At 34.5% G+C, this 71,089-nt stretch overlaps 8 protein-coding genes, 2 long non-coding RNA genes and 1 pseudogene across 12 annotated transcripts; 2 read left to right on the plus strand and 9 right to left on the minus strand.

Moving 5' to 3' along the window:
- Positions 1–6,549: 6,549 nt before the first annotated feature.
- On the minus strand, positions 6,550–9,547 carry LOC108848345 (F-box/kelch-repeat protein At3g61590). The gene is made up of 2 exons (XM_018621681.2): positions 9,154–9,547; positions 6,550–8,257 (listed from the first exon to the last, which is right to left on the minus strand). Exon 2 carries the CDS (start codon positions 8,254–8,256, stop codon positions 7,003–7,005), a length of 1,254 nt encoding a protein of 417 aa, XP_018477183.1. The 5' UTR covers position 8,257; positions 9,154–9,547; the 3' UTR covers positions 6,550–7,002.
- Positions 9,548–14,716: 5,169 nt separating this feature from the next.
- LOC108855713 (delta(8)-fatty-acid desaturase 1) lies at positions 14,717–16,394 on the minus strand. Its single transcript, XM_018629595.2, is given in 2 exon segments — positions 14,717–15,958; positions 15,961–16,394. Coding segments are annotated over 2 exon segments (1,347 nt in total). The 5' UTR covers positions 16,265–16,394; the 3' UTR covers positions 14,717–14,915.
- A 2,608-nt stretch (positions 16,395–19,002) lies between these two features.
- On the minus strand, positions 19,003–19,857 carry LOC130511984 (RING-H2 finger protein ATL68-like). Its single transcript, XM_057010000.1, has one exon. The coding sequence runs from the start codon at positions 19,753–19,755 to the stop codon at positions 19,102–19,104; it is 654 nt and encodes a 217-aa protein (XP_056865980.1). The 5' UTR covers positions 19,756–19,857; the 3' UTR covers positions 19,003–19,101.
- Positions 19,858–21,776: 1,919 nt separating this feature from the next.
- On the minus strand, positions 21,777–23,301 carry LOC108848381 (photosystem I chlorophyll a/b-binding protein 2, chloroplastic). The gene is made up of 4 exons (XM_018621738.2): positions 23,138–23,301; positions 22,682–22,869; positions 22,077–22,591; positions 21,777–21,994 (listed from the first exon to the last, which is right to left on the minus strand). The coding sequence occupies exons 1-4, from the start codon at positions 23,185–23,187 to the stop codon at positions 21,977–21,979; spliced, it is 771 nt and encodes a 256-aa protein (XP_018477240.1). The 5' UTR covers positions 23,188–23,301; the 3' UTR covers positions 21,777–21,976.
- An 861-nt stretch (positions 23,302–24,162) lies between these two features.
- Positions 24,163–26,749, minus strand: LOC108848490 (uncharacterized). 2 transcript variants are annotated; one of them, XR_008945469.1, is made up of 4 exons: positions 26,020–26,749; positions 25,849–25,938; positions 25,609–25,769; positions 24,163–24,827 (listed from the first exon to the last, which is right to left on the minus strand). It is a non-coding gene; the product is annotated as an uncharacterized LOC108848490 (long non-coding RNA). The 2 variants fall into 2 exon arrangements; XR_008945468.1 differs by lacking the exon at positions 24,163–24,827 and having other exon boundaries at positions 25,487–25,769; positions 26,020–26,748.
- Positions 26,750–35,278: 8,529 nt separating this feature from the next.
- Positions 35,279–36,056, plus strand: LOC108849810 (brassinosteroid-responsive RING protein 1). The gene has a single exon (XM_018623415.2). The coding sequence runs from the start codon at positions 35,383–35,385 to the stop codon at positions 35,881–35,883; it is 501 nt and encodes a 166-aa protein (XP_018478917.1). The 5' UTR covers positions 35,279–35,382; the 3' UTR covers positions 35,884–36,056.
- Positions 36,057–41,361: 5,305 nt separating this feature from the next.
- Positions 41,362–43,526, minus strand: LOC108855811 (bifunctional L-3-cyanoalanine synthase/cysteine synthase C1, mitochondrial). The gene is made up of 10 exons (XM_018629720.2): positions 43,270–43,526; positions 43,069–43,178; positions 42,931–42,988; positions 42,594–42,857; positions 42,374–42,511; positions 42,231–42,282; positions 42,054–42,133; positions 41,927–41,986; positions 41,755–41,835; positions 41,362–41,650 (listed from the first exon to the last, which is right to left on the minus strand). Exons 1-10 carry the CDS (start codon positions 43,432–43,434, stop codon positions 41,552–41,554), a joined length of 1,107 nt encoding a protein of 368 aa, XP_018485222.1. The 5' UTR covers positions 43,435–43,526; the 3' UTR covers positions 41,362–41,551.
- Positions 43,527–45,070: 1,544 nt separating this feature from the next.
- On the minus strand, positions 45,071–46,696 carry LOC108848403 (aquaporin PIP1-1). Of its 2 annotated transcripts, none has more exons than XM_018621760.2 (4): positions 46,307–46,693; positions 45,687–45,982; positions 45,451–45,591; positions 45,071–45,360 (listed from the first exon to the last, which is right to left on the minus strand). In XM_018621760.2, exons 1-4 carry the CDS (start codon positions 46,632–46,634, stop codon positions 45,265–45,267), a joined length of 861 nt encoding a protein of 286 aa, XP_018477262.1. In that variant the 5' UTR covers positions 46,635–46,693; the 3' UTR covers positions 45,071–45,264. The 2 variants fall into 2 exon arrangements, with proteins under 2 accessions (XP_018477262.1, XP_018477263.1); XM_018621761.2 differs by having other exon boundaries at positions 45,260–45,360; positions 45,447–45,591; positions 46,307–46,696.
- Positions 46,697–50,261: 3,565 nt separating this feature from the next.
- On the plus strand, positions 50,262–52,382 carry LOC108853789 (uncharacterized). The gene is made up of 4 exons (XR_008944897.1): positions 50,262–50,507; positions 50,662–51,312; positions 51,417–52,137; positions 52,218–52,382. It is a non-coding gene; the product is annotated as an uncharacterized LOC108853789 (long non-coding RNA).
- LOC108853788 (U-box domain-containing protein 33-like) lies at positions 50,945–52,539 on the minus strand (annotated as a pseudogene).
- A 2,340-nt stretch (positions 52,540–54,879) lies between these two features.
- LOC108837967 (U-box domain-containing protein 36-like) lies at positions 54,880–57,435 on the minus strand. The gene is made up of 7 exons (XM_018610956.2): positions 57,322–57,435; positions 56,354–57,079; positions 56,147–56,268; positions 55,955–56,059; positions 55,697–55,847; positions 55,350–55,598; positions 54,880–55,270 (listed from the first exon to the last, which is right to left on the minus strand). The coding sequence occupies exons 2-7, from the start codon at positions 56,546–56,548 to the stop codon at positions 55,088–55,090; spliced, it is 1,005 nt and encodes a 334-aa protein (XP_018466458.1). The 5' UTR covers positions 56,549–57,079; positions 57,322–57,435; the 3' UTR covers positions 54,880–55,087.
- Positions 57,436–71,089: the final 13,654 nt, after the last annotated feature.

A 71,089-nucleotide genomic window follows, 5' to 3' on the forward strand; every position in this document is an offset into this window, starting at 1 on the left:
AGTCTATAAAGACACTGCTGCCACATAGTCACGTAACACAACCATATATCCGTTGCTCTATTTCATAACATCAATCGGTTTTCCATTGACGTAGCACACCGATTCTATAATACCAGTGAGATCCAACTAGATCGAATCTAACATCTGTTAGACCCCGGTGGATGTGTGTATGACATGTAGCGTAAACCGCTATATGTATCTTATCTCTTACTAGTTTTTTTTTCTAAATTGACTAATGTGTTAATCTTTTTTTGATTAAATAAACTCTCATTGTCGCGCATTTGTTGTGCATTTGATTTCTTTTCTTTAATCGTAGAATCAGGTTTACCATACTATAATGAAAATAAGACACAAACCGTAGAATCAGTTTTACCATACTACAATGAAAATAACACAAACTAGAACATCTCGAACTCAGACTCAAGTTTTACTACAATGAAAATAAGACAAAACCAGAACATCTCAATCTTCAACTTCGTTGTCCACAAAATATTTAAGGAAGTCTTGGTTCCAATACCAAGACTGATAAGAACTTGCCTCTACCTCTATGGCAATATCTTCGAGAACTAGTAACACTGCATGGCAACCACGGTGTTGAGGGTAAGGGTACCAGTGCACCCTTCCCTCTGAATCTTTTCAGCAATGATTTCGTAACATTTTTTTTTGTCATCGAGATCATAGTTCTTGGGAAAATTGACATTTTCGAAATCCATCCATGCCTCAGTAGGCGCTGATTTTAGGTTTGAAAGTCCGATTCTCTCTTCCTCATCTAATTCAATCGGTCTTCTCTTACTGATCTTAAGCCTCTTCTTCCCCCATTTTTTCTCATTTTTTCTCACAACATCTTGCTACTTACTCTCCTGCAAAACCAGCTCACTCTTCATCCTCTTCAGATCACTCTTGATCTTTGCATGGCGGCTTTTCATCTCTTCATGATTATTCATCATCGCTTCATGCTGTTCCCGCAACAGCCCCTTTGACGCATCATCTCCGTTCATTGTGCATTTGATTTATTGGAAGCAAAATATTTTTTAACTAACATTTGCTTATTGTTTCTGACTTTTTGATAAAAACATGTTTAGTTTTGTTAGATTTTAAATAAAAAAAGTTTAGTTTGTTGATTTTAAACTTAGTACCAATACCTCATTGGTAGAATTCAATAAAACTATTCTGGAAGAAAAAATATAATTCATCTATTCAATTTATTTTCAATGGTTTTAGTATTTGAATGTTTTATAGTTTAAATAAGTTAATTCATTATTTTGTTCAGGCCCAAATTGGTTAATTTCCTCCTCAAAGTTTGTAAAACGTAGTATAGCGCTAACTACTAGGCTAATTACGTATAGCGCAAGCAACGAGCATTCTAAAGCAACATTTGTTTTTTCTTTTAATTTTGTTTACTTATCAACGAACATACTAATGCAAGTATGCAACAGAATTTATGAAAATCACTTCACTTATGTAACAGAATTGTCGGAGACACGAGTCGATGAGAGTTCTTAGTGAAAAAGGAGATGAGACAGAGAGAATAACATTTTCTGGTTGGTGTTCATGACGACGCACTGGAAAGATAAGGACGGGGATCATGGCTATAAGTGATTAAATTGTTTTCTTGTGAAAAAGGAGAGTCGAGAAAGAAGTTTTTTTTTTTGCTCTGGTTTGTTCTTCGTTGGTTATTTATACAACGTCATCGAGAATCTAGTGCAAAATGATTTTTGAACAAGACAGCCAAAGCACAAGATAGCTGTGAATAATCAGTGTCTCTACAGCTTGTTCTTAAGGGCTTGATATTGGATTTCTGATCTTTTAAGAGTTGACAACATTACTGAAATAAAATGTCTTCTGGGATTTTTATTGTCACTGGCAGAAATCAAGGGGTCAGACTCATGAACTAGGTCTGATACGAGAAAAGAAAGAGGATGTGAAGAGTCCTTCTGAGCAAGGGAACATGATGTGTAAAATCTGTCGCAAGGAAGGTTAACTCAATTTTCTCAAAAAAGAGAAGTTTAGTCTGCGAGTTGTTCTTGGTTGGGTTCATCGGGGTGTTTAAGTTTCAAATTGAGCAAAACATGGAGCCAAGACGTTTCTGTATGGTTGAAATCATTTTGCACTAGGTTCTCGATGACGTTGTATAAATAGACTTGGCTCCATTTAAACACCCTGTTACTTCAAGAACCAGATGCTAAGATTGCCATTCTTGCTGAGCCTTTACACTTTGATATTTCTTATGAGTTCTTTGTAGCATACTCCAGTCTCAAGACATTCCGTGAGAACCACAATTTTATTTCTTCAGTCTCATGATCTTCTATTCCCTTTCACACTACTGATCACAAGAGCTTGCAAGTTCGTCTTCCTAGTGAGATAAGCACAATCTTCTTCATTAATGTCTTCATCTAGATTTGATCCATGAGACTTCACATTGGTTGAATTGACACATATTCTCTTGGTGGAACTCGTGAAGTAAAGTAATCTTTTTATGCACCAGTAACAACACAAAAATCTCCATCATCAATGCACGTAGCTTGTCACACCTGCCACGACCAAAATTCCACTCTTTTATTATGTTCTCATTCACGACTCTTCCTCATGTCCTTCCGATACTATCCATAGCCACAAATCCATGATCTACCCGAAACAAGATTAGATCTAACACTATCTCTAGCGGGTACTCGCTCTGATACCAATTTTAAGAATAGATTTGTGGCTAGTCTATGTATTCTTATACAAATATGTTAGAGAGTAAGTATATAAGTGCATAAAGTAAAGAACACATAGAAATTTATTAACGAGGGTCGTTCCTACATCCCCGGGTCCATGTCCAGAACTCATTCACTAGAAAGATCACAATTATAATTGCTATATGGTACCAGCACACACATATGCCGACCACTCTTATCTAGAATTACAATGATGAGAGCAACTAATACTCCTTGTCCTCTTGACGAGTATAGTTTTCTATAACAAAACTACCATCTCTTAACTGGTAGGACGACGTCACACACATCCATGTGCATCTTCAATACACCCTAGACGCGTAACGCTTCCGGTCACCGTCTCGTTGTCTTTATACTCAAACGCCAAACCCTAACCAAGGAATTGGGCTTAGTACAAATCACCAAGGCCCACATAACTTCTCTTATTAATTCAAAGTCCATGTGGCTTTTGCATCACACACATCACGTATCCTCAGCAACTCACGTACCATCACGTTTTTGTTTCAGCAACACCATACCATTCTGCACATACTTGTCTTACAAGTAATCACCAAGTTCCAGCATCTATATAAAGCTCAGTCAACATAACTCAACATTTATAAATAGAGAGGAGGTCGCCTCTACTTTCTTCAAAATCATCCTGAAACACAAACAAAGCAACGAGACAGAGTTAAAAGATAGATTAATAAAGATTGTGTGAAATTGTTCCTAGGAGAAGGGCCTTCAGACACAGAGAGCAAGTGAAGATTTGAAACTCATCTGACAGCAAGGGATTACTCTATGTAATCGTTTTAGTTTTCTTTTATGCTTTGATTTGAGATTCCAACCTCTTTGTAGTTTAAAGATTTCTTTCAGTTTTCACTTTACCCTTTTACTTTTTTCTTTGTTTTCAATTTCATTTCCAAAAAAATAGTACCATGTTTAGGCGAAAGCAGAGGATCTGTCTTGGTGTTAATGATAAATATACTATAACACAATGGCGCATGGAAAATTGTGTGTGTTTCAGCAAGTGTATCTATAACCATAACTAAAGTACCAAGTGAAGGGAATGAAGAGTATATCATTATTATGGCAAAGTTGGCGAGTTTGAAGGCCTAGTATTGTATATCATTAATGGCATCACAATGTACAAGCTTAACAAATATGAAGATTTTTTTTGCATGAACCAAAATATCAGAGCCAAAAGTTTGCAGCCAAGACTGCACACTATTCAACTAATCTCACAGCACTTAAGAAGAGAGGATTACTACGCTTTGGTGATCCAGGAGCTAAAATAGGATCCCATGATCTCTCTCCAACAGAGACAGGTAAGTAATTACGAACAATCTCAATGTCTTGAGAGAAATATCTTCCATCAGGAGGATAACCGGCTTCATACACATCATCTGCTGTGCAGGCTTTGCCAATTGGTGGGCTTCAGGCCATGTACACCAAAAACTCCACAGAAAAGAAACAAAGAAGGACACGAAATCAAATGACAAGAGATGAAAGAGAGTGAGCTAAATTTACCTGAACCAAAATTGTTCAAGGATCAGTATTAGGAACTCTAATAAACTCAGCTTCCTTAACTATATAAATTATCATCCTTATAAGGTTGTTTGAGCAGATCATCCATTTGAGCTATCTAGTATGACTAAAGATCACCACCAGAAACGGTGAGCTATCTAGTATGATGATCAAATACGTCATATTTATCATGTGGATGCAAGTCATAGTCACCATACAGTATGCTAAGGTTAAATCCTGAACCCATTAACCAATATTGTCATGCTTTTGTGATTCATTTTCTTAACCTTTTCATTTCAGGTTACTCCAAGCAGTAACTCAAGTAGAAGAAATGAGCCAGAGCTCTTTCATATCATCAATGTGGTTATCTTAAATCATCTCCATCAAAGCCTAATTGTTTTTGGGAATTCGGCCAAAAAAAATCCTGAACTTTTCAGGAATTACCAAAAGAAACATGAACTTTAGGACTGACAAAAAAAAACATAAACTTTTCATTAACTTTAGAATTAATTAACAACTAGCTTTTGACCCGCGCGCCCGCGCGGGTGTTTATTCTTTATAATCATATTTTAACTTTTCAAAATTCGATAAATTTATTTATTTTTATATTAGTTATGTTATAGTTTCATACATTTTTCGTGTTTGACATTGGTGTGTCTTGTCCATGTTATTAGCCTTAATTTATAAACTATGAGATTGAGTTTTTTTTTTATTGTGCTTTTATTTAGTTTATTTGGTAAATTACATTGTAAAGTATTAGAGTTTTAGGTATACTTGTTGGTTTTATTAAATTATATTATAAATGTTTTGTTTTAAAGAATATAAACTTAGAATTTTTCATTCACTGTTATATATCATATTTTTCTCTTATATATCATATATGTGTTCTCATGTAATTAATGTTTTTTTACATACGATCATATAAGTAATCAAGTATATTATATTTTTTTCCAACTTAATGTCATTTAAAAAATAATAATTTAAGTTGGTGTTTAAAATTTGGTATTTTTCTTATTTATATATATATATTGAAATCATTTTTATAATGGTTATTAAAAAGTATCTTAGTAAAAACACTTTTTGAATATATGTATATCTTTTGAATCAATTTTTGATATAAATCAATTTTAAATTATTAATTTGATTTGAAAAATGTCTATAAAGTTAAATTACCTTTTCATGATTATTTTAGAAAAAAAATTGTTATTAGATTGGTTCATTTCGTATATTTTAAATCAGGTTCATATATATAGTTTTCTTAATATAATGGATTTCCAATTTTTATTAATAACATAACCTATTTTTTAGTTAAGATAAGAGATTTAGATCTGGCACAATAGATTATCACATAATTAGGAATAAATAGCATTTTAAAAATTGAAAGTAATATACAGATTTTGTTAGTAAGATAGAAATAGTTTTAGTTAATTTCATAGCTTAAAAATAGGATGTATTTGGTAAGTTCTTGATTGTTGACCACGGAAATATATGATGTTTAGTTTATTAAGTCAAGTAATTAATGTGGTGTGGTATGTTATTAATGATGGTTTAATTTGCGGCGAAATTCATGCTGATAACCGAATTAAATTGGTTAACTTAATGTTTAATTTAAGTTAGTGGCACTGATAGGTAATTATTAAGCAAAACTTAGGGTTAAGTACAAAATGTACTTCCCCTTTAATAGCTTAGATGTTTTCGTTGTGTTAAGTGAAACGACGTCGTTTTGAAATGAGATAAAACGACGTCGTTTTACATGATTTGAAATTAAAATCAAGTAGACCACTGGGTTCGAACTCAGGTTGTTTAGATAAAATGGCAAGGTACTTTACCACTAGCCCACATTCGTTGTATGTACTAACACATTTACTTTTATTTGGTACTGATTTTGAATATTAAAAAAATTATCTAAAAACTTAAAAAGATCTTTAAATTTTCTAAAATTGAAAAATAATTCCAAAAAAGAAAATTTTCATTTTTTCGGATTAAAAAAATCGAAAAAATATTCCAAAAAAAGTTATAAAATATTTCGAATCTGAAAACATTGTTAATTAATTATAAAGTCAATGAAAAGTTTGTGTTTTTTTTTGTCAACCATAAAGTTCATGTTTCTTTTGGCACTGAAAAGTTCGGGATTTTTTGGCTGAATTCCCAATTGTTTTTCTTTTTCTTTTGATTTGGTGTTTTAGACCTCTACTGATTTGATGGGTCAGAGTAATTGTCTGCGAGTCATTTACTTGTTTTACTGCAATTAAGACACAGAATAAAATTATTTTTGTGATAGTTTGAAACATACTATAAACATTATTTAAGGGAAAAAAACAACACTGCAGACAGAATCCATACTGATTTATATATCACATCAAATTTCAGTAAAAACTAAAAATTATGAAAGCTAATAGCCTAATACAAACTGAAATAAGTGAGACCCTTAGAGAATTATAAAATACAACAAAATAGCTGTTTTCCAGTACTTGTAAACCTAACACTGCCAAACCTGACAAATCCCATCATGAAAACAGGTCAAGTACAAAAACATACACCTTTCTATAATAGATAGCACATTTACTAACACATTATTCAAACAATTATTTACCCTCCAGGTCCAGGAACAGCAACCAGACAACCTCCAGTTTCAGAACTCTCAGATATTGTGGGCCACAATGTTTAATAAAAGACCTTAATAAAATGGTTCTTCTATTTTACCAAATCAAATTAGGATTCAACTCAAAATATATGGTAAACAAAACCATATCATCTTTTTCATCTTCTTTTTTCTTCAGAGCTACGGAGTGATCTCAAGTCTTGGTTCAAAGCAAAACCCAGTAAAGAGCTGAAGAGGGAACTTCTTAGAGACAGGACACTTCTGAGACCACTTCCAACACTTTAGCTTCATGTCAAACGTCAAAAGCGCAGGAGATCCATAGCTCTGTATGTAAAGAAGATCATCACTGCCACTACTAGCAAAAACATCATCCAACTCACCAAACCCTTGGAAGAATCTCTGAGGCATTCTCGCCATTTCTTGCCACTCTCTCCCTCCTCCTCCTCCTTCTTTCAAACACCATATCCCAATCCCTTTGATAATCTCTGGCCTATCTTGTTTCCCTATCCCTCCAACGACCACAAGCCTCTCCCTGAGGTTCATCAACCTTCCGCAGGTTAAAGAACACGGCATTGGAATGAAACTCCTCATCAAGGTTCCGCTAGATGATGATGTGGACGAGAGATCCAAAGCAATGAGGCTGTGGCGATGATCAGAGTTGCCTCCTGTGGAGTAAATCAAGAAGTAGAGAACATTGTTGCAGATCACACTCTCGTCTCCTCCTCTCCATCCGGTTAAGACATCGGTTACACTTGTTGTCCAAGTCATTGTCTCAGAGCTGTAGAGATGAATAGAGAGATCCCATTGGAAGAAATCTCCCGGAACTTGCTTTGACTTCACTATAGAAACAGAGTAACTCTGTTTTGCTCTGTTCATGGAGGTAGACAATGCTGTGTAATCAGCACTTTTGTGACCTGGTGGTTCAATGAGCCGTCTCCACTGTTTGGTGATTGGATTAGAGACGTAGATCTTGTTTCTACAGTCATTGTCCATGAAACAAACCAAACCACAAGAGGAAGCAACAAACCAATTCGATGTTTCGATGCAAGGGAGATCAAAGCTGTACCATTTCTTGAGAACCGGGTCATAGGCATAACCGGATGGATCATCAGTGGTGATGAACATGAAGTACCAAGGGCTCTGAGAAACATAGTTGTTGTTGTTGTTGTTGTTGGAGAAGTTCCATAAGAACCTTCGAGAAGATACAATCTCGTTCCATCTTTTGCAGACAGTGCCAGCTCTGAAGATGCTTGCAATGGGGAGAAAGGAGAGGATTCTTTCTAGTAAATCGTTGGGGAGAAGAGAATCCATTGCAAAGTTTTGGACTTTGGTCTCATCATCATCATCGCTCTGCTCAGAGTATGATTCTGATTCAGGAACATATGTAGTAATGTAGTTGTAAGGATAAGTGGTCCAAGACGTTTCTGCTTCCATCCTAAATCAACACAAATAATCCATAATTTTATAACCTTTTTACACATCAAACATTGAAAACTATAGCAATCAAATTAATAACAAAATAATATGATGATAATTAGTAAAAATTCAAAGTTTCCAAAATCATATCCTAAATAGAAGACTTGATTAGAGCCTCAACAAAAAGACACTCAAAACAACACAAATAGTCAAGAAAATTATAACCTTTTACAGATTAAACATTGAAAATCATAAGAATCCATTAGCGAAAGAACATCAAATAAATAACAAAACAAATATTATAAGAATACAAATTCACAAATCATATTTAAAATAGCAAACTTGATTAGAGCCTCAACAAAAGCAACAACATAGATCAACCATTTCACAGCAGAGAACCTCTTTAACTCAGATTTGGTAAGGCATAACAAAAAAAAAAAACAAATTAAGACATAACACTTTGAACCAGATTTGCTTTAGGAGACATCAGACATGCATACAGTTGCCATACATTTTTCAGACAGTAACCAAAAGTAAAAAAATAAAAATAAAATTTCAGACAGTAACCAAAAGTAAAAATGAAAAGGAAAGGTGAAAGCTTGTGTCATCCTTTCAACGTCAAATATTAAAACAGAGATATGATACCAATAGTGTTTCAAAAAAAAAAAAAAAAAAAGTGTTTCAAAAAAAAAAAAAGATATGATACGAATAAAAGACGTTTTTAGTGGTTAATTGCACATGGAATTAGGCTAAACGCTTACATCTGGTAACAGCAAAACATCATTAAATACCAAAACACATCATCAACCAAAGATTACGAACAAGGAACAGATCAATGAACCATCCAAAGAAATTAAAAAAAGCAGAAAGCTACAGTGAAATCTAAAAGAAACCCCATCTCGATTCATTACACACCTTTGGTTCTGGAAACTCGTAGGTCTCTGAATTATCGGTTTTTACGGCTTTGCGAGAGGAAATGCCGGTTTTATTGAAAAAAGACACGCAAGGATGAGATTTTTCCTTAAGAATAAAGAAGAAGGAAATGAAATGGGGTCTGTTCGTGATTTGGGATTTGTCAATGAGGAAAAGTGCTCATCAAGGACACAAGAGTGAAAGATTGAGACACAATCTGAATTTAATAGACAGAAGAGACGTTTTGGGTTTGATTGTTAATATAAAAGAAACGGACAGTGTGACAAAGGAAGACAAAAGAGAGGAGCAAGCTCAAGGAAGAGAAGAGAAGAAGAAGAAGACGTTTGCTCTATGCTGTTTTCTTCTTTTTATTTTAGTTTTGATGGGAAACGGGTTTATATAAAAAAACAATGGAATACTGTGTACCTGCGTATTGTTTACTATTTTTTTAGTATGTGAAAAGAATAATATTGTATGTAACTGTTATTTAAAGAAAAGTATTTCATGGGAACTTACAACACACACAAAAATATAATTAAAATATCCCAACACCAATAATAATGATGTCTTACTCATCAACCTGTATATTTCTTTTTAAATAGTTGCATGATTTGTTAAGCTGCGTTGTAAAGTATGCATGAAACTTTGGACCTATAGTAAATAACATAATAAAATAAATTTTAGAAAATTGTTTGTAATAATTTGTGAACTATGTAGATTATATAAATGTCCAAGGCCATTTCTGAAATTTTTTTTTATTGTAAGTACGTTGATTAAAAACATTATTTGAAGTCCAAAGTAGAAATAAGTAAATAATATAACTAAAATGTAGAAATAACATAATCCTTCAATTTATGCATTTTATTTTTATGATACTGATAACCTTTACGATAGAACTAATAAAAATAATTACCGATCACAAATTCACAATATACTTTTATTTTTATTATTTTTCTGTCACTGCAACAGTACTTTTATTAAAAACAGTATAAAGGCTGAAGCAAATTGTGTGTTTTAATTTGGAATCTTACTCCGCAACCAGAAGGATTAGCGGAAAATGGAATACTACATATATGAGGTATACCCTTTTTGTCTTTATACTTGTTTTATACATTGTCTTAGGAATTATTTTAATTTGACCATAAGTTTGATATCATTTATTAAATTTACTTTTAAAAATAATTATTTTCATAAGTACTTTGAATTTGTGATTAGAAAGAATTAAACTAATCTTTCAGTCATCTATAAATGTTTTAAAATAATTTATAGAAAAATTACAAAAAATTATAAATTCAGTCTACCCTAAAAATAATCTTTTGGCTGAGTATACTTTTGAAAAATGATAGCTAACTTAGAGTACTTTAAACAATTTCTCCTATTTTGGATATTTATATAAACATAACAAATAACTAATCAAAACATTGTATTTTATTTTCCTTTAGTAATTATACTTTGCTTTTCAAATACTGAAAGGTCTCTCTCTACTTTACTTAGCTCAGACTTCTCGCAGTTTCTTATTAGTCGCCTGCCCTTTACCTAAAACACTTACTAGATCACTAGTCAATAACAAATTAAAAATCAAACACAAATATATAACTATTTAGCATGCATGTTATATTAATCAATAAATTTCGTCATGAAGCAGAAATTAAATATATATTTGAGTACAGCTTTAAAATTAACAGAAAATTAAATATATATTTGAGTACAGCTTTAAAATGTTGATGAAGTGTATCTATATTGACTTAGCTTCAAACACTTTACCTTCTTTCTTCGGTAGAAGAACATATGCCTTTTTACCCTTTATAGTTACGTAACTACAATAATGTCCTTTCTCAAAAAGATAGAAAAAACTACAATATTTGTATCCAATATATATTAATATATTTACCATCAGTGGCTCAGATACTAAACCAAAATAATATAATCTCATTGTTGCTTTTATGCCATAGAACATTCCCAACCTCAATAATAAACTCACTCTAAATTCTATTTTATAGTTAAGTTATTTTTAATCTCACTCCAAAATTCATTCCAAAACAGAGTAATAAACATAATTACTCCAAATATGAAGTAACTCACTATTCCAAAATGGAAGTGAACTTTTTTATTTATAAAATGATTTTCTATATTTAAATATTTTTGTTTTTAATAAAATAGTATTATATTTTTTTCGACAATAAATATATTAATATTATTTTACTATATTTATTCTAAATAAATATATTAATATTATATAACTATATATTATAAAATTTACTGTTAATATTTTTTAATTATATAAATAATCATCTAATGAACTATTTTATGCAACAATATATATATAATATAAAACATAAAATATCATACATATAACAAATTAAAAGAAAAGAACCATACACAAGAAATAACATAAAATAAAATTTATAACAAAGATAATTTCTTAGTAATCCGTTAAATCACTTCTGGATACATAAAAATTATTAAAATATTGTTTAAACGATGTAGATGGAAGAGGAGCTTGCTGAGCTTGTTGAAGACTTCGATTTTGTAAAATATGTGCGTGTACGATGGTTTATTTGATTTGAATTCAGATGATTTATTTGATTTGAATTCAACTGTTAATTGTTTACTCGGTAGGTAGAATAGTGATCACTTTTCAGCATCATTATATAGCAAAACTTAATAGCCAATTGAGATTATTATGTTTGCATATAATTTATTAGGCAATTTCCAATCTAATTCCAAATACTATTTTAGTGTGATTTTATACTAACATTTTTCCAACTCAACTGTAAAAATCACAATATTTTAGTGTAACTTTAAATTTTTATCCTATTAAAACATTATTCATCCTACTAAAATACTATTCATTTATTTTATTAATAAATCATATAATTAATAAATGATAAATAAAATATTTAATGCATATAATATTATAAAAAGTTTTAATGTGAAGTTTAGTGTTATAGTTAGAGAAAACACTTATTTTTAGTGATGAAACTACACTAAAATAGTGTGGTATTGACAGTAAAATAGTGTTCATGGCTGGAGATGTTCTTGCATACTCCAGAAATATAAAACGTAAATGCTTTTTCCTTTAAATAATATTATAATTTGAAATCAAGATTTTCAAAGGTGAAATGCAACTTATTTGATTCAAATTATGTTTATTTTGAGATTGTGAATCACGCACCTAGAAAAGAAACTGTAAAAGTTGAAGGAAATATTCAGTAGTATATACCATATGCCTTTTTAATTAGTATAAATCCACTTATTAAGGCATATACATTATAGGCTTATACTATCTACTCGTGATCCATTCACTGTCTTAATTATTTCTTTAGTTTAATAGCGAATGTTTTAATATCCAAAATACTTTATGCACATGTGCCGGTGCACCTAATTACTTGAAAGAGACGAAATTCAACGAATTTTCAATAGCAAATTTGTAATAGGGATTATGATTCATAAAATATCAAGGATGTGTGTGAAATTCATAATGGCAAAAGAAAGATGTGTCTAGAGATAATTAATTAGTAGTACAAATTTGATGTCCGATTGTTTTGAAGTATAACTGAAGATGATATCTCTTGTATCGTATATAGTAAAATTATTGGCCATTTGTGATAAACACAAATCTCAAGACCATATAGAGGAACGGATCTAATAACTGTTGACCATGGCTTAGTTTTGTGCGTTTGTGTGTATTAACGTAGATCCACCAATTCCTATAGCTGTAGTGGTTTTATAAATATATGGACGTTAATTACCCACCGTCTAAAGACTAAAACAATAATCAATATTATATGAAGGTTGTTAAAGACTTTGAGTTTTTGCTAAATCCAGATACAACTTTAAGATATGAGTGGTTTAGAAAGGTTGTAGAAAGTTTTTGTTTTTGCAAATTAGTCTTAGTGCCACTGGCCACCTTTAATATTTTGGTTCTATATAACATTGGTAAAGATAGCCAAGACTAATGTAAAGGCAGTACTCAAATTGCGTTAAATAAATAATAGAATATAACAGCATTATTATTTTTGGTAAAAGAACAAGAAAGCGATGTGAAGATTGTGGAAATATCTAAATAAGATCAATATGCACTAATCAATTTGGCCTATTTGGTGGTTTCATATGAAGATATACTAGACTACACAAAAATAAAGAAAATGCATATTTATTTCTTAAAAAGAATTTGTTAAAATATAGGATAAAATGACATGGTGGCAAATACTAATTTGTCTTTTATGGTCATGGACCGGCCTTGTTCATTTTGCCAAAGTACCTTTGTGCACATTGAGTCACTTATTCTTTACACTATGGAGCAAATCCACTCAGACATGCACACAAATGCATTTTTATTTCCCATGAATTATAAACTAGTGTAAAGATACTATTTGCACACTTCATAAGATGTCTCAGCTCAAAAGTGATGCTAGTGGTAAGCTATTCGACCACACGGTTAAATACGTACGTGAGCCAACTCAATTACGCTTTTCACTAAGCTAGTTAGATTTGTGAATTACCAGCATATACTGTAAATAAGGTATCGTAACATTTATAAAAGCTGCGAAGTAAAAATAATGTAAAAAGAGAAATGATTGTTTAAGTGGAGTAACTTATTGCTGTTTCATTTGCTTATCATGTTTTTCTCCTTGGCAGCAAACGGTAGTGGACCAAACTTAGAAGTCATACTTATCATGATGATGTTCTCTTCTTCTGTTCCACATTTTGTTGTTCCCTTTTTTTACTGTTTGTCAACCACGTTTCCAGCTTATATACCTCTCCTCTTATCTCTCTTTTTAGTTTTAGAAAATGACTTGTCCTCTACGGAAAAATCCTCAGCAACATGAGGTAATTAAGTTAACAATCGCGTATATAACCTTACTTCGCCGGGGAGCATGAAGACAAAGAGAAGTACATGTTTACAAAATAAAGCTCAAATTACTTTCAGCTGACCACTGATTGTTCCTTTTGCTCCGCTATCTTGGCCACAGCTCCTTTCTCAATTGTTCGGTGACAAGCTCCCGAGGATCTTGCAAATTCAAGATTTGAGCAAATGAGATTTAAGGTTTGTAACCAAATCACAGATTACTAGAAAACCATAAGCAATGCATACTGTCTTGAAAACATGAACTAGTTCAGAAAGTTAAAGCTTTAATCTCCTTTTTCTCATCCCAAACCTTAGAAGACCAGGCATTCTCTGTGCTCTTGGGCTTTCTGACCATTACAGCATCCCATATTCCACAGGCTTGGGGACTTGTCAAAGTGGTGCATATAGCTAGGCCCATCATTCGAATATCAAAGATGATATACGCTAGTTTGCTTACCTGAAAAGTATGACAAAAGCAAAATACCCCACATCCTTGCACCGTTTCGGACCACACAATTATTACAAGACAGTTGATCTTTTAACCTTATAATAACATCAGTGACATCAAATAACACCTATACGAAATGATGTAACACAACAACATTGAAAAAGCATAACCACAAAGTCACATGTATTAAAAACAGCCATGTGAACAGACAAATAACAATAAGCATAACCACAAAGTCGCATGTATCAAAAAAAAAAACAGCCATGTGAACAGACAAATAACAATATATATAATACGAAGAGTTATGTAAAATAAATTAAATCTCGATTCAACTCAATCTAAAACAGCTCTTCCATAGAAACAACACGAGTTGTTAAAAGATACAAAAGAAAAATATAAATAAAACACATGATGATAATATGATCAAAACAAAACAAGAGCTGTTTGTTTGATTTTGAAGTCAACTTAGCCATGAGTATTCAAAGCTTCCCAGACCAAGTTCTTAACCACAGGATTAGCCGCATCTCTAGCTTGATAAGCAGCTTTCTTCAAAGTCCTAATGGTCCACACATTAGCCTCCCACCAGGAGAGACTCCTATACTGAAGGTTATGCTTCTTACAAAGCTCTTGAACCACAGGAGACACTCTCCTTAGATGACAACGTGGCAGCCTAGGGAACAAATGGTGCTCTAGCTGAAACTGCAACCCACCAAAGAACCAATCCATGTAGGAAGTACACGAGATATCCAGCGTCCCAGCTGTTTGCTTCTCGAACCAGTCGTTACCCGTAGGTGGACCCATGTAGACATCAGCCGCAAAATGGTTAAGCGTGAATTGAATATGCTGAAGGGCCGTGACCGTGAAGCTCGTCAAAACGAAGAAGAATCTCTCAGGCCAAGTTGGTAGACAAGAGACCAAGAGCGGGAACCACGTCCAGAACACCAAGATTCCGGCTAAGTTGAGAGCACGGTCAGGGAACTCACGCTTCGAGAAGAGGAGAAGGAACGTTTGGATAAAAAGGTTGATCCTACCGAAGCACATGACCGGGTAATAAGTAAAGTGCTGGTAGCTTACGAGGAACCTCGCGAGCGGGTCGAACGTGAGCTTCCGATCGTAGAAACGTGACGTCATGGAGCTGAAGAACTTGGAGGAGAGGGCGAAGACGGGGATGTGCTGCACGTCGGGGTCGTAATCGAGGCTGTTGCAAGAGAGGTGGTGAGCGTTGTGGGTCCACTTCCACCAGGCGATGGAGATCCCGGTGATGCAGTTGCCGGAGAGGAGCTGAGCGAACTTGTTGTACGACTTGTTCTTCATGATGACGTAATGCCCCGAGTCGTGGCCGATGTAAGCGCTCTGCATCCAGAGGAGACCGAGCAGCGCGGCGGCGATCTGGTGGGCGACGACGGAGGTGCAAGCCAGAACGCCGTAGAGCACGGCGGCGAACAGGGCGGCGACGAAGGTTAAGGTGTAGAGCGTGACGTGTTCTTTCTTCTCGAAGAGGCCGAGTTGCGGAACTCGGCGGCTAGGCGGCGGTAGTCGCGGGAGATCTCGGAGACCTGGGAGTCTCCGATGTGGTAGCCGGTGAAGAGGCTGTTGAGGTGGTGCCACGCGGTCCCGGGGTGGAATGCGATGAAGGCGTCGGTGACGTCTTGGCCGGCGAGGTTGAGGATCAAGGCTTCGCCGCCGGGATGGGATTTGATCCAGTCGGAGACGTCGTAGACTTTGCCTTGGATCGCGATCCAGAGATCTCCGGGTTTGTTGTGTTTGCTTAGATCTTCTTTTGTAATGTACTTTTTCTCCGTCTGTTCCGCCATTGATGAGATCGGAGATAAGAACAGAGAGAGAGGGAGAGACAGGGGAGGGATCTCTCTCCGGTGACTCCGAATTTGAATCGAATGGAATCGAATCCTTCTCTCTCTGCGCTGCTGGTCTTTTTATGCTTCGTTATATATTTATGGTAATAATTGAAAGCGAATATCTCGGGACCACCGGAAGTACGTGGCTAAGCGTGGAAGACAGAACGCGTGTTCTAGATATTTTGTCTGAATGTCTATGTCTGTTATCACCATCGGTTGCTGTCCGTTAATTTTTTTTTGCATTTGTCTACGCTGTTCCCATTAAAAATTGTCAACCTAAAAAAAGGTATAGGAGCAGAATCACCACCAAAGGCCAAAATCTATGTGTTTTAGGCTTTAGCATATGTGTTGACATGATACATAAATTTGGGAAAATCTTTTTAATATAAATTCGAGTATTTAATTTTTGGCAACAATATTTTCATGACTTTTGCATATTTCATTTATGTGGCACCATCCCTGTTGTCTAACTGCCCTCCAAAACTTGGTCTGGAAGACACACAGCTGTGTTCTCTTCGAGATTTTTTTTCCTGTTTTATTGTTAAATCGTAAAGTTGCTTTTTCCTCATTAAGATAACGAGAGCTCAAATATATTGGATTTTACTTCAGAGACATATATATTTGTCTCTTTTTCTCAAACAAAACATTCATTTGTCTTGTTTTCAAGTGAGATTCTCTACAAGGTGAAGGACAGAAAAGGTCAGATACTAGTAAACTATGGTGACAAAAATATGTATTACAAATCAAATAGCAAATGAGCGGCAAATTAAAGACTTCTTTTGTTAAGGAATATATAAAGAAAGCTGGACAACCAGTGGCAGGGGCCAAGGCAGGGCAACAACTGAGGGGGCACGTGCACCCATAAAATTATCAAACTTTTAAAATTTAGTATGTGAATTCATAAAGATTCAGCTATGTGCACCCATTGATATCTCACATTTAATCTTAATTTTATCACCAGTGGTAAGGTGATTATTCACTTTAACATATAGAAAGTTCTAATGAAATCTTTTTAAAAACTAAATACGTCATGTATTATGAAAATGTGTTATACAGAAAAATGGTATTTTGGATATAAACGTTTTAGAGAAGTTGACAAAAAAAAACGTTTTAGAGGAAAATAGTTTTTATTGTGCCTATGGGCTCATGATGGGCCAACTGTTGGATTGTTTAAATTTCGATTGTTTAAATTTGGACGATTTATACAAGTGTCGGCCTTGATGTTCAAAGCCATCAGTAATAACTGCTACTGAGTGGTTTCAAAACGTAAAGACGAGACAGAAATGCCCCAAGACTCAAAGCAAAACGTGAAGGCTCAAGGGGAAAAGAAGAGACAGAAAGAGAGGGATTACTTCACCATAAATTCTCTAACCGAACTTGGTCTTGACTCTTGAGGGAAGCAAGATGGATCTTAGAGAGAAACTTTTCATGGAAAACTATGTAGTGTTTCTTCAGCTCCTTAAACGTCTTCTCTACAACTGGATCCACCTTGTCCTCATGTTGTCTTTTTTTTTTTCTTGCCTCATGTTTCTTGTACATCTCATCGGTACCGTATGCAACACCACGAAACCTTTTTTTCCACACGTACGCACATAATAATTTCAAAAATCTGAAAATTCAAAACATTTAAGCAACTTCAAAACTTATAATCAAGGTACAAAATACTTACACTACATATGTATACAAGAGTCAAGAAGTTGAACTAGTTCCCACAAACCTAGATTATCCACAGCCCAACAACCACTTGAGAGTAAACATTCGATGCATAACGACCATATAAATACAAGTTCTTCACAAGAAACGTCATGTATTTTAAGTATACATGTTTTTTCAAAAAAACGTCATGTATTTTAGCAAAAAAAAAAAAGAAACGTCATGTAATAGGCCCGAGCGTTTTTAGCCCAAACCGAAATACCACACTAAACGCAAACCAAAAAATCAAAATTGGATCTGATTCATTATACAAAAATATACGAACGTGACTTATAAGCGTACTTTGAGGTTTAGTTAACCTAAATCAAACCGAAATCTGAGATAAGATCCGAAAATATCCAAAATTAATTACATATGTTAATATTTTATATATTTTACTTCCAGATTCGGTTTGTAAAGATATCCAAATGAGACTTATGAGTTTAGTATTTTAGGGTTTTATATATGTTAAGTTTAACTAATTTTAGTTACATTTTGAAATTTTTTTCTGTCAATTTTTTAGATTTTTTAAAATAGATTTTAGACGATTTTAGACACTAGTTATAATCTGATCTAAACTGAATCCGAAAGTAACCAAACCGAACCCGATCCGATATATATATTTATAATTAGAGACCTTCGTTTTGGACCGACGCTGTGAATTGTGCATTCTATTATACATTCGTTGACTGCCTTCTCACAGTAACATTTTAAAACAAACAAAACTGAGATCAAATTGCTTAGAAAACATTACTATTCTATAGTTAAGTCAACGCCACCAACGTTCAGAGACATTTTTTGCTCAAAACTCAAAGTTCTGCCTATTTTGTTCCCATCTTTAGAGACATTCATCTACACATGAATTTTATTTGTACATATTTGACTTTGATATTGGAATCTCGATTAGCTACACATGATTAACTTAAGTGATGCGTCGATGGGGTTTTGGATCAATATGATACAAATCATACAATCGTTTCAGTTTGATACTTAGAAGACTAATATGTAAAGCAAATCAATGAATTAACTGTATAGCATGACATCGTTCCAAGAAAGATAAATATATACTAATAAAAAGTGCAACGTACAAATAAATAAAAATATTATCTTCTTCTCCGATCGGCGGCGTATTGAGACAACGGCACAACTTCCGACAATGGAGTCGACTGAGGCGTCGATTGCGGCGTCGGAAGTGGAGAATTACGGCAAACGGGACAGGATCCATTGAGCTTAAGCCAAGCGTCAAGACAAGAAACATGGAAATAGTGTCTACACTCGGGCATCATCCTTAACATCTCTTCTTCCATATACTCACATAAACATATAGAACACGTTGTATCTCCTCCTTCCCCGTCTCCGCCTTGAAATGCATCACCGGATGCGGCAACGACGATACCTTTAGTGTAAGGGAATTTAGGGTAAGAGTTGATGATCGGTTGATCAAGTCCACCTACAACGACGTTACCAGAAACAGCTGACTCTAGATCGGCGTCTTCGGCTACGAATATGATTCTTGGGACGATTATGCTACGGTTACCGAAACCGAAAGAAGAGTCTCCGTTTGCGCCGGAGGCAGAAAAGCGGAGGCGGGAGGCGCGGCAACAGATGTAGGAAGAGAGGATGATTGTGGAGATAAGAAGGAGGAAGCCAAGAGCTATGGCTATGGAGTAGCCAAAACCAAGGCTAGTTATATAAGTAGGGATAGGGACGGGAGGCGGAGGAGGAGGAAAGACGGTGGTGATGGCGGCGGTTGACATCTGATGGTGAAGAAAGGGTTAGGGCCATGTGGGATTGGAGAGAGAGAGAGATTATTATTATTTTGTTTGGTGGGTGGGAAAATGTAGCTACTGCATTGAATACAAAGTTTGTCAAATATTAAAAGCTTTGCATTTATTAGGGTTCTTGTTATAGGTTTTGGAATAGTGACTTCGCTTAGTGGCCCAAGAAAGGTCGAAATTGTTTATCTCATCTTATTTATTAGGGTTCTTTTTTATACTCCCTCTGTTTTTTATATGAATAGTTTTAGATGAATGCACAAATATTAAGAAAGTCATTAATTTTTTCAAAAGTAGCATTGAATATATAAATTAGGTGTAGTCAGTGTTGTTAAACCCGGACCGGACCGGCGGTCGGACCGGGTTCAACCGCGAACCGGACACCTATCCGGGTTGGTTTAATGTCAAAACCCAACTAAAGTTGAACCGGTTAAAAACCCATGTTGAACCGCTAAAAACCCGGGAACCGAGTGACCCAACGAACCGACGAAACCCTGGTTCGTATAAAAATCAAAATTTTGTTAATAAAATAATTATTTTTTCTCCCTTTTTAACATATATACTATTTTGTTTGTCACAAATTGCAACCAAAATAGAATTTTGTAACTAATGTGTATATAATTTTTATAGGTGATGAAGATTTAGAAGGACAAAGATTTGGAGAATAAACTTTAAATGTTTTTTTTCCTATTGACTTTAGATTTGAACTATTAATTTTTTTATTATTTTTATCACATTTCAATTTGTTATTTTTGAAAGTTTTCTAAACATTATGACTATTTTTTGAAAAAAATATATATAATATTTATAAAATAATAAATTCAGTTTAATCTAATCGACCCCGGTCGAACCAGGTCGAACCACAATGACCCGTGACCCAAAATGTTTCCGGTTCGCTCGCCGGTCCGGTTTTAAAAACACTGGGTGTAGTTAAATCAATCATAAATAAGTTATTATTATTTGCTTGGTCACACTTAACCCAATAAAGATAGAAATTATTTAAAATTATGAAAACTACTTATATTTTGAAACAAAGAAATTTTGCTTAAACTACTTACAATAAAAAAACAGAGGGAGTACAATACTTGGGCCATATATGACATTGACATCACATGTAATATTTGCTGTTTATCTTTTTGTTCCTTAGACAAGATAAAAACAACTGGCTAAAATTTTGACGATTTTTTTGTAGTAAAAGATTGTATAAATACTCTAGAATTAAGTAATATTTTCGAAATTTGCAAAATATGGTTATATTTATGTTAATATATTATTTTAGTGTTATATATGAATAGATTTAACTTTAGTGACAATATATGGATTGTTATCATATTCTAAAATCTTACAGAAAATATAAATTAATATCAAATGTAAATGTGTGTACAATTAGTTTTTAGTCATGATATATTTATAGTAAGCCATGTCATTTTTAATGAAAATGAATATGATGATGACACATAACAATTTTTTTAAAAAAATTCTCAAATAATGTTAAAGATAGTTTTCTAGTTGTTTATATTTATAAGAGACAATAAATAAAGCAGAATCTAGTAAAAATAGAATTGGATGTATCTAAAGAAATATAATGCTCTTGACAGAAGCAACATGAGGACTTTGCTCCTTGAACGAGGAACTGCTGCTCCAAATGAATTGATAAAAAGGCAACTGTATGACACTGGAAAATTACAAACGAGGAGTTATCTTTCAACCTCTTATCCAGTGATGACTTCTTCTGGAGGGAACCAAAAATAAAAAAGAACCAAGAAGCTTAGGCGAAGATAATCTATCAGTATCTGATCTGTTGGTGCTTGCTCAGACTGACAGCAAGACCTTCTAGTTTGGCTAATGGGACTTTACTTCAAAAGGTACTAATACACACGATTTGTTACTAAAACAATTTTTATACATTTTCCAAATCTCTACATTTGAAGATATGTTTGGTGTTGTAATTAGCAGTTGTTAGAAGTGCGTATGATTCTCATGAGATGCATTAACCAACAAAGAATAGAAAAGATTGACTCTCATACCACGAATCACAATGTATGAGCATTTAGTCAGGAAAAGAGTAGTGTCACGGCGAACCCTAACTTCCATTCGACCACCATTTGCTTAAATACATAATATTTTAAGTTCAAAAACCATATTTGTACAAACATGATCACATAAACGCATTCTCCCTCCCAAATCCTCCTTTCTTGACGTCTCACTTGGGTGTGAAAGCCTGTTAAACACACACACAACGCTAGTCAAAAACTAAAGACTTAGACCATACAAAAAAAAAAACTGATTCGGATCACACTTACAGCGAAGATAGTAGCATGACCAGGATCAGCAAGATGTGCAAAAAGGTTATCGATAGGACCAGTCCCAGTGTATATATGTTGGAACCAAGCACCCATCACTGCCAACATAGCCAACCTTCCGTTCTTGATCTCTTTAGTCCTCAGCTCCTTGATCTTAGCCGGGCTACCAGATCCCCAACCCAACGGGTCGAACCATAACCCACCCGGGTATCCAACGTCTGTACCCGTCAGTTTGTTGTTTGGGAAGATTGGGTCAGTGTTGACGCTACCGGGCTTAATGATATCGGCCCATCTACGACCCTCGGCCCATCCTATTAAGATGAGCTCAACAACGAAGAGTGTGGTCTTGTCCGTGAAATACTCTTGCTCTCCGGCGGTGTACCAGGAGGGAGTGTTGAGGATCCCGATCTTGGTTAGAAACTCCGGGATAAAAATCCCGGCGGCGCCTAGCATTGCCCACCTGCAGTGAACTATCTCTGCTTGTACGTTCCATTTTAGACTATCCGGGTCAGATGCTGGTACGTGCACGTTTTATCAAATTGTTAGAAGAATTATGAAAATAACCTGACTCTTCATTTAAAAGCATTTGAAAAAAAAAGACTCACAAAGACCAAGAGGATCGAATCCGAAGTCACCAGGGAGGCTACCGTCGAGCCACTCTGGAGGAGTGCTTCCAGGGAACCAGATTGGTCTCTCGGGATCCGCTGCAACGGCCCGCACAGACCCAGCTGATTTGGAAACAGCTGGAACACTCAACTTCTTGTTCAGCCTTAGTTTCTTGCCTCCCAAGAAGCTGCACATGTATATTATACAATTAAATATTAATAAAAAGTTAAAAATAAAAAATAAAAAAAAAATCTACCCAACCTAAAGAACACCAACTTTTATAAGATTGTTATCAACGGATCAATAGTCTTGCTCAAATGTCACGCATGCATATTCCATTTATTTATACGAATCAGTACATTATAAACTAAACTAATTACCAGGATCTTTAACTCCGTTCGCTATATAACAAACTGAGTTTATTTGATCGTAAGTAGAGAAAAAGATGAGCTTGCCTAGGAGAAGATATGGCGGCAATGGCAGAAGAAGCACAAAGAGAAGCCATTATTCTCACGTTGATGATGATGACCTTTCTTCAAGACTCAAAAGTGTTAGGAGAAGAAGAAGGGAGGAAGGAATGATGTATAAACTATTAAGTTCTTTGATGACAAAACTAGATTCTGCTTATCTGATTATCCCTATGGATAACGCAGTAAGCTTGCCCATTGGTCAACTATTCAACACGTGGCACCTTTGTCCCACCATATCTTTGATTCTCTATCTGAACATATCTATTATCAACCATGAGTTGCACAAAAAAAAAAAAAATTAACTTGTATTTCAAGTGAACGGGCTTCAAAATAATACAAACCCATGCTAATTTGGGTCTTCCAGGTTTCAGAGAAGCTATGGGCCGTCAAGAAAAATGCTCTGTTTTACTTCTTCTTCATTTTTTTACCATATACCTCCTTCTAAAAATTAAAGTATTTTATCAGTGTTAAAAAATAGTTATATGGTGGTGACTAAGTGCTTTGTATAGACCTAACGACCAGACTAAATTATTTGGATTTAGGCAGAAACTAGCTATTAACATTTTTTATTTATTTATATTTATATTTATATTAGATATTTTATCTTATAGATTTAACAATAAATTTTATTTTGATGAATTATAAAAATTAGATATAAAAAAATCGTAATCAGAAAAATTTATAAACCAAGCTAATATTGTTACTTGATTTAACCGATTTACATCAATTTAGACTGTTTTTAAACAATATAAGACTGCTTAAATAATTTGAGCTGTTCACATCAGATTTTAGTAAAAGTCGTCATCGCTAGCCTAGGTGCTCGGTTAAACCGATTTTTAGAACATTGATGTTTTCTAAGCAAATTGAAATTGAAAACATGGAGTGGTACGGTTCAAGGACAACTATTTGTAATGATAGATGAATGCTCAGGGATCGAGTTACCAAGCAGAGGCTTTTCTCTTCTTTACCCCGACTTCCTCTACCCACGTCGTGAAAGTATATAGCTAAAATGGTGAACAAAGGTATTTTTTTTTTATTTTAAAAATAATATTTCTCTCTTAACCTCTTATTACATTCTAAGGTTTTGCTTTAGTTGTCATCATCATCAAGCGCAGCAAAACGGTTTTGGCTAAGCACATGCGGAGCTGTTCCAGATGTTGACAGCTTAACTTTTGCTTTTGAGACTTTTGCTTTTAAGAAAACTGCCTCTGTAACTTCCTCTGTACTTCTTGTCTCGCCAGTGAAAGTTGAAGATGACCGTTGGAGCTGTGTGTTTGCAGGCTGAGTTTGCTGCATACAGTGTTGGGCCCGTTTTGTGAAGTTTCTTGTGGGCTTGTGCTGTTACATGTGAGTTTGTCAGCATTCAGGGTACCAATATTGTCCATGAGGTGTTGCATGCTTGAGGTTAGGGGCAAAGGGCCTCTTCCAGTTAATAGACTTGAACAAAGCCATTTCTTTTTCGCTGAAGAACGTAGCTGTTCTTTAAACTCATCAGGCTGTGCTACGAGAAAGTTGTATTGTCTACGTCTACAACTCAATGCGAAAGCAGCGACAACGAACTCATCGTGTCCCAACAAGTCTCCCATGATTACCATCAAATTTGTCGTGTCAAGATTGTCAATTGCACAGCAAAGAGCGTCCATCAAAATCATCTCAAGTTTATCGTTTCGATCCCCTGCAACAATAAATATATATAATAGTTAAAAAAATATTAAAAGAAAATATTGAATAGAGAAAAAATGTTTAGTATGTGAACAGAGGATAAATAAAGTTAAAAATAATAATATGGGTTAAAACATTCAAATGACATTTTTTATGAAACGTACAAAATTTTGACATTAAATTTTCTAAACAATTTAGTGTAAATTACTTTTAACAAATTTAGAAGGTTAAAAAGAAAAAACAATTTTAGAAGGTTAATATCAAATGTTTCACCAACTGTGTTCTGAACAGTATCACTACAAGAATTTGTTAATATAGCCACCGATTAATTTGTTGCTATAAGACATAATCTGTAGCTAGAATTAAGAAGGCGACGGATAGCGACAGATTGATTCCTTGGCCTCAGCACCGACGCTAAACTCAATCCGTAGCCAATTTGTAGCCATCTAGCGATAAACTAGCTAAAGCAATTTCCGTAGCCAATGGCAACAACATAGCTACGACTTGTTCTTTTGCTAATTAGTAACGACTTTAGCTAGTAAATATCTGTAGCTATGTGACGCTACAGAATAATTCATAGCAAAAACATAATTAAAAAAAAATATTAAAAATAATTAAATCACAATAAATTCTAATTTAAATAAAATATATGAAAATAAAATAATCTGACAATTAAGTTATAAAACTAAAATCTATTTATATATATTAAAATTAGTTTACAGAACTAAAACCGAAGTTTAAAAAAGAAAACACTAAACAGAAGCAAAAAAAACTAGACGGAAAATAAGTTAAACCTAGATCTAAATCCAAACATCGTCATCATCAGCCGCACCACCATGAAGCTTTGTCTTCACTCTGAGACTCTCCGGTAAACAGAGGCGGCTAACACCACCACCACCACGCCGTACGTCCTCTGTGTTCAAGCTCATGACCACCAACTCTGCTCAAGACAACCCTTCATGTACAAAAAACAAAACAAAATCAGAGAGAGAGAGCTTGACCACAAAAAATCAGAAAGAGAGATAGAGCTTGACCAGCGAGGTTCATGGCAAAGAGAGGCTAAGAACTTCCCTTTTATACATCTCTAGCGAGCTGAGCCATCAAAGTCTGGTCCTGCAGAACAACTGTCATAGAAAATAATAAATTCATAAATGCAGAAGAAAGACAGAGATTATTAATTATGAGAAGAAGTCACAAATAATTACATCTGAGTGAGCCATGAATTACAGAACGAGCTCAAACATACAGGAACACACACTAAGCTCCAAAAGCTAAAACAACACACCAGTTAACAAACTATGCTCATTAATTATGTACATAGATAACGCAACAAGACTTTGTTGGTAGTGCGACTTAAGTTTGGACAAAAATTAACATTTTTGGTCTTTGCTAACAGTTTATTCTTTTTAGCAGAGGAAAGGAGACTGACCCGTAACACAGAGAGAACCATAAATTGAAACCTCGGACACGTAGAAAGACTCGTGACAAGTCAAACCAAAGTAAGAATAATCTTAATCGAGATTGATACAGAAAAATCAGTTATCCCCAAATCGAAACCCCTAGCACTGAAACTAATTGAAATCCCAATCGATGACTAATACAGAATAATAAATAGCAGCAGCAGAAGAATAAAAAAGAGGAAACCCCTAACACTGAAACCCTAATCGATGACAAATAGAGATTTAACTCGGGTGTTCGTGTACAACGCCCATTCGCGAATTGTCTGGTGGAAGCCATGAGGATTCTGGTCGGATGAGAGGAGAGTTGGAGGAGAGTTGTTGCCGTCGAGAGAGAAAGATAAGAGTCCGAGAGAGAGAGAGAGAGAGAGTTTTGATTTTTTTGCTAAGTGTAGAAGAAAATGTACATTTTGGCCTGAATTAAATTGGAGCCAAAATCCCAAATATTAATGGAGCCAATTTTTTGAGCCAATTTTCGGAGAGGGAAATATAATTGGAACCAAATATTATTGTAATCCCTAAAACTATAAATATCACATTTAGGGTATAGGGTAAGGAATATAGGGTTTGGGTTGATGAAGAATGGGATTGATTTTTTATTAGGATTTTATTTAGTTAGTTTCATCCGAATTAAGATTTAACTAAACCTTTATATTTCATATATATAATCTTAATATGATTAATATTTGGGAATCATATGTGGTGTGGATTTGATCCACTATATGGATTTTTTTACCAAAAAAACTAATCCCATCAATTATTTATTCTTGTATCTATGTTGTACACTCTTTGTTATCACTTCACAAGGTCATTGTGTTTCATACCGTGAAAATGTTATGAATATTCCGTCCAACTCAAGCTGTCAGATTTTTAACATTAGAAATATTTTCTAATATATTTTTTGAGATTGTAGAACTTTAATTCGATTACGCAAATACTATAGATCTATGATTCTTCAATCTGATTTTTTGTCCTCTTCTGGTTACTTAAGTCATGACTTTGAGAATATGGTTAATTTGATGTTAAATGGCTACTTAAAATTTATCTGTGTATATATTGTAAATATATTTTGGTTTTGGGTTCGGTTTTTATAGTTCAAAGTAAAAATATTTTGTTATTATCCATTGGAAGTATGATAATTATGGAGACAATTTATTCGTAGCCAAGATGTCGCTAGTTAGCTACAGAGAGCAACGGAATCGGTTTCTAGCTATATAGCTACGGATTACTACAGCTAGCTAGAAATTTAGCTACAAATACAAAATTATGTATTTTGTCGCTATTTTCGTAGCTAATATATTTAGCTACGGAAATGTCTTCGCCACTCCGTAACTAATTTAGTGAATTCTTGTAGTGTATAAGTAGATAAAGAGTGAGTGAAAGGAGTGTTCACCTACTGCCGGAAAGTATCTAGGCATAATTCCAAATGATTCGAGGCCACGGATCTGACCCATATAATCGGAAGCATAGATGGTAACCGTATCACCAAAACCCTCGTTCATAATTGCTGATTTAATGTTTCTCGAAATCAAATCAGCATTCCAACCTTGAGGAATTTTACAACCATCCATGTCCCAGAAGACAGCAGTCTTTGCAGCTACGTAACGGTCCTTACAATCAGAATAATCATCCTCTTCCTTGTTTCTTACACTAGTATTATGGATGATGACAGGGTCTTCTTCTCCTAGTGACATGCTTGACCAAAGCCATACTAAATTTACAGAATCAACTGGTTTAATATCTGGTACTAGCTGTGCTAAGAGAACCTTATGAATATGTTTCGTTTCGATTTGAAAAAGCGAAAGGCACTGAGAAAACCGCAGCGTTTTGAGATGTCCCCAATGATTAGCAAAAAGTTTGATCCTTAATCATTGCCAGTCGCCTGGCATAGAAAGTACTGCTGAAGAAGGGTACGCTGTAGAAAGACATTGTTTTGAGGGATTGTCAGGAGTATGAAAAAATCGTTAACGGTGAGTACTTGATGGGCTGTGGTGGCTGCGGATGAGAGACAAACGGTGAGACTGGGCTAATTAAAAAGGGTTACATGTTTCCTATGTTGTAAATTCTGAATGGGGCTTCCCCACGGCCCAGAGCTCCACACCTTCATCCTAATTACTAATCTCTTTTTTTAACATTACTTTTTACCGTCTTGAAGAAGTTGGAATACCGTATAATCTATACTATTAAAGCAGGATCCTATTGTGTGTTTTACCTAAACATGCACTTTTTAACTAACATTGTATATTTCATTAAGGGCAATAAAGTAATATTAATAACACATCTATATTGGGTCACTTTTTATCCAGCCCATTGCCCACATCAGATCTCTCTTGGGCCATTTGGGCCGATTAAGAAATCAGATCTTATTCTTATTTTTTTCTCCAAATTCAAATAATTTATTTTCAACCATTCTTAATATTTTGTTTAGTGAACAAAAATTAATCACTTAATTATTATGTTTTTTTTAAATATAATTTAAGCATTCTTAAAAAAATTTGAATTTTTTCATTGAAAAGTATAAATCTTTATTAAAAGTATATAATTTTTTATTAAAAAATTAACCACATAATAAAATTAATTTATCAGAGTTATACCAACTTAATTCATTAAAAATAAAGTTTAATTTTCTAAACATAAATACTCATTAGACCTGGACGTTCGAGTACCCATTCAGGTACAGATCGGTTCTTTCAGGTATCGAGTTTTGAAATTAAACCTCATTCGGGTATTATAAAATTTTGGGTCGGGTTCGAGTCGGATCTTTCCGGGTCCGGGTGGGTTCGGTTCTCATGCATAAAAACTTGAAAAATAGCCAAATAACCAAAGTATCTAAAACGGGTTCGGTTATTTGTACTCAAAGTAACCAAAATATCTGATTCGTTTCAAAATTTTGTATCCAAATTACTCAAAAGTAACTAAAAATAACCAAAAATATCAATACTATACAGTTTTTTGGGTAAACTTTTATCCGAACTATAATATTTTATCCAAAAATATTCAAAAATACCAAAAATAACTACTATACTTAACTTATAATATTAATTTAAAATATTAAAATAATTATAAATATAATTATAACATATATTTTTAGATATATATTCACATTTGAGATATCTTTGGGTACTCATTCGGTTCTCGGTTGGGTCGGATTCGGGACCGGTTTTTCGGATATAGCAATTTAGAACTCACCCGGATATTTACCACGGGTCTGATCGGGTTCAGGACCCTGATTTTTGGGTCGGTTTCGGGTTGGTTCTTCGGATCCGGGTATTGTGCTCAGGCCTATACTCTTTTAAAATGAAACACGATAAAGAAAGATAAAAAGCTTAAATCTTTTATAAAAAACAAATATATGAAAATATGACATTTACTAAATATTTGTCAATTTAAAAAAATAAAAAAAAATAAATCTGCGCTTTGAAAGCGCGGATCAAAATCTAGTAAATTAGTTATGAAAGAACAAGAATTGGTCAATCATGTATATTGGTATCATTCATGATGGGACCAGAGAAAGAGATGGTGCTAGTAACCAAAATTAAACAATGACAGGACCAAGAGAAGTGTGGGAGATGAGATGAAAGGCAGAGAAGCAATAGGGGCCATGTGACTGTCTCGGCCTCATTAGAACACTTCCCAATCAACGCTCCAATCTCCATACCCCTTTCGTTTTGCTTATCGTTTTAGAGCTTTTTTTCTTCTTTGGACCGATGGTATTTGCCAAATTCCATGTTTTTGGTCGTATAGTATACATTGGAACATGTATGTTCGGTGACTAGTTACGATCAAAGAAAGTTTGGTTTGAATCTCGTGGCATTGTATTCATACACTGTAGTGTAAGTATGTCATACTAAATATATATGTATTATTATTGAGTCAATATAGTACTAAAGTCTTGTCAGTTGTCAGAACGGCTTTGGAATGATTTTAATTAATTTATATAACAACACCAATGAGCTCAAACATCAATAATACTTTATGAGTTTTTGATATGTTTTTCATATTATGTTTTGAGTTTTGTGGAAGTTTTTGATAGGCTATACTTATATCCAAAACCAAATAGTAGGCTATACCATAAAGAATAGTTATTTAAGTTTTCTGGAATATATCAAGACATCATAGATTGCTGGTTTCAGCGAGAAAAGTGTTAATTTAACATAACTTCGAGAAGATATAACCAGGGCACAAGCTTTATTTATCTGATTAATTTTTGTATCATTGAGTCTCCTAAAACATTACTATAATTGTATGCAGATTTGCACTATCAGCTTCATGAAAATTTGTCCAAAAGAATCACATGATTTATGAAATACTATTTTAGATATCATAAAACAAACATATGGCTAGTTTCGTATCATTTCCCGCAAAAAACGACATATCTCCGATCATACTAGAGCCATATAACATTGCCGGTTGGTGGAAGGATCATTGCCACCTACGACTTGTCTACTATATCTCTCTCGGCCCACCACTCAGTTAATCATTTGATTAGACTTTAGATTAGCTATATATCGTTTTCTAAATCGAGGGGTATAGATAGATAAGATTGATCCTTTTTCTTTAGCAATCATCTCTGTTTAATCTCTTTAAAGTCTCCATGACCCACACACCCTTGGCCTGCCCTCGTCTCTCTTTACTTTTTTCATTTTTAACTTTTGCTTTTGTCATGTATTACTCGACCTAATACCTTTTATTCTTTTGTATAGCCAATGGATTTAATTTCAATAAAGTTTTTAACTTGATCTTCATATATCATATTATCATAATATTCAAAATTATTTATATAAACAGCCATATATATATATAACCACATTTGATGGTTATTTATTCAGCACAATAAAAATGTGATTTGTTGATCTAAATCACAAAAGGTCCTAAAACATATATTCTTTGTAAAATGGATTTTCTTGCAAATCTGTAAACTTAATGAAACAAATAATAGAACCTGATAGTCGATGTAATTACGAATAATTTGAATTGTTTATCTTTTCTTTTATTCCATCCTTTGTTATCAAGTAAAATTACTAAAATAAGGTCGAAAGGAACATGAAAAGGAAAAGGAAAGTTTTATGTAAATGCTAAAACTATATATGCATCAGACAGAACTCTTTCGACGTGTAGTTCACGTAATGAAGCCAGCCTTTCGATTTTTTCCACTACATTAGTAAACAATCAACTTATCATCCTTTGTTATCAGAGATAACGATTAGTTAGTACTTTATTTTAATGTAGAAATGTACCCCGATCTTTGATCTTTCTACTGCCTAGAGACTAGAGTAAATTTTCACGTGTTATATAGTAACATGTACAACGAATAATACAAGGTAAAATACAATGCAATGTGTTATATATAAATTATAGGACCAGTTCCCTATCCACATCAACATCTCCAATCAACTGCACGCACCACGTGTGCCGATCGTCGTGCAGCTTGCAGATGTTTATATCCAAGACAAGGTGATGGAGTAAAGACGCACGCAGCGAACGACAGCATTCATTAATGTTGATGATAATGGCCGGTACTGAAATTTTGGAAAATCATAAAAGAATTTAAGAAATCTTTTAATAATTTCTTTAACAATTTAAGTATTTTAGGTATATAAAATTAATGTTTTATTCCGCTATGTCCATGCATGATGGATTTTTTTTTGGTGACATGTACATGACACTAGAACTGATTTTAAACTTAATGAAATAGAAAATTTACATATATTCTAAACTTTTTGTAAATATTATGTACTAAGTGTTTTCCCGCACTTGCGGATTTAATAAATTTATATAAAAATATAATTAGATATATTATCATTTCAAAATCTATTATAATAAATTACTAGATTTTGACCCGCGCTTTAAAAGTGCGGATATATTTTTATGATTTTAATAAAATTTTTATAGAAAAAAAAATATTTTTGAAGTTATTCTATTTGTATTTCAAAAAAAAAGTTCTATTATAATACTTGATTTTCAAGCAGTGTTTCCATATCCGATCCACACCTGGTTAAACCAATAGATTTGGTGACATATGTATAATCGGTTCAATTTAATATAAATAATTATAATTGAAAATCTTAGAAAACCCGGTAAAAATCCAAAAACGCGTTATTAGCCTATGATCCCATATCAGATGATCTGTTGCAACCAAAACATATAATAATATTTTTGAAATTTTTATTAAATAACTTAATACTTTTTAATATTGTAAAATTGAAAAATGTTTAATTTTTTAGACTTTAATGAAACTTGTATTATATTATTTGAAGAAAATGGTAAAAGGAAAAAAAATATTGATATGAAAATATTATTTTCTTTTTTGGTTACTAATAAACTTTAATAAGTTTGTATTTTTATTTATTTTAGATCTAAAATTAATTTTAAGATAAGTTTTGAAATTTTTTTGAACACTCAAAATTGGCATATCATTATTATGTACATAACGACATAGTAATGATATTTTTTAAATGTTAATGTATATATTCATATCCGATTGTTAAATAATAATATACATAAAATGATATTCAATTAAATGAAAAGTATAATCTGCATAAAATTAAAATTATTTTCATTCATAAAATATCGAAAGTATTAATTATCATAGATATATGGAATATTCTTTTGTTAGTTTAAATAAATAACATTTAATATTAAAATTAAATGTCAATGGCATGATATTGTAAATAACTTCAAAAGCAATGGCAAAAACTTAGTAGGGATTCTGCTTTTAACGATATTCAATTAAATGAAAAGTATAATCTGCATAAAATTAAAATTATTTTCATTCATAAAATATGGAAAGTATTAATTATCATAGATATATGGAATATTCTTTTGTTAGTTTAAATAAATAACATTTAATATTAAAATTAAATGTCAATGGTATGACATTGTAAATAACTTCAAAAGTAATGGCAAAAACTTAATAGGGATTCTGCTTTAATAATATAGATTTTTATACTTTGAAAATCTAATAACTAATTATGTTAAATTTTTATATACAATATTTTTTTGATAAAATATCTTTTATTACGTAAAATAAACTTGAAAATAGTCATATATTCATAAAACTACATACAATGATTTATATTTATTTTTAAATATTATGATGTAAACTATTTTTGGATAACATAATATATAATATTTTTAGACAATGATGATTATAAAATTAATAAAATTTATTTTTAAGTGATTGGTAAATATACATTTAACAAATCTAATCTACTTATTTATTAAGGGTAATAAAGATTTTAAACGTTCTATCTCTAACTTTAACGTGAGAGCGAAAAAATCAATTTGCAAATAAAAATATAAATATTTTAAATTTGATGCTAACTTTTTCAGAAATTATCAAAATAAGTGATTTTGATTATCCTAAGATAAATTTGGTTTAATGTTACTAAAATAGATATAAATATAAACATATATATATATATAATATTTTAATATTACTAAAGTAAATATAATATAAACTTAACTATGATATTATCATCAGAATTTTTAATTATTCTCAAATGATGATAAACTATCAGTTAAACCATAAAAATATTTATTAAAATGAATAATTAAACATAAAATATGACTAAATCTAAAATTATGGACAATATGACAATTCAGAAAATTCACTTTTCAAATAATAGTATAGATTAAACTATTAAAAGTATATAATACTAAAGACTTAGTTTTTTATATATTAAAGACTTAGTTATAGTCTGTAGTTATTTTAAATCTATACTAGATTAGGACCCGCCCTAAAAGGCGGAAATTGATTTTTCAAATTTCAATTAATAATATATGGTATATATAATATGTGTATATAATATTATATATATTTTGTGTAACATTTATATATATATACATATTAGACATATATATAATATTTTATTAAATATATATAGAATTTAATAGTGTTATAATTTGTGTTGTACTTGTTATTAGTTTGTATTTAATCTTCTTTCATTTTTAGTATAATAATTTGTCTTATCACACCTTTTACCTTTTAACTTATACATATAGTTATGCCATTTTTCAAAAAAAAAAACTTATACATATAGTCTCGTAAAATGTAATATATAAAAAAAACATATTTAAAAAATCTACTGACCATATGCCACCATTATTTGGTTGTTTGAACAAAAAAAAAATCATGTTCTTGCATAACTGTGTATGTTGTGATATGATGTAGGTGAAGAGTAAATATATGGAAGTAAAGTTAATGATACGAACATGAGCCTATGTTGGTTTATGCCACAATTATTTGGTTTTTGGAAGATCAATGAGCATAAGCATACACGGTCTTTGTATGCTTACGTTGTAAATGAGTCGAATATTTTTTCTCTTATGTCTGGAATAATATGGAACTCGTTGATTTAAGAGTGGTTTAGTTTTATATGATCTAATTATATTAAGAGATTAACCAAAAATATTATAAAAGTGTTACTGGTTAGGTTTAACTAATCTATGTTGGTTAAGATTTGGTTTAATTCAAAATTGGTAGGTTGCATTGTATAGGAGGCATGATATATTCTAGCAACAACTATGAAAGAGTCCAAAATTTAAATGAGAACTTCAAATAGTAGATAATCCCTAAATTAATAGATTAGATATTTGAAGACCAATTTTAACCACACAACTGTGGTCAAGTGGTATAGCAGGTTTGAAAAGATTTTAAATTTGAAATCTATCAATTTTTTCCGTTTATATAATCAGACAATATAAATATATAATTTTTTTTTTGGGTCTGACACTGGTAGACAAACCTTCATAAAATTAGTTGATTGAGTCTCGTTTAAACCCACCGAATATCTCCGGATTTAAAGAAAGACCAGCTTTGAACCATAGACCACCTTGATTCTTTTATTGCTTTTCTCATTTCTAGTTATCACTATTTTAATTGGGAAGTTCACGTAACTTGCGTAACAGCCAGTTAACTCTATCAAAATCGAATCTTACATAACACGGCGTCGTTTAAACAAATCTTGTACCTTCTTCCTCCTCCTCTCACCTGCCCTATAAATGAAACTCTCTTTGTATATTACTAAAAGAAACCCCAACTTTTACTAAATCACAGCTCACTCTCTCTCTCTCTCTCTCTCTCTCTCTACAAACCCTAGCTCCGATCCGATGGGCTTTCCCGTAGGCTACACAGAGGTCTTCCTCCCGAAGCTCTTCGTACAAACACTTTCAATACTCAGTTTCATCAGAACCCTCGTCTTCTCCCTCTTCAGCTTCTTGGGCCTCTCCGACTGCCTCGAAACGGACCGAACCTGGCCCGACTACACGTCTTACCCGACCCGAGTACCCGAACTCCGCTCTCCCTTCTCCGCCTTACTTATCCGCGAGATCTTACCCGTTATCAAGTTCGAAGAGGCAATAACGAGCTCCTCCGGCGAAGATCTGCCGGAAAGCTGCGCCGTCTGTCTCTACGAGTTCGAAGGAGAGCAAGAGATCCGACGGCTGAGAAACTGTCGGCATATATTCCACCGGAGCTGTCTCGACCGTTGGATGGATCACGACCAGAAGACGTGTCCTCTTTGCAGAACACCGTTTGTTCCAGAGGAGATGCAAGAAGAGTTTAATCAACGGTTATGGGCTGCTTCTGGTGTTCCCGTGACGGAACTATAGAGATAATAAAGCTTTTGTGCCTCATGCTCCCTCCTTGTGTCTTTTTTTTTTTTTTGACTTTTCACCACTGTACTTTTGATTTTGCGTTTTTTCACCCTTTGCTAACATTAGATTTGCCACGCTTTTATGTGTGTGTATATATACATATATATGAATGAGAGGAGCAATAAACATTAGGAAAAAATAACACAAAATAGAGTAGTAGATTGTTTGCTTTTTAAATAAAAGTTTGGGTAGAGATGATTTGCCTCCGATCTCAATGCAACAAAGTACCTTTTTGGAATTTAAAATTGAAAATTTGTGTTGAGTTAAAAACATAGTATATGCGAATCAAACTCATAAACTGGAGTAAAATGCTACTAATATTTAAAGAGAAATAAATCCAAACTATAAAGTTGGAGCTGAATAAAACTAAGTTGGACGGACTCTAGACTTTTAGTCCATCGACCTACGCTCTATTTCAGTATCTTGTGTTAGTCCAGCATATATTTGCAGATTGAAAGTTATGACCTTAAATTTCTATTTATAGTAATTATGCTGTTTTAATTAATTCTGAGCGTTATCAATACATTGATAACTTTTTAACCGGGAGTAGTTAAGATCTTGTCAGTACTTGTCTCTGACCAGTGACCACATCTGTAAATTAAGTTAATAATTGCCTTTTATCTTTAAATTTAACTAAACGGATCTAAATTCAGTGGATCGTGGTAATGCGTGAAGTCAGAATCTGGTAACATGCCTGGTCTGCAGATCCATCAGTCAATTTCAAACATAATAGTTAAATGAATATGGTTTATTTTAACGAATATATATAATAAAGAAAAACCAAAAATCTCGAAATTCGACTACTATTGATTAGTATTCATTAAAAACCTAAAAGAATTTAAAAATTTAAAAATACTTGCTTAAAGTTCCATATATAATCTGAATCTAGAAACCTTCTCAAAAAGACCAATGCCATTAAGCTTAAACATTAATAAAAACCCGGAAAATATTTAATAAAATTTGAATCTTAGTCCCCTGATGTTTTGGAGTCCTTATAACTGAGAATCGGTATTCGCTAGTCTATGTAACTGATAGAATTTGGTAGAGAGAAGATGATTTCAATTCTATGTAAAGATAGTCAATTGAAGAGGATAGGGTAAAACGGGTCAAGTGGCATTTACTATTTGGATAATCATTGAAAACATGACTATTACAAATCATCATCATCTTGTATTATGTCTGCTCAAGATTTGATTTACTAAATAAGAGCATCAACAAAGCGGAACCTCGCGGGTTTCCAATTTTTTTTTGTTTTTGTTTTTGTCCGATTTAAAAAATAAAAAAATAAAAACAGACCAATCGCAGACCGCCACGTTTCAGCGGGATCCGCAAACAATTGAAAAACAAAAGCAAAGACGTCTCCACTTTGGATGCTCTAAGAGTATCATTATCCGGGTCTTTTAGCTAGGTCTCTTAGTGTTATTAGCAATTAAAAAAAAATAGAAAATTAGCTCAAAAATGAAAACACGTCTCTTAATTGGAGATTACAAAAGACGGTCTCCTGAACACGTGTCCCCCTTTGCGTTTTCGCTCTCACTTCGTTCACCTTCAGTTTCTCCATTGCCAAACCTTCATTTTCTCCTTCTCTTCTTCGCCTGAGTTCACTCCTTACAGACGAAATCGGACAGAGCCTTACGTACAGACAAAATCCGACAGAGCTCGGATCGATAACACGGAGTCGTACGAATTACTTCGTCGGTCGCATGTTTCATGCAGAGAATCATAAGACGAGAAGATTCCCAGAGAGAGAGAGAGATTCTTTTACAACGTATGTGAGTCTCTTCTCTCTCTCTCTGTAAACCCTAACCGCAAGAACAATGCCAGGTCCCTGAAACGAGCTCTCGATCTCGTCTCCCCTGTCCATGGCCAATTCCCTCCTCCTGATGCTGAAGCGTAAGTCTCCGATCCCCAATTGATTTTCATAGAGTCTCTCTCTTTCACTGATTAAACTTGAGAGTTTGTGCTAGTTGAACATGTTTGTATAGTTAAGACTTTAGTTTGTATGAACTCTCTGTCTTTCACTGATCAGCAAGAGTTTGGAGAGATACAGATTGCATTCCAAGGTGGACGAGGACGAGAAGAATCTCGTTACCAAACCCGCCGTCTTCAAGGGCGTTCTCCTTCAGCAGACTCTTCAGGCCATCGTCTCCGTTATTCTCTTCAAGGTATCTCTCTCTATCCCTCTTTACCTTGTCCTCTCGTTGACGAAAGTTCGAAACTTTAGGGATATATGTTTCGAATTTAACCATTTTGTTGTTCAGAAGCTGTTGAATCAAGATTGTAGATGATTAAGGATCCAAAGGAATTACTTTTAAAGTCTGATGAAATCAAACTATATTAAACTGTTGATTGGATACATCAAAGCACTATTGTCAAGAGAAAAAAAAACTGTTTTTGTAGTAAAAGCTTGATAAAGATTAATGTAGCTATGAATGAATGTCTCCGTAGAAGACCAATGTAGTTTTATTTCATCTCTGATTTTTACATTCTGTAGTAGACCGTCTTGTTATGGCTGTGGTAGTATCAACTTTGTTTACGACAGTCCTTGGTCAAGGTAATCAGTCTCAGGTAGTCATCAAGTGCAAACATAGTTTTGTGTCATAGAGCTAAATTCAAACGTAGTTTTGTGTCATAGAGTGTTTGCAACATACTCAACTCCTTCACTCTCTCTGTCTCTTGTTTGAATTTAGCTCAGAGAGCAGAAAAGAAAAGCAGCAGTTTTAATGGAGATGAGGACTTCAGGAGGAGTAACCAGTGCTCCTTGAGTTATCGTGAGTTTCACTTCTTGTTCTTAGGAACCTCGTTTTTGCTCCGAAAGTTACACACCCTTTGTTGTTTAGGATGATAGGTCTGAAAACTTCAGATAAACTCTTGAGTAGGAAATTATAAACTTCATACAGGAACAAATAAATATTGTTTCATTACATTTGCTTACAGCTTGAGAAGTATGAATCATTTTTAAGAACCTCTAAATAAGAAACATGCATTGGAGGATATAAATGTTTGGGTCTGTTAGCCATGTCTCTTAACCTCATATTTACTACTTAAATATTAAAAAAATAATAAGAGACTCCAAAGGAGTCTTTGGGATAATGATGCTCTAAGAATCTAGCTACTTTTCTAGTAGACCTATCAATCAGTAACAACAAAGCAATTTGAGTTAGTTTAGATAGTCGTAGACTCAGCCCACATATGGAATATACGTGCATATCACACTATAGGGTCAAAATTTTATTTATACGACAATATCTTTAGAATTTAGTATAAATATAGTTGTACAGGAGCCTCCGCAAACATTGACTACCCAGTTAGAACCCGATAGTGGTTGGCTCCACCTGGAAACATGATCATTAGGGATTCTAGACATAAATATAAGCAATCACTAGATTAGAACTTAATGCAAATTAAACTATCAATTTGAAATTGTAGACATAAATAATTTTCTATAAAATTTACCTCACCTACAATTAGTTTTGGTAACATGATCAATCAGTGATTAAAATATTAATTACATAGAGAAATCAACTCGTTTACAATCTATATTTGAAAACATGATAAATTGTGAAGTCCTAGACATAAATATTACTCCCTCCGATTCTAAAAGATACATGTTTTAGGAAAAAAAATTGTTTCAAAAAATGTATTTTAATATTTTTAATGTATTTTTGTCAATTAATAATGAAAAATTGTGTGTTTCAAAAACATTAATTGCATTTTTTGAAATCTTATTGGTTTAAAAATATAGTAAATATAAATTTACAAAAAAACTATGCGTTAATAACTAAATTTAATGTGTTTTCTTAATAAGTGTGAAAATCATAGAACATTGATTAATTTAAAACTGAGGGAATATCAATTAGGGGATTAGAATTTAATGCAAATTAGAAGATTAATTTGGGATTATAGACAAATAATTTCATATATAACTTACTTTGCCTACAATTAGAAACCAAAACATGATCAATCAGTTATTAAAATCTTAATTACATAGAGATTCTTCCTCGCCTACAATTTATATTTGGAATACTATATATATCTTGTCTATCCTATGCCACACCTCCATCACAACCCAAACAATTCAAAAGTATCATTCAAAAATGCACAATAATAAATTTCTTTCCTTATTTTTCTTTCTTCTTAAATTCATAATAAATTTATATTTTTTTTTGCTTATTCTTAAAATCTTTTTCCGTACAATATACTTCAATGCATCTCTCTAATTATACAAACTTTTACATAAAATTTTAAATAAGCTTATACTATATTAATCTGTACATTATAGTTAGATATTTTATTATATCTAATATTTGTGATTACTTTTAACTTTCTATTATCTATAAATTAAAAGTAATAATTTCTTTAATACATTCATCGTACGCGGGGTGCAGATTATCACCTAGTTAATTCATTAAAGTCAGCTATAGCTGCAGACTTGCGTTGAAGTTTAGTTCGGCTTGCTATAACAAACGATTTGCCCTTTAGTTACCTGTTGATGTATCCTTGAGCGTCACCCTCGCATTGGTGCTTTTCAAGTCAGTAGTTTTTTTTTTGAATAAAATGTAAAATTTGATTCAAAGAAAAATATACTTTGTTACAGCATGAGCTACTTTGTTTTTTACTTTTTCAAATAGAGGAAAGAAAAAGAAATGAAGACTATGTTCCCACAAAAACTATCCATACTTGAAAAGCTTTTTCCAGCCTCTTGTCTTTGGTACCTAAGAAACATAATCCTGTTTTTAAACATCTTGTCAACCATGTTGAAGAGGCTCTCAAGAAGCCGAGGGTTCTCTCCATATTTTCTTGCATTGCGCTCTCGCCAAATCATATACACTGCTGTCTGGAAAACATATCGAGCTAAAAAGTTCTCAACATGTGAGAGCTTTAGCTGAGACATAAAAACCTGGATAGCATTCCACTCCTCAGTGTACTTGTTCCCCATGATCTTACTCATTAACTTATACCATAAAGTAGAAGAGTAAGTACAGTAGAAAAATAGGTGATTCCGCGTTTTCAAGTGTTGATTGCAAAGTACACAGTTCACATCAAAGCTTATATTCCAAGCAGTCATTCGGTCCCCTGTAGTAAGTCAGTTACGAATAGCAATGAAGTCAGTAGTTGCCTTGTCAATCTGAATGATATACTAAAAATCAATGAAAAAAAATCTAGTTGCATGTCGAGGACACATGGTATTGCAAAACAAAAATTAAATCAAGAAAAAAATGTTACTTAACCATAATATATATCAAGTTCATGTAATGTGTGTAGCACTCAGAATCACCACCATGTGATCAATTTATAAAGGGAAGCAGAAAACCAACAACAGAGAAAGGTGAACCTCATTGGATGTGTCCAATCCTTGATCCATTTGTTTGGTTTTGGTCTCCAAAACTATTCTATTTATATGTATTACCAGCAAAATTTAAAATCATAAAAGAACCAGAAAAAGCTTTTATTTTCAATATCAAACATTAACATAATTATTCTTCCAGTATTCAACATCAATATAAAACAAGCATATATTATTTATGACACTTTTTGGTGGGTTGTGTCACAATCTTGTGCCGCAAGATGAAGATTATATAGTAAAGAGTTTTTCTTCATATCAACCCAAACCAAAACCAAATCAGTCCACTGAAACTGGCTTCATCGCTTCTGCTTCTTTCCTAATCTCATCAAACAGAACAGATGACAGATATCTCTCTCCAAAGCTCGCATGAATAGTCTGTTCAACATAATCACAAAACAAGTTCCCACCGTCCGATTAAAACCATAACACAGATCATTAATAAACTCAAGAACAGTTAGTTTTTATGTCTCCTCTCTTACCACAATTAGTTTGCCTTTGTTCTCTGGCATTTTGGCCAGTCTAATTGCTGCCACAGTGTTAGCCCCAGAGGATATTCCAACCTACAAGTTACGGTTTGCATAGTGAGAACCAGAAATAAATAAAAAAACAAATCAATATATCTCATTAATCTCCCCCCAAAAAGGAACTCACCATGAGACCTTCTTTCAATGCCAATTCTCTAGCCATCTTTATAGCATCCTCACTACTAACCTGCACGTATCTAAAACATAAGCTTTTACAAGTTGACAGAATACTAAAAAATATGAAAGTACATTACCTCAAGAACACTCTCCATAACATCCATATCCAATATATCCGGTTTAAATCCAACCCCATTGCCTGTGATAGCATGTGGACCTAACCCCAAGTTCAAAATTCTAACCATCAGCAATTCCATCGATTTACACCACTAAGAACTAGTAAAGGTGTAAACATTCAATATTTCTAATCTCACCTGGCTTGCCACCGTTGAGTATGTTGCTTTCAGCAGGCTCCACTCCATATATCTACCATTAATTAGCAAGTCATTAGTGATCAAATGCAATCTTTTTTTTTTCCAAAATTTTACAAGATAGCTTCAGAACTTAAATCAATCACCTTGACATTAGGGTTTTTAGACTTAAGGTATTGGCCAACACCAGAGACAGTGCCCCCACTACCAATTCCCATCACAAAGATATCAACATTCCCAAGTGTATCTTCCCAAATCTCAGGACCAGTTGTATCAAAATGAATCTACAAAAATATTTCTAACATCATCTTTAGATCAAATGTTAAATGCAATATGAAAAAGGATTATATTAAACACTTTAAGTACCTGAGTGTTTGCTGGATTAGCAAACTGTTGCAACATGTGAGCATCAGGAGTACTCTCAAGGAGATCATAAGCTTTCTTAACGGTTCCACCCATTCCTTTGGTTGGATCAGTGAGGACAAGCTCAGCACCAAATGATCTCATAGTCACTCTCCTCTCCAAACTGGTGTAAGAAGGCATTGTCATTATAATCCTGTACCCTTTCATAGCCGCCATGAAAGCCATACTTATTCCCATGTTTCCTGAAGTAGGTTCTATCAATGTTGTCTGAAAAAAAAATCACTTCAATGAGTTAAATTCACCATTAAATTTAGATTATGTAAATAAAAAATATGATTACTTTTCCAGGAGTGATAAGATTTTTCTTCTCTGCATCTGCAACCATAGCTAAAGCTGGTCTAAAGACAACAAAACCAAAAAAAAAGTCAACGGTCATGTAATTATGATGTCCTAAGATTAAGTTAGTTACAAGATTCACCTGTCCTTGATGCTACAAGTAGGCTGGAAATGCTCTTGCTTGGCTGCAATATAAGCTTCACATCCTTCAGTGACTCTGTTGAGAAACACGAGAGGAGTTCTTCCAATGAGCTACAACACAAGACAGATTTGATCAGATAACATCGAAAGAAAATGATCAGATTTCCAAGAAACAAAGTTTTTTTCTTTTCTTTTCTATTACCAGAGAAGCATCGCGTTTAGCCTGAGTGGAGGGGAAATCTTTGGGAAGGTTTCTGAGTCTCTCAGCGAAAGAAGAAGATGCTTCGGTGGAGAAGAGCTTCCTCGTGGTTTGGCTGATACGAGGGATCGTCTCTCTCTTGATCAACCTCCTCCAAACAGTAGCCATTGGTGAATAAACAGAGCAAAAACCAAAGTTCGAAGAGAGAGAGAGAGAGAGAAAGACAAGCGCAAAGTAGTGAGAGAGCAGAGTTGGAGAGGCAAACAATCATATAAAAAGGCTCTGAGCCCGATGGAAAAGACAAATGCATTGTATTATCTTCCTTTAGTGGTTATAAGTGTATAGTGCTAGTAGTTATCAAAGGAAAAGTTGCAAAAATGGTAGGTAAATACATACAACGTGTTACACCTAAAAATAAATATAAATACAGCGAGGCTTTATCTTTTAATTCGAAAATGCAGTGACCTTTTTGTACTGAATTCTTATTGGATGTTAATATACACTTCTTATCTTATAATTTTTTTTAAAAGGTTATATATATTATTGTTATTGCTTTTTAATTTATAAATTTTAAAAGACAAACCCCAGATTTAAAGCACTATAGTTATTAATGAGGAAGATTAATTTTGATCTTAGTAAAGAGATGATATAAAAAGAAATAATCCATTTAACCAAGATGAACTTTAGTCAACAGATTCTCTATTTTTAATACGATTTACGATGTAAACTCTTAATCCTTCGTATGGATGGGACGTATTCAGATATCCGAAAAATTTATGATATCCAGATCTATGGATTTAGTATTTGAATTTGGATATGTGGTTTTTGGATTCTGAATATTCATTTAGATACTGTATTATCCACGGATATTTGGATTTATATATAAATTCGTAAAAATAATTAATAAATATCTTTTAAGTATTAAAATGATACATAAGTTATATATATATGTATATATTAAAAACTAAAATAATATTATAAAAGTAAGTTTATGTATAAATATTAAAATATCAAATATAACTATTAATAAAATTATAAATTGTATATATTTTAAAAATATGGATCTAGATATTCAGACATAAAAATTAAAATATCCAGACTGAAGAATTAAATATTTTATTATCTGCATTCAAATTCAGATGCTCAAGATGTTTTATTTTTGACAAATGAAATTCGGATCTCGGATAATAAATCTGAAGCCCAAATCCTCTGCCCTATCCTCTGCATTTAGAACTTTGTTCTAGTCCACTACCCCACTTTCACAGAAAAGGAGCTCTCATTTGTTGAATTATTATGTTTTACCGCTTTTATCTATACCATTATCTTTCTTAATATCAAGTATCAACCTATTATGACACTACTTTTTTAACGTAATCAGTGACAAGTAAATGTAAAAAGTATAATATAATAATCCAAGTAAGTGAAGGGTTCTTGTCAGAAGAGTTACTATAATCAAAGTCGTCATCTTGGTGCACTAAGTGGAATGATGCAATTCAGAGTCAATTGTTTACGTCTATTTCTTGCAAATTTTAACTTCTTTTCTTATTCAGTTAAATTAATTATCTATCAAGGAATCTTCGTACTTTGTTGAAAAGCATGTGAGAATTGGGACCATTTTCCAAGGCGAAGTAAGTTAGGTGCACTACCACGTTTTAAATAAAACGATGGTTACATTGAACCTGACGTAATTTTAAACCAAACCGGTTATCCAAATATAGTACGATACTATCTATGATTTTGTATACAATCTTTTTAATTTAATAAAGGGAAATAAAACATTGGATAATTTTCAATCAAATACCCGTTTGTGGAATTGTGGTTGTCATTTAAACACGAAGGATTTTATGTTTAACATTTGAGAAAATCTTCCTTGTTTACTTACAACGATTGCATTAAGCAAAGAAGATGGCACATACGTACGTTAATACATACACATAACAAAAGAAGCAAGTACGGACGCAAGACGAGAAACGAGAGAAATTGATGTCTTGTTTTATCTTAGCTTCTGGACTTGAAGGGGATGGCTCTGATGACAATCACATGGTAAAGAGCAGCAAGTGCAGCACCAATGAATGGTCCAACCCAAAACACCCACTAAATTGACCAAAAAAAGGAACGAAACTGTGAGAGAAGAATTATCTAAACCGAGTTTCTTATGTGACTATATAGTTTGTGGAAACTCACGTGGTCGTCCCAGGAATGGTCTTTGTTGTATATGATTGCAGCTCCAAGACTTCTTGCTGGGTTGATTCCTGTGCCAGTGATTGGGATGGTTGCTAAGTGAACCAAGAAAACCGCAAACCCTATTGGGAGTGGTGCGAGAATCTGCCCAAATTGTCAACAAAACTCATTCGTTATTGCACTTTTAAGGCTGTTAAGATGTTCACTCGAACCTATATTCCATGGACTGGTTTACTTACGGGAACATGAGAGTCACGTGCGTTTCTCTTTGCGTCAGTTGCTGAGAAGACTGTGTAAACAAGAACAAATGTGCCAATGATCTCAGCTCCAAGACCACTTCCTTTGGTGTATCCAGGAGCCACAGTGTTGGCTCCTCCTCCTAGAGCCTGGTATTGCTTAGGCTGGAACCCTTTAACCACACCAGCTCCACATATGGCTCCCAAGCACTGCATCACTATGTAGTACAAAGCTCTGGTGAGCGACAACTTCCGGGCTAAGAACAGACCAAAAGTGACCGCTGGGTTGATGTGCCCACCTGAGATTATAACAACGCGCATATAGAGTGAGTTCCACGTGGAACCGGTCCAAAGCATAGTGTGATGAAACATTCGCATATGACTCCCAAAATATTATTAGTGGTTAATATGTGTATATAACTCAGCCTAATTAAACTGATTAAGAAAATATACATAAACTTTTTTTAAAAATGAAAAGGAAAAACTGACTAAGAGAAATATATATATTATAATTAATTATTAATTGTTTTAAGCCCTATTAATCTCACAACCGGCTCTGGTTCACACATAGGAGATATATAAGACTAATATATATCAAACCGAAGTTAAGTTGAGTGACGTACCGGAGATACCGGCGGTGCAGTAGACAAGGGCAAAGATCATACCACCGAAAGCCCAAGCGATACCTTGAATTCCGACAGAAGCACACATGTTCGGTGACCTCTTAACTCCCATCACGGTCAAAACGGTGATGTAGAGGAAGAGGAAAGTAGCTATAAACTCAGCAATACCGGCTCGCCAGAAGGACCATGAAGAAAGCTCACCAGGCTCGAAAAGCGGAGCCGGTGGTGGCTCGTTGTAGTCCTTGTCGCTCTGAGCCGAAGTTCCTATTGGTTGTCTCTCCGGGAACTTGTTAGCTCCAACTCTAACGTCTTCTTCCTTGCCTTCCATCTTCGACACGAACTAGCTTTGATTTTGCTTTTCTTTCTATGTTTGTGGTGTTGTGAACAAGTGGAGTGGTGACTCATATATAGTTGGAAGATAATGCAAAGAAGTGTCAGAAAATATATAAAATAAAGACCATGACAATATATTGACAATAACATTAAAATTGTTAATGTTATCTTCAATATTTATCAGTCATCATTCTAATAATTAAAATTAACTTTTGGGGTCAGTGATAAACTAAACGTTTGGACAGAGTTTTGAATGCTCAATTCCAGCTATCTCGTTGTAGTTTAATTAGTAAAAAAATAAATAGGTTTATGTCGATTGTTTACAAAATTCCTCATGATTGTCACTAAATTATTTGCCTAGTTACTAACTGCTACGAGCCTACGAACAAAATTCCAGTTGATATGATCTGGCGCTTGCCAGGTTAAGATGCACATACATTATGCATCATTCCCAACTCGGATGGTAATAGTTCTGTAGTTTTTATTCATAAAAATGGTTTACATGTGTGTTTTATCATTTCAAAATCGTATAATAATTATTATCAAAATTGAAAATTGTTATCGAACAATTAAGAAGTGTTGGTTCTCTCCTACAACTGCATTTTATTCTTCTCCAAAACATAATCCTCATTTATAATTCATACTCTATTACTACCATTCTGCATATATTAAGGAGAAATTTCCAAACTACCACGTTGCTAATACTATTTTTTATGTTTACGTTAACCATATTTACCATTATATTTAAAGAAGTAAATAGATATTTATAATCATATGGTTAACTAATTTAGATTTATATTTAGAATTGAGAAGTGGGGTTTGGAATGTGAGATTTCATATTTATAAATAGATACCTAAATTTATTTTAATTAAAAAGGATTCAAAAAGAATTGTTGCAACAAAAAGGATTTTTAAAAATTATAAAAAGTTCGAATTTGAAAATTTATATTTAAAAATATATAAAATATTATTTTTTATTTTCTTAATAATTATTTATATTTATATATTTATAAAGCAAATGTATAAAAGTATTTTATCTCTTTAATAAAAGAATTATTTTTAAAAATGTCTATCTAATGAAGATAAATATGGTACCAATAATATGGTAAAATTGAAATTTCCTCATTACTAAGATGTGAGAATATAAATTATTATTCACTTGTTGACAAAAAAAAATTATTATCTAATTTATTAAAATAGAATTGCGGTGTTCTGTGATTGCCAAATAGGAAAGACAGTTGAAGAAAACAAAAAGCTTAGTGGTTGCTAATTGCTATACTCCCTCCGTTTCTAAATAGATGATGTTTTAGGGAGTTTTTGGTGTTTCAAAATAGTTGATGTTTTAGTATATATCAATGTACTTTTTAACTTTATTAAAAACTGTGTAACAAATAATAAAATGTAATCTATTTTGTAATTGGTTGAACAATTTTTAATTTATATTTTAATGATACTTTTTAGATTAAAAAAATAAGTTTCTTAATAATCGTGCACAATCCTAAAACTTCATCTATTTTGAAACAGATGGATTATTATTTTTGAAGTGGGCCCCATGTCTAATTGCTAGTTCCTCATGATCATTCTCTCTCACCATATTATTTCTCCCACTTATCACCATGCCATGTTTACAATGTTAGTAACCATACTTAGAAAGTTCATGGTTCAAAATCATACAATTTTTTTCCAGATGATTTCATTAGATGGGTACTTGCAAAGTGACTTTTGAAAGAAAATACTTGAATTGTAGTTTCTTAAAAGGCTAGCCTGAGAGTTAAAATCCACAATGGCATAATAGAGCCAACTCTAAACCAAAAATGTTAAAACATTTCCTAAAAATCTCTGACCACTAAAAAAGACCGACCCGTGAAGCCCCATGGTACATCGAGAAAAAGGAATGTGTAAAATGGTTTTGGAATTTCTCTTGGAGAATATAAATTCAATTATTCATAACCGTCCAGTCCATCCTCGACGTGACACATTGCACTACGTATCCAAAGCCGTCCATTCACCTAATGCCATTTGTCCTTTCAGTCAATATATATAATTTAGATAAATGGTTTTTATATTGTTCTGGTTAATATTCATGATTGCATTGTACCCCTTAGCTGCCACCCCCTCCTTTGCGTCGCCGTCCCATTTTTTTTTTTTTGATAATTCAGGGTTTCCCGTTTCGCGGGTCAATCCCTAGGTCCGATCAGACAGCGGTCCGCTTTACCCGAGAGAGTTTTACCTGGGCTGGATCGAATCCAGCTTTGGTGTCCAGAGCGAAGCAGGATAATTTCTGCATAGGAGGATCAAACCCGGATGGTGTCTGCCACCAAAACCCGTCCTACTACTTGGACTACTTCGTCTGCACAAATTTTCTTAAAGCGAATATCACTCATTATTCGTTAACCAATGTTAAGCTTGTTTTTTGATTACTAAAGGTTTCATCAAAAGTCTGGATATTCAAATAAGGTTTACTTGAGGTGTCTAAATTAGAAACAAATGATGAGGTACATGCTGATGATCGTATTCCATTTTCCCAGAGTTCTTTATTACTATTGAAGAGCATAAGATTATGTTGAGAACCTCATCTGGCTTGATGCAAAGACGCTTTGTTGGTTAATCGTACTAGTCATGTGTTTGGACAGATTATTGAAGAAACTCCTGAGGAGAACGCAAATATTTAGTTTGCAATATCATATCCTAAAAAGGATGTATCATTCTCACCCTGGTTCTTTAAAAAAAAAAGGTTTTTGCTACAATTTATATATCAAGAGGACCATGAAGAAAGTTAGTCGGGCTCAAAAAGATCTGAATAGCAGCCTAATTGCGCATACTTTTGTTCTACATGACCTAGTTTGCTTGCTACATCATATGTTCTTGTAATAGTAATTAGGTGTTATCCATGTGCAGTAAAAATTTTTTAAAAATATTTTTTAACAGATAAATATAAATTATATTTATTTTTTATTAATATTATAAATTTTCTTTTTTTATCAATATTTTAATATAAATTTGATTTAACTGAACATTAAAATTAAGATAAAAACAATTTTGTTTATTTTGAATTGTATTTAAGAATGTGCATGTATATATTTAAATTATAATCTTAGGTAGATTTTTCTATCTATTTATTTTAATTAAATATATTAAATAAATATGTAAAATTGCATGGTTGTCAAAAATTAAAATTAAACAATATTTATAAAATCTGTAGATATATATAAGAAACTAATGACTTTACGATTTAATTTGATTTTATGATTTAATTTTTATAATTTTCTAAAAAAATGTATATATTTTTGAAATATTTTTAATTTTAATGATATTTCGAAATTTGAAATTTCATAATTGAATATATTTATTTTAATGATGATTTATGAGTTATTACCATATTTTAAAAAGTTCAAAAATATAAATCGACAATAAATGTAATATATGAGTTATTACCATATTTTAAAATTTTTACCAAAAATATAAATTAACATTAAATATAATTGTCTATGTCATATTAATCTATAAGATATGTCATCAATTCTAGTAGATATGTCATATTATTTTTGTGAAAATAAATGTATAAAAGACATGTGGCAAAATCACTTTTTAAATATAGTCTAAGGGATTGTGCTTTGTGGCTGAGTGTTGAATTTTTCGATCTGTGTATGATTACCTAGATGATTCTTACTTTACCTTGGACCAAGACGAACGATCACAGATGATGAGGATCCTATATATGGCTTGAAACTGCTAATGGATCAATCCAACAAGTTGAACAAGAGGTAAAAATGTGTAGAGAAAGAAAAATTCACTGAAGACTGAGTTTGAAGATGGTTATATAGATGATGGATGGACTTGAACCAGCTCTGAAGGAAATGCTTGATAGGTAAACATCACTTGTTATTTTAAACATATTTATTGATTGGTCAACACTCACTCCTCCAAATATAACTTCTACATATATCTAGAGACCTTCATCAAGTTGCGCAGCAGCCACTTAGTGAAATAAATTAAAAAAGATGAACTTCATGTTATAACAGGGAAGTAGAGGATTTTGCTCGGAGACTGAACTCTAATTGGGTTGTGTCTCTAGAACAAGAAAGGCAGCCTGTGCACTTTTCCATAACCCTTTTTAATTTTCACAGCAAATGTAACAATATATCACAAAGGATATGTTGAACTGAATCACTTACTAATTTTAAACCATATAGAGACTTGAATATAGCTATAGATGAATGATGGGAGATGCCGAGATGGTTTGCCTCCGTTTTGAACTTTGATTGGATTTTACAAATACTACAGATGTGATCAAGATCTTTGCAGCTTTTCTGCTTCTTCCTTTGTAACTTTTCAGGTAATGGTGGGGGTCACTCAGGCTGGTTGTCGTTTTGGATGGCAAGCCTATGCAAGAGTTTGATGGAGTTGATCAGGAAGGTTATCATGCCTCGTCCCATCCCGCTGCACTGGTGGATCATAGCAGCTTAAGTAACTCAGAGTCAGGCGAAATGCAAAGCAAAGAAAGAAAAAAATAACAAACAAAACTGTAAAAGGATTTTCTATTTACAGGTAAAGAGGGAGGAGGTGAGTGGTCTGATGTCTCTTCCGTTATACTTGATGAAACTTCATCTATACTTGATGAAGCTTCAGACCCTCCATAGTATGACGATGTACTAGCAGACCGACAAGAACTGGTTCGTGATATTCTCTCCTCTTCTTCCTCCTCCTCCTCCACCTCGCTTTCCTCCTTTGATCTTCCACTTTGCATATCTGAATTGCTGCTACTTTGTGTGGACAGAAGCCCCTGAAAGCCAGATAAGAGAGCTCGGACATCCATTCTAGGTTCCCTGCATTGGTTACGCACATGTTTAAGTAATAAAGCATCAACTGCTGTATCTATATGGAAAAAAAGAGGACTCTCTGGCTTAAACCTTGTATGAATGAGATGTCCTTTGCAGACAAACCGAATATGACAAGTCACAGATGCATGTTGGCAGACAAAGTTAGCTTTCCTCGATCTCAAATCTACCATTTTCCTACAAATTGATCACCACCACCAATGTCAAACTCGAAGTGTCTTAAGTTACTTTTTCTAGGATAAAAAAAATTTCCTAAAAGAAAAAGAAATCGGATTTTTGAGGTTACTATAAATACATATCTAAAGGATTGCAAATTTATTTATTTATATATCAATATACAAACCATAAACAAGTATGTCTTAATTCGTTTTGCTCTTTTAAGTTTCTTTGATTTTTTCAAGTTCTCGTTCATTCATAACAAAGCAAGTGAGAGTCTAAGACAAGAATACGTTGAATAGTGTTTGTCTGCAGCTGCTCCCATTACAAACTTCCTGACTCTCTTCTCAGAAATCATCTGCACAATTCCCTTCTCTACCGAGTCCAGAAATCAGAGCTTTTCTGCATGGACCTGCAAAATCAATCCCCTTAAGAAATGGCAGAAACTTCATATTTGTATATATATATATATAGGCATACCCCTTTCTGCAGGCAAATTCTAAGGTACTCATCAAGAATTTTCTCTGTTTTCGCCTTTTGTTTTTCTCTGTATGTTCTCACTAACTCTTCATCTACCGTTGCAGCATGGAACTTGGTACCCACTGGAGAGAGGAAAGGTAAAAAAAAACTCTTTAAGCTCTGTTTCATGACACAACCATTGAATCTATGGACTTTAGGAGTTGTTGGAGTGAAGGGGGAGAGAAAGAACTTACAAACAGGAATCATTTGAGCAGGTTGGTGAACAAGAACGATACATATCTTGTTCCCATCAGAGTTATCTATTGCCCATGTGAGATTTGACTTGTTCTTGGCAGTTTCGTTCCCTACAGCAACATATATCCTCTCCTCCATCACTGCTACTTCTTCCTTCTCTATGTTGTTCTCTCTTGCTCCCTGAAACTCCATACTTTCTGGAGAGAGGGGAAAAGAGACTTTTGTTTTGCCTTCTTCTCAGATGTTCAGATATATTTGGAATCAAGAAAGAAAATATCCAATGGAAGCATGTGTCTAACCTTTCTTGTGTTACTCTGTTCTTTCGAATATTCCATTTGGAGTTTGTATATCTATTATTCTACTATTATTATTATTTCTTGTGCCTAATCAAACTCAAGGAGATTAGTCAATGCCGTTTATACATATAAGATGTAAACTACAGTTTTGATCCGTGCGTCCGCACGGGTTTTTGTTTTAACTAAGATAAATATAATATGTCAAACATATAACAATTTAATATTTCCATTTGCACTTTTTTTAGTTTACTTTTTTCAGCAACACACTTCTTCAGTTTATTTTTTATACTGTATATTGTGTTGCTGATCTTATTATAATTTTATATTGGATGTATGTTGTATTAGTTATGTGATTATACAAAATAATATTTTCGATCTATGTTTAAATATACCTTTAATTATAAATTTACAAAAGTTAACTAACGTGTTTTATTGTACGACAGAAATATAACATCAATATATTAATAAGTTTCATGTCAATCTTCAAATCACGTACAAATATATTCAAAAATAATAATTTCAACATTTACAGTTTGGGATTTATGTGTAGAAACAAAAGAATAAACATAGTTTGGTTACTAATATGGGCCATATACATTTACAAAGAAAATATGCTTTACGAAGATATTAACGGACAAAGGCCACCAAAGAATCTGGAAAATATCAATGTACACGTTGTTTTCAACCTAACTAATTATTTGTTTTTTTGTTTTTTTTTCTATTGAACACCAAGTCAAAATCTGTGAGTAGTTCATATATGGAGATAGTTCATCTATGGAAATCAAGCTTTTATTATGAGTAGTAAATTTTCGTTTAGATTTTTAGTTTCCATTGGTTATCTATATACCAGCAATATATTATTTACATATTTGATTGTGATATTTTATTGGCACGTATATATTGCTTTTTATAATTAGCACAACACGTATATATTGATCTCCCTTTTGAAATATCTTATATTTCAAATTTTTGTGTAGGTAAGAAATGGTGATCCCAAAAACAGACCCGTGGACTTCTTAAACCGAACTAATTCAAATATATAATCACCAAACAGAATCAGTAAATTTCGTAAATCATATGATATAAAACGTAGGATTAAAGTATATAATAACCAAAACAGGATCGGTTGTCTACTACCTCAAGGTACTTACAAAAAAAAACCTTAAATATAATCGTGTATTGTTGTAATATATACATGTTTTGATAGTGTCATTATTCAAATAATACTCATAGATTTGTAATATGTTTAAAACTATACATATTTCGGCCCAGGTGGTTATTGTCGATCATCAACATTAATGTGAATGGGCTTTGTCGATACAACTAATAAAAGCTTGGGAGAGATTTAATTTTATTGTTAAGATTAAGTGGCATTAGTTAGTAATTTTTGTGCAAAACTTAGGGTTAATTACTATTTGTACTTCAGTTTTAATAGATTAGACGTACTTGTGTTGAACTTTGAAAAATTACACCTTATGATAAAATCTATCTTATTAAAACAGAAACATTATGTTGGACCTAACATTTATTTTGTAAGTTTTTAAATTAAATACACCTTATACTTTATAGTTAAACTTACATTAAATCATTAATGTTCATTTCTTTATACTACTATCCATGTTTCCAAACAATATACTTATTTCTTACTACTATCAATGTTTCCAAACAATATATTTTATACTACTATCAATGTTTCCAAACAATACAATAATTAATTTTAATATTTTATATCTATCATTTTCTCTTTAAAATTTTGTAGAAACATCATAATTTCATAAATTGCAAAATAATGAACTTTAAAATTTGGATTATAAGATTACAAATTATGAAACTATTATAATTTAAATCAAATTAGATTACATATTGGTCATCCATCAGTTCAATCGGTTAGTCTCGAATTTTAGTGATTGTTGTTAATATGAATATTTTAAAAACCTAAATTGAATTGTCAGATCTCCGGATTAACCGGTATAATCACAATTGGGTTGAATTTAGAAACACTGATTTAAATGCAAAAATATTTTAAATACACTCTTTAAAAGTTACCAAAATATTTGTTAAGTTATTAGTAAAATTTTCATCGTAAAATATTCCGCGCTTCCAAAGCGCGGGTCATAATCTAGTATTATATAAAACTCAATCAGATTTTCATCAACGAATACGTCGAGGTCATATTTTATATTCATGTTAATATCTTTTTCGTTGATGACAAAAAAAAAATATCTTTTTCGTTTAAATAAAATTATTGTACTAATAACAAAAAAAATCATGATTTACAAAACAATACCATAGAAAAAGAATATTACAAAAGACTTGGACTCATACCAACCAACACCGGCTATGTTAGGACAATGAACGAACTATTACAATATGTTCGTCATTGGAGATGAGTGAGCTTCCTTTATTAGCCGCCACTAAGGACTTTATGTTTGTCAGTGGAGATGCTAATGTTTCAGGAGCCATTCTTGGATTGCAGAACGAAGAGCAAGATTTGGAACTAAGGTCGTGTGAGGAAGCATCTTGTTAGTCATTGGAGAAGTCTCATGTCCTCTCTCAAACCAACTGCTTATGGCTTCTCCTTCATATGTAAAACCATCTGCTGCTACATGTGGATCCTCCATCACATCCTACAAACAAAATTATTCTTGTTTTGACTTATCTTATGATTATTCCATTTTCATTGATCTTTGCATTAATGGCTCTTACTTGTGTAATGGGGCATATGAAGTACTGAGGCGGTCCATGGTTCTTGCGGTTACTCTTCAGCTTTGATGCTTCTCTAAGCTCTATCTTCAACTCTTCTTGTTCTTGTCTAAGTCTTCTCAATGCTTCCATTGATAAGCTGTATTTGTATTGGAGCTTTCTTATCATCTTCTCAAGTTCTTCTTTAGTTAGTTTGAGTGCTTTCTCTGTTTCTTTCCTAGGCTTCAACTCATTGATATACACATTTTCTGACTGTTTAGCCCACATTTTGGTTAAGAGTTATAGTTAAAAAAAGTTTGATGCTTCCAGTCCAAGAAAAAAAAACATGTTAGAGGAACTTATATATGTACCTTTTTGATTGCATCATATACTTGAATCTGATCATCATGTTTGGCCATACTCGAGTTTGGAACACTTTCAGTTCCTTTAGTTGTCTCAGATTGGCTCAAAGAATTTGAAGATGCACATTCTAAATACAATTCATCTCTTCTCCTACCTTCCCTGCATTGATATCATTCAAAAAATACTTGTGAGACAGGTTATTCACATAAAAAAAAACTCAATGAGACAAAGAACATTCCTAAAAAATGACTCCAATTTGGCCAAACCTTGAACATATTAAGTAACCCTTGCATGTAAACCATATATGACAAGTAGCAGGGGCTTCTCTGTGAATGTAGATAGCTTTCTTGGACTGCAAGTATTTCATTCTCCTGCAAACATTTGAAGTCTTTACTAGATCAATACATCCATACTTAAGATAGTAAAGAGCTGAATCTATGCTAGTTAAACCAACTTACATTGAATAGTGTCTATCAGCTGCTGCTCCCATGACAAGTTTCTTAACGCCGCGGTTAGAAATCAAGTGAAGGATCCCTTCCTCTACTGAATCCATTTCAATGCATATCTTCTCTGCACTGACCTATTTCACAATTTAACTGGAACTTTGGGAATCAAACATCTCTTGTAAGATTAAAAAAAACATATGGATAATAGAGTAATAGTACCTGCATTTGCCTGCATATATTAAGGTACTTGTCTAAACTCTTATGTGCTCTCTCCTTCTCTTTTCTACAAAGCCGCAGTTTCTGGACATAGACGATGCAAAACTTTCTGCCTCCACTGTTCTGTATCGCCCAAACGAGACTAGACTTGTTTTGCAGGTCTCTCCCTGTCACCGCTACATAGATCTTATCATCCATCACCGTATCTCTCTTGCTAGTCTCCACTGATTCAATGTTAAAGAGCCAACTGTTCACCGTTTCTTTGATCGAAATCTGTAACGTTATCTCACTGCAGTCTATATAAAGAACAGAGTATTTTGCAGAAACAAGATATGATCTATCGATAATATTTATTTAATTTATAGCCTTATCACATAAGATATATATAGGAAACTTAGAAAAATGGGATAAGGTTCTGACTTTCAATGAGCCGACAAAGAATCTGAAGTGATGGTTCGTGTCTTCGTCAAGATAAATGTCTGAACGTTAAGGAAAATGAGATCGAAATTTCTGGTATACGTAAAAAATAAAACTCAGACATTCTTCAGGTTTGATGTTGTCAAAACTCAAAAGCTAACGTATGGTTTGCTTACTTCACCGCCAATTTTCATATGTTTTTACTGTTATACCCCTGATAGTCAACACTTTTTTTAACGACCTGGACTCATCCGCGTAGTGATTGTTGTTTTAATTCAAGATCATTAAGCAAACAAGCTCACGTCCACAATTCTGAAATAAACAAAGGAAATAATTGTTTGATTGCATGTGAAAAGGATAGTTTCAATTATTCAATACATGTAAATTGTTCAAACAAAGACATCATAAGTGAGATTATAAATAATAGTATGGGCCGTGTGGGATAGCAGTTCAGGAGGTAAACAAAGATTTAGTAGCTTTAGTTCAGGAGGTAAACAAAGATTTAGTAAAAAAAAAAAAGATTTAGTAGTATTAAGGACATTTTCAATAGTTACCTGTTGAAACTATATATGTGATTACTCTGTGTGTATGCGAACAAGGTATAAGACTAACTCTCTCTTTATTAATCTTTAAGGCAAAACTCACTCAAAACCTTAATAACCTCAAACTCATACATCTTAGTCATAACTCGACAGATGCATATATATAGCTAAACATAAACCTAATCCAACTAGCAAAGATATACATTATGCTTATAGATAACTCCCAAAGCATCCTTATCTTTATCTCAAACTCCATCTTAGATTAGGACTTATCTTTAGCTTTCTCCTCAAGTCTTTAAGCTTGTTTAGATAACTTCAAGCTTACTCCAACAATGTCCCCCTTAAGCTTGAAGTTGAGTTGTGCTGTGTCTTGAACACCTATCATCTCTCGCATCTCGTGGAACTTAGCTCTTCCAAGTCCCTTTGTCAAAATATCAGACTTCTGTCTACTCCCTGCAACGTGCTCCACCTCAATCTGTCCATTCTCAATGCACTCTCTTATGAAATGGTACCTCCGATGTATATGCTTTGATCGTCCATGGAAAACAGGGTTTTTGGTCAGAGAAATTGCAGACTTATTGTCCACCCGGATGGTTACTTTCTCGCACTCATCTCCTGTGATCTCACTTAGAAGCTCTTGTAGCCATATCGCCTGTTTTGCTGCCTCGGTGGCCGCCATGAATTCAGCCTCGCAAGAAGACAAAGCAACACTGTCCTGTTTTTGAGAACACCAGGTGATGGGGCTTTCATTAACATAGAAAATATGTCCTGTCACACTCCTTCCGTCATCAACATCCACATTCAACGAACTATCACTGTATCCCATCAACTTCACTCTAGCTCCACGCTTATAGGTAAGGCCATAAGAAAGCGTTCCACGCAAATACCTCAGGACCTGCTTTAACGCTGCATCATGTGATTCCTTAGGTGCCAACATGTATCTGCTCAAGACGCCAATGCTGTATGAAAGATCAGGACGGGTGTGGATCAAGTAGCGCAAACACCCGATACTTCTCCTATACTTCTTCTCGTCTACGCTTAGCTCTTCTTCTGATTTAGACAACTTAACGTTCATATCCATTGGCACTTGAGTAGCATTGCAACCATCCAAACCTGTCTCAACCAGAATCCTTGAAGCATATCTTTCTTGTTTTAAAGTGATCCCATCGCCGTGTTGTATCACCTCAATGCCTAAGTAATACGTTAGCTTTCCCAAGTCACTCATCTCAAACTTAGCTGCCATCTCTGCTTTAAACTCATTGATCACCGAGATGTTAGAACCTGTGACAAGCAAGTCATCCACGTATACAGCCACAATAAGAACATCTTCCTTCCGCCTCCTCTGATACAATGAAGGTTCCTTGTAGCATCTCACAAACTCCAAGCCTCGTAGTATCTTATTTAATTTGTAGTTCCAGGCTCTAGGAGCTTGCTTGAGACCGTAAAGAGCCTTAGAAAGTCTGTACACCTTTTCTTCACTCCCTTTAACTTCGAAACCTTCAGGCTGCTTTACATAAACCTCCTCTTTAAGATCTCCGTGCAAAAATGCAGTCTTCACATCAAGATGATGTACTTCCCATCCATGTGATGCTGCTAGAGCAATGATCAAACGAATGGTTTCTATCCTTGCAACCGGTGCAAATACTTCATCATAATCTACTCCATGTCTCTGCACATAACCCTTAGCCACCAGTCTTGCTTTATATTTGTTTACGCTACCATCCGGATTGCGTTTGATCTTAAATACCCATTTAAGGCCAATGGCTTTTGCTCCTGCTGGTAGATCAACTAGCATCCAAGTATGGTTCTTTTCAATAGAAGCAATCTCGTCTTCGCATGCTTTTACCCACACAGTTATATTCTTAGCTTCTGAGAAATCCCATGGCTCTTCATTGATGGACATCAAAAGCCATTCACACTCTGTTTCAGCAAGCAAGATATAATCAGAGAGATACTCTGGTGTGCTTTTAAGCCTTGTAGACCGGCAAAGCTGAGGCTCCTCCTCTGTTTCATCTTCATCATGATAAATCTCCACTACCTCATCTTGCTTTTCACTATCCTCTTCCTTAGTATCACCACGCTTCTCATCTCCAGTAACTTCCTTCATTCTTACGTTAGTATTATCTTCCTTAGGACCCACGTTAACTTCCAGCTCTCTAAGTCCTCTGTTTCCAAACTCACCAAGATTGATACTGAACGAGCCTGCTCTGTTTTCTTCAACTCGATCATTCCAGTTCCATCGTTCTTCCTCCATGAATACGACATCACGACTTACAGTGATTTTTCTACTCCTGGGATCATATAGACGGTAAGCTTTACTTCCCGGTTCAGTCCCAAGATAGACTAGAGCACGAGACCTATCATCCAACTTCTTCATGTGAGGAGTCTCTGTTCTCACATAACCTACACAACCAAACACTTTAAGATGTGATATGTTAGGTTTACTTCCTTTAAACATCTCGTATGGAGTCTTGCTGTCTAGAGTTCTTGTTGCAGAGCGATTGATGAGATAAGTCACATGTCTCACAGCTTCTCCCCACATGTAGTTAGGAACATTCATGTGTTTCATAATGCTCCGTGTCATCTCTAATATCGTCCTGTTGCGCCTCTCAACTACGCCATTCTGTTGAGGCGTATACGGTGCGGTCAAGTGTCTTTGAATCCCATTCTCTTCGCAGAAACCATTAAACTCCAACGATGTAAATTCTCCTCCTCTATCAGTTCGAAAAGTCTTGATAGGAATGCCTGTTTCTTTCTCAACTATCATCTTGAAGTTCTTAAACCTTTGAAAAGCTTCACTCTTTTCTTTTAATAGCATTGTCCACATGTAGCGAGAGTAGTCGTCAATGATCACCAATACATACCTGTTGCGACCAATCGTTGGTGGATTAATTGGACCGCAGAGGTCTCCATGAAGTAGCTCAAGTCTCTGTGTTGCTCGGAACTTTGCTGCTTGGGGAAACGGTCGCTTAGCTTGCTTTCCAAGCAAACATGAGACACAAGTATTCTTTGTGATCGAGATTTTTGGTACGCCTGTAACAAGATCTTTATCAAACATTAGTTTTATGTTGTCAAAGTTAATATGACCCATCCTTGCATGCCACTTGCTTGATTCATTCGACGCTATCACTTGTAAGCACTTTGTACTATCAGCCTCCAATGCAACTCTGTATAGACGATTTCTTCCTCTGCTACTCTTGATCAAGAGTTTTCCTTCTCGGTCATATAAGTACAAAAAATCCTCTTTCATCCTGACTTCACAGCCCGCTTCTGTAGCTTGACCCAAGCTAATTATGTTGCTTCTCAGTGCAGGAATAAAATACACATTTGACATGACTTTTCTCACCCCATCCTTCAAGCTAAAACTAATGGATCCTTTTCCTTTTATGTCAATACGCGAGTCATCTCCAAACTTGACTTTTCCTGTAACAGTCTCATCAAGCAAGGTAAAGTAAGACCGATCTCCTGTCATATGGTTGCTAGCACCATTATCGAGATACCACTCATTGTTTCTTACCGAACTCGTCTCAAGAATGCTTGGTTTTACCTTCTCTTCGTTAAGAAACACGACTTCATGAAGCATTAACTCATCTGCCTCGTGAGTCTCTTCTTCTTCTTTGTTTTCATGAGCTTCTTGTAGCTTTAGCAATCGGTCAGGACAGTCAGTAGCATAATGTCCCAACTTATCACATCTGTAACAGGTAACTTTAGATGGATCTCTAGCTTCTCTACCATAGTTGTTACGACCACGTCCTCTTCCTCTATTGTAGAACCTACCACCACGACCACGGCCTCTGTTATCACCACCATAACCACGATTGTATTGTTGCTCTGAGTTGGTATACATTAACTTGCTCTGTTCATCAGGCGTCTCTTCCTCCTCGTTAATGCGTTCCTCGTAAGCTTTCAGTCGTCCTATAATGTCCTCAAAGCTGGTGGTCTTAAGGTCTAGCACCTGCTCTAATGCGGCCACAATATGTATATATTTTCTCCGGGGAAGACACTTTAGAAACTTCTTAACAAGTTTAGGTTCCTCTATTTCTTCTCCGAGAGCAGAAGATTTTGAGGATATCTCCGAGATTCTGCTTGTAAACTCATCAATGGTTTCTGTGTCTTTCATCTTTAGTCGATCGAAATCAGACATAAGTGTTTGCAGCCGAGCTTCTTTGACCCTATCAGCTCCCATGTGTCTTGTTTTAATCGCCTCCCAGACCTTCTTAGCTGTGTCTAATCCACCGACTTGTAGAACCAGGCTCTCGGGAATGGATTGAACTAGTAGTGCCAACTCCATGTTATTCTTCTTCTTATCATCTCCTTCTGCTTCAATGATATCCCACACGTCATGCACTTTTAACAAGATCTTCATCTTAATCGACCAAACCGTATAATTCGTGGTGGTTAATAAAGGGCACTTGATTGACGATGATCCAGTATCCTTTGATTTCGTTGTGACAACCGTAAGATCTCCCATAGCTTCAACTTTGATGCTCTGATACCAAGTGTTGAAACTATATATGTGATTACTCTGTGTGTATGCGAACAAGGTATAAGACTAACTCTCTCTTTATTAATCTTTAAGGCAAAACTCACTCAAAACCTTAATAACCTCAAACTCATACATCTTAGTCATAACTCGACAGATGCATATATATAGCTAAACATAAACCTAATCCAACTAGCAAAGATATACATTATGCTTATAGATAACTCCCAAAGCATCCTTATCTTTATCTCAAACTCCATCTTAGATTAGGACTTATCTTTAGCTTTCTCCTCAAGTCTTTAAGCTTGTTTAGATAACTTCAAGCTTACTCCAACATTACCCTCAATTTTTCCTCAAAACAATGTAACGATTTTGCTCCAATGGTTCCTTTCATTTCCCTTAAAAAATAAAAATCCCAAACATATTATGTTATTGCTATTTATTAATAATTCTAATAATGCTTATTATTTTATAAAACTTACAAATTTTACACAAATATGATTCTTTTTTTTTCCCTCAATGGATTTGAATTATTAAAATGGGCGAGCCCAAACGGACCAAAATCCGGATACAAAAACAACCATACAAAAGCCCACATAAACACCAGATTAGCTACAAAAAGGTCCGCATGCCAAACAGATTACAACGGCCCAAAGGCCCACAACGATACCCATCACCAAAGTCCGGCACGTGCACCGACAGGAGAGCAGGTAGCGAAACGCGTGGATAGATCTGCGTCGTTGTCACGACACGCGCTGCTCTGCCTCGACTGCCTCAAAACAGACGCCAGAGACGACAACCAGAACCCTAGTTTCACCGGGACTCAATAACCCACAGAATCCCCGGCAAAACCGGATCTACTTCTCGGACCGCACGGCACAGCCTGATAGGAAAGTTGGTTCGACTCGTGGATATCTCTGCTCCATTCTCACATAAAGTCGACACCACTTCAACTTAATCCCTACCGTCTCACCGCCGCCAAAGCAAACACCATCACCGTTTTCGCATACTTGTTCTTCCCCGCCTTGTCTTCACGCCGGTGTTTCAGACTCGTCTCGAGAATCTCCACCGACTTTGCACTCTTTCACACTCTAGACACGCGAACCGAGAACCGAGAATCCATACAAACTTCCTTTGAAAATCATCACCTCGCCGCAGAGCTTCCTCATCAAACAGGATCTCCTTCGCTGTGACCCCACCCCACCTTGACGGCAAAACCGCCGAGCTTTAGCCAAAACCATGTCTAGAAACCTTACTGATAGAACCAAAATCGGGATCACTCTTTCGGTAAGGTTGATATGGACTCTGATCCGGAAGGATAGAGAACTGGTGGGATGAATGGTGACACAACGGGTTGCGGACGGCCCGATGATACTACCAGACTTCAATTGTTGCCGGATGTGACGCACCGGTCCAACAAAGGAAGGATCGAGACTTGGAGATAACCTCACCAAGAAACTAGAAATGTTCTAAACAAAGAACAATGAGAGAAAACTCAAAAGAGAAATAAGAAAATCGATGTGGTTTCTTATTCATCATAGCATCCTTATTTATACATAATGTAGTCAAAGAGAAATAAATAAGGATGTAGGAAAACAAGACATAGAAAATAGAAATGTGGGAAAACAAGACATAGAAAATATAAATTGACTAAGACTAGTCAAAGTTCGGAAAATGAGGGAGACTTGGCGAGATTCATTGACTGTCCAGGTTCATGGAGTGTCCAGGTTCTTGCAGTGATGATCAGGTCGTGCACACCATGCTGGGAAGGATATGGACACACGCGGGATGATCCACACATGTCTAAATTCGCGAGAACTGAACATCACCTGATTTGTACATGGCATAACTCCCTCATCTGAACTCCGTTTGATCTGATTCTTCTTCGAGGAGTTCCGTAATTGAGTTGAGCACATTCTCCAAGTGGTTTCACGCGAATAAACATCATGGTTTAGAAGATATGCTTCGAACAATGAATGTATGTCTGTGTTGCTTCTCGGGTGGTTTGATGGTGGAACCAGCTCGGAAGATCGAACCAACTTGCTCAGCTCGTCCGGGTGAGTGTTAGTCCAGCTCAGCTCGTCCATTATAGTGTCACTCCAGCTCACTTGAGTATTCAGCTCATCCAAGATTACATAGATGATAAGGGAATTGGCAAAGTCTGATGAGAAAACCTCGGCTATGTCTAGCTGGTCGACAAGGTCGCCACCTTGGGCCGTGTCTATGAACCAAACAGGTCGGTGCTCAATCCAGGGCGTATCATACTCTCCCTCTTCAAAAGGATTTGTCCTCAAATCCATTTTACCTGAATCAAAAGAAAATGAATCATACAAAAATAATTTTAAAAACAAGCAAAATTCAATGAAGGATAAATTTGGAGAGAAACTTCCTTGGAGTTTTGAACTTGTTCTCCTTAAGTACTTCCAGTTCCATGTTCCAAGAACACTAGTGTTGTGCCGACCTCCTCTGCTTGCTTCCATCTTTGGTTCTTTGAGAATCAGCAGCTCCAACGGTTTCTCAAGTGATGAACACTTTGCTGCCTTTGGTCTGGCCGGTTTTAGTGGAAAGATCATATCTTCATAATCCCAAGGCCATTCCTTCTGATTTTGATCTTTCTGAGAAGCTGAGAGAACCATCTTGAATAATATGATCGGTTTTGGATCAGGCCGCCTCTTTCCTGGGCCTAAATCTCCTTGGGAAATCTGGTACTCGCGGATAGATGGACTGTAGAACCTCCGGTTTGACAAATTCATAACTCCTTCCTCCGTGAATATTTTCAAGTGATTCCAAGTCTCAGTGAATCCTTGGGGAATTGGCTTTACAGGAAAATTGGAGTCAAGACAAAAGACCTTCTGAAAGTCGAGATACCCTTCGTGGACTGAACCTCTGTCGCTGGCATCTCCAAGATAGCCGGTTTGGACAACAATGCTTCTCCAAAACCCAGGCTGCTTGGCACGATCAATGCTTTCATTCAGAGGCTGAACCTGTCTTTCCTGGATACTCAAAACAAACACTAAAAGACCAGGATCATATGTGCAAGAGAGATACTTATTCAAATCAAAAATCAAGATATCTTTTCCAAGAACAAGTAGCACACATTTCAGCCTTTCAAGATGCTCATCAAAATAGATGTTACAGACCAGAATTTTCTCAAGACATGAAAAAATATTAGACATTTTCAGAAAGTGCATTTCATGCTCAACATCTGAACACACAAGCTTAAGTTCAGATTGAGAAACATTTATCAAAGACTTAAGAGACTTATCAAAGAATGTGTTGTAAACCAAAATATCATCAAGGCTCAAAACAACACATTGATCACGAGATGATCTCAAAAGATGCCAAGTTTTATCAGTTTCAAAACACACAAGATCAGGCTGCAAAACATAATCACAAGAATCAAGATCACAAAAATCATTTTCAGTTCTAAGTGATTCATGTTCCAGCAACTTTTTAACCAAAACTCCGTCCAAGGCACAAGAGGATGCAAATAAATTATCAGTGATCAGTGCATGAATATAAGAACTCAGATCAAAGCCAATGCCTTTGAAAACAAACGAATCAAAAGAGGTTCTAGCACAGAAATCGGTTTGTTGCAAACTATGATCAAATGACTTTTCAAGAGAATAAATACCTTTGTTGTGTTCTAAGAACTGATCAAAGCTCAAAATAATTCCAGAATTGATGCCATTGACATTTTGAAAACATTGTTGATCAAGAAGTTCATCAGGTTTAAAAATTTTAAAAGAATTAATTATGTTTTCAAAAACAGATTTTGAAACACAAAATTCTTTCATCTTGTCAAGACCAAAACGAGTCACATCATGAGAACTGATCTTGACAAACATTTCAGGCAGAGAATTAAGCAAATCAGAGTTCTCACAGTGCTTTTGAAGATCAGGAGACAAAGGGGGAGGAGATGTGCCGGGATCAAAGCATAGATGACTCTCCATAGCTATGGATGTGATGCTTGTTGCTTCCTCATCAAAGACTGGACCAAGTTCGTCCTCCTCATCAAAGATAGGATCTGGAATATCATCCAAAGATATCCTAGTGCCAGGAAGTCGTCCATGATGTGGATGGTTGAATGGCTCTTCCTCAAAAACCTGTGGACTAAAAACAAGACTGCTCGGAAGTTCCGGCTCAAAACAGGTTAGTCCATCATCAATCATAAATTCAGATTTTGGAGAAGGACGATCACATTCATCCTCACAGGTGATCAAACTTCCAATTAGATCTTCATCAGATTCATCATAAATGGGTAAAGAATCTGAAAAATCTTTAAGCTTTTCAAAATAGTTTTCAGATTCACTTTGAGTTTTCTCACTGATGAACAAGGATGGCTCAGCTACAGGTGCACGTGTGGATGTGCTCTTCTTGTGGCTCTTGCTGACGTCCTTGAGGGCTTGCATCATTCCCTTCTCAAAGTTGTCACAGATCTCTTGGACATCAAACTGAAAGGAACGCCTCTTTGGATCAGCCACATCTTTAACCTTTTCTTTGCACCTTTGGTTTGGCTTTTCCTGCACACTAACAAACTCATCAAAATTGTTCAAAGAATATTTAAATGGAGTTTGAGAGACAGATGGTCGTGGGGAGTTCCTCTTGCTACTTCTCCGGTGAAGACCAAACATTTTAACCTGAAAATCTCAACACAAAAGTTAGGTAGATAAAATTCCTCACTCTCTCAAGTGTTTAATCTCACCCACTCAAGTGTTTTCTCTCAGATTTATGGTGATCACACAGTTTCTTCTCAAGGTTCTAAGAGAACAGATCAAAGAATCCCAATGAGCAAATCCAAGCAAGATCAAAGGTTTAAGATAGAAAGATAAGAGATTGTGATTTGGGAACCCGCCTTAACCACCTCAAAGGCCGGATTTCTCTTCGGCCAGCAGGCTTACTCTTCCACCACCACACCACAAACAACAAACTTTAAAACTTTTTTTTTTTTTTAATAATCTTTTTTTTTTTACAGCATAAACTTAGATCTTATTTTTTTTTTTTTAAATATGGTGGGTAATGAGGGACCCGGGTTCAAGATAGATAGATAAGAAGTGTTTAGAAGAAATGGAGAGATGAGAAAGATGGATAGAAAAGAGTTACCGGAAGAGTGGCTCTGATACCACTTGATACGTCCTGGGTCGGGACAGGATCACTCAAACGGACTTAGGGGATATGAACTCGCCAAAAGGGAGAACTAATGGTTTGAACGGTGACACAAAGGGTTGTGGAAGGCCCAATGATACTACCAGAGGTGAACTCCGAAGAGAACTGATGGATTGAACGGTGACACAACGGGTTGCGGAAGGCCCGATGATACTACCAGACTTCAATTGTTGCCGGATGTGACGCACCGGTCCAACAAAGGAAGGATCGAGACTTGGAGATAACCTCACCAAGAAACTAGAAATGTTCTAAACAAAGAACAATGAGAGAAAACTCAAAAGAGAAATAAGAAAATCAATGTGGTTTCTTATTCATCATAGCATCCTTATTTATACATAATGTAGTCAAAGAGAAATAAATAAGGATGTAGGAAAACAAGACATAGAAAATAGAAATGTGGGAAAACAAGACATAGAAAATATAAATTGACTAAGACTAGTCAAAGTTCGGAAAATGAGGGAGACTTGGCGAGATTCATTGACTGTCCAGGTTCATGGAGTGTCCAGGTTCTTGCAGTGATGATCAGGTCGTGCACACCATGCTGGGAAGGATATGGACACACGCGGGATGATCCACACATGTCTAAATTCGCGAGAACTGAACATCACCTGATTTGTACATGGCATAACTCCCTCATCTGAACTCTGTTTGATCTGATTCTTCTTCGAGGAGTTCCGTAATTGAGTTGAGCACATTCTCCAAGTGGTTTCACGCGAATAAACATCATGGTTTAGAAGATATGCTTCGAACAATGAATGTATGTCTGTGTTGCTTCTCGGGTGGTTTGATGGTGGAACCAGCTCGGAAGATCGAACCAACTTGCTCAGCTCGTCCGGGTGAGTGTTAGTCCAGCTCAGCTCGTCCATTATAGTGTCACTCCAGCTCACTTGAGTATTCAGCTCATCCAAGATTACATAGATGATAAGGGAATTGGCAAAGTCTGATGAGAAAACCTCGGCTATGTCTAGCTGGTCGACAAGGTCGCCACCTTGGGCCGTGTCTATGAACCAAACAGGTCGGTGCTCAATCCAGGGCGTATCACTTACCCTAACGAAACCCGGGGAACTTAAACGGCAGCGCGGAGCCAAGCTAGCCTCCACTCTCCAAGATCAAGAGCCGGCGAAGGCAAATCTGAGGGAGATTTTCTTCCCGGGAGCAAAAGCCGGCGACGGTAGACCTGAACAAGCTTCCACCTCCCGGAGAAACCATCACTAACCATGCAAGCCTTCCACTCCCCACCGGAACCTTCAGACGACAGCGTTTTTGCTCCAACAACCGCGCCACCGTAAAAGATGGAGGCGGAACCAGAACTCCAACAAGGCTGTCGCTAACCGGACGGCCAAGAGGGAAAAGAGGGGAACCAAATACGCCTGAAAAGATTGGCTCCGGCGTCGGCACGGACGCTCACGCGCCGGCCGTACGCCGGAGACCAAAAGAAGATCTACCTTTTCTCTCTCTCTCTCTCTTTTTGATTGTCAATTATTCCCCGCATGCACGCCACAAATATGATTCTATTTTAACTAAATCTTCATTATATACATAAGTTTAGTTTCTAAAAAAATACAAGGATTTATACTATGAAAGTATTAATAATTCTTTAAAGTATGAAACAATAATATTGAATTTCTTTTAGACAAAAAAACAAAACTATATAAAAGTTTAAAGACTATTTTATGAATAAAAAATCATAATGCTAAAACGAGTTTGTAAATAGTATTCCTTTTTGTGTTTCAAAAAAAAAAATATTCTTTCAAATTTGAAGAAACACTATTCAAATTCATTTTCCCTCAAAATGATATATTATTGGAACATGTTTTCTCTTTTCTTGATGTTTTCCTTCAAAATGAAAGACCATTAAAAATACTTTAAACAGTTTTCTAAACACAGAAAAACAGTCATAAGCAAAAGCGGTTCTCGTCTAAACACTAATCTCCTACCAAACGCTAATTACCGCTCATCATTTTTCATTATTGAAATTAATCTTCCACGAATGAAGATATTGTTAATGGGAAATCGGCCAAACAAACACTGAACTTTGCAGGAATTGTCAAAACAAACCTCGATATATGGGCTGGCCAAAAAAACACCGAACTTTCATTGACTTTTTAAATTTATTATAAAACTTACCATTGACTTACCAAATTAACACACTGTTAACCGGGTTAACAGAAAATTTATACAACATTAAATCTTGGTGTTAAACTATACGACTGTTAACCGGGTTAACAGAAAATTTATACAACATTAAATCTTGGTGTTAAACTATACGACGTCGTTTCATGTCTTTGGGTGATTAAAGAGAAATGAGCGAAACGACGTCGGTTTCTAATAGCTCCGTAATTAGAAAAAATGGGTTTTACATGGGCTCGAACTCGTGCACTCGAGTATAATGGGAATGGTGTTTGCCACTGAGCTAGTGGACTTTTCAATAGATTTACGAACATGGTTGTTTATATTCTCTTCAAATACGAGTTAAATGAAACCAAAAAAAACGACCCTTCTTCGACGATCTCGTCAATCTCCCATCACCACCATCTCCACCCTTCTTCGACGATCTCGTCAATCTCCCATCACCACCGTCTCCACCCTTCTTCGACAATCTCGTCGATCTCCCATCTCCACCATTCTTTGCCGAGCTCTTTGGTTGCGTCGATCTCCCATCACCACCATCTTCTCCCTTCTTCGTCGATTTCCCATCACCACCATTCTCGTAATCAAAATTCCTCATCCCTCCAAAAATCACAACCTCCTTTCCATTTCTTGTGAACATCGTCTTCACCATCTCCTGTCACCACTCTCCAATGGAATCTTTGAAAAATCCCCAATTTCGATTTGGAAAATTAGGGTTACGATAGATTGATTTAGATCAAACATCGGAGTTGTATCAATAAAACCAAATAGTTATGGTACTCTTTTGAAAAGTCCACTAGCCCAGTGGCAAAAGCCCCCTATAATGACCACGAGTGCACGAGTTTGAAACCATCTAACAACAATTTTAATTAAACTAAACTAAACCACATTGTTAGATCAATAAAAATAAATATGTATGGTATTATAACGAAAAGTCCACTAGCCCAGTGGCAAAAGGCCCTTATAATGACCCCAAGTGCACAAGTTCAAAACCACCTAACAACATTTTTAATTAAACTAAACGACGTCGTCTTAAACCTATAATTAAACAAAATAGCTGGATGAAACGATGTCGTTTCAATAAATGGCAATAATTAACGGTGAGTTAACACTATCTTAACTCTCAGTTAACGGTGTGTTAATATGGCAAGTCAATGGTATGTGTTTTAATAAATATAAAAAGTTAACAAAAGTTTGGTGTTTTTTTGGTCACGTTCTAGTATAGATTTGTTTTGGCAATTCCTGCAAAGTTCGGTGTTTTTTTGGCCGATTTCCCTATTGTTAATAGAAACACTAAAGTGTGCAACAAAGGTGCCAATCCTAAGTATTTTGACTCGGCTGAAATGTTACATTTAATTATCGCTTAGCGATTTTTTGACGTTTAATTCACGAAAATGTTCGACCAAGGTGCTAATCCTAAGTATTTGGTCTCGGTTGAAATGTTTAGTTTGTTCAGATTTTAACTCAGCTGATAATATGTTTTATGTAGCTGTATAAATTCGTAATTGTTTCAAGTCTATGAATTTTAGCACAAGCTCTCACCGAGATCTTGCATTTCCGTATGGATACATATTATCATAAATTATTTCTAATATGTACCGACCGATATTTGTCTTGTATTTTTTTTGTTGTCTTGTATTTTATGATAAACCTTTTCCATTTTTCTTTTAAACTTTATTATTGCCAAGCGTGATAATTTCGTGTCAAGAAAAAATAATCACAAGGGTATCTATCTAGTACACATATCTTTTTCATGCTACCCAATAAAAAGACTTAGGATAAAGTTTAACGTTATACAGTTGGATAATAGTTGGTAAGACTATGGTGCCATCTTCGTCCAATCCAATTCTTAGTTCTTTTTTTGTCTTATCTGTGGATTTTAAATATCGTAAATTCTTTGTATCAGTTCGACACGTATGTAACTATATTCTATTCTATTGTTAATTGGATATAAAACCATCTAATATTTTAATTTATTCTTTTTTTTTGATCAAACATATT

This window comes from Raphanus sativus, chromosome 4, assembly GCF_000801105.2.
Source record: "Raphanus sativus cultivar WK10039 chromosome 4, ASM80110v3, whole genome shotgun sequence".
NCBI classification, from domain to species: domain Eukaryota; kingdom Viridiplantae; phylum Streptophyta; class Magnoliopsida; order Brassicales; family Brassicaceae; genus Raphanus; species Raphanus sativus.

Bases quoted from the DNA above. Each gene is read 5' to 3' on its own strand.
- LOC108848345 (XM_018621681.2), bottom strand. From the start codon at position 8,256: ATGGAAGCAGAAACGTCTTGGACCACTTATCCTTACAACTACATTACT.
- LOC130511984 (XM_057010000.1), bottom strand. From the start codon at position 19,755: ATGTCAACCGCCGCCATCACCACCGTCTTTCCTCCTCCTCCGCCTCCC.
- LOC108848381 (XM_018621738.2), bottom strand. From the start codon at position 23,187: ATGGCTTCTCTTTGTGCTTCTTCTGCCATTGCCGCCATATCTTCTCCT. The intron at 22,870-23,137 runs GCAAGCTCATCT...ATACATGTGCAG, and splicing joins GCCGCCATATCTTCTCCTAG to CTTCTTGGGAGGCAAGAAAC. The intron at 22,592-22,681 runs GTGAGTCTTTTT...TGCACGTACCAG, and splicing joins ATTCGATCCTCTTGGTCTTT to CATCTGACCCGGATAGTCTA.
- LOC108849810 (XM_018623415.2), top strand. From the start codon at position 35,383: ATGGGCTTTCCCGTAGGCTACACAGAGGTCTTCCTCCCGAAGCTCTTC.
- LOC108855811 (XM_018629720.2), bottom strand. From the start codon at position 43,434: ATGGCTACTGTTTGGAGGAGGTTGATCAAGAGAGAGACGATCCCTCGT. The intron at 41,987-42,053 runs GTAATGTACTTT...AGATACGTGCAG, and splicing joins TTATGGAGAGTGTTCTTGAG to GTTAGTAGTGAGGATGCTAT. The intron at 41,836-41,926 runs GTGAGTTCCTTT...CGTAACTTGTAG, and splicing joins CATTGAAAGAAGGTCTCATG to GTTGGAATATCCTCTGGGGC.
- LOC108848403 (XM_018621761.2), bottom strand. From the start codon at position 46,634: ATGGAAGGCAAGGAAGAAGACGTTAGAGTTGGAGCTAACAAGTTCCCG. The intron at 45,592-45,686 runs GTAAGTAAACCA...CAATTTGGGCAG, and splicing joins CACGTGACTCTCATGTTCCC to ATTCTCGCACCACTCCCAAT. The intron at 45,361-45,446 runs GTTTCCACAAAC...TGGTCAATTTAG, and splicing joins TTCCTGGGACGACCACGTGA to TGGGTGTTTTGGGTTGGACC.
- LOC108837967 (XM_018610956.2), bottom strand. From the start codon at position 56,548: ATGGATGATAAGATCTATGTAGCGGTGACAGGGAGAGACCTGCAAAAC. The intron at 56,269-56,353 runs GTACTATTACTC...ATTGTGAAATAG, and splicing joins ATATATGCAGGCAAATGCAG to GTCAGTGCAGAGAAGATATG. The intron at 55,848-55,954 runs GTTTGGCCAAAT...ATATCAATGCAG, and splicing joins GGTTACTTAATATGTTCAAG to GGAAGGTAGGAGAAGAGATG.